Raw genomic sequence first — 60,948 nt, forward strand, 5'->3', positions numbered from 1 at the left:
ACAACTACGCGCGTTCATTTGGAAAATGAAAAGGTTATAGAGAAATTGCTTAGAAACCACCTTTATTCTTCCCTGGAAATTTGATCTGTTCTAGTTTCTTTCAGACATATTAAGCGATCAATTTTCTTATTTTCAACACTACATCCACATAATTTTTTTTTTAGTTCATCCTCATGTCGTCATCACCTTCAACTTCTTCGTCCAATTCTAGAAAGAAATATGATGTTTTCTTGAGTTTTAGAGGTGAAGATACTCGCAACAACTTTACCGATCATCTCTATGATGCTTTAAGTAGGAGTGGGATCGTCACTTTCAGGGATGATCCAAAGCTGGAGGCCGGCAAAGAGATCGCGGCAGAACTCTTTACAGCAATTTAGCAATCATGGTGTTCGGTAATCGTTTTTTCACAAACTTATGCCTTTTGAAGTTGGTGCTTGTGTCACGGGGCTAGACCTTTCGTCTCGCAATCCGTGCGGCCTTAGGTGATCCGTTTGCTCCAAACTCACCTAAGTCAGCCTTTACACCCAAAAGTTAGGATTCTTTAAGAACTCCTCCAAGGCACCAATTTGTATAGCGGAAACGATTGTGCAAAAAGAAGCTACCAATGAACAACAGAAAGCTAATGAAAGAATGCACACAAAGTGTTTGAGTAAGTGCTCAAAGAATTCTATTACTCTTAAGAATTCAGCTTACAATGGATGAGTACAAATGATGGGGAGGCTCTCTATTTATAGTTGAGCTCCCCCAAAACTGACGGTCAAAATACATTTACATCGACGGACGAGATTAGCCATATCCCTTGATTTTAGGGATTTACAAGATATGTCATACCAAATCTAATCTAATCTTTACAAGATATGATTCCCTCTATCTTCTAAGATTAGTTACCAAAATTAGCCTAAGTTGTCATGTCTTCATTATCGGGCCAACCAGGCTTCAATCTGACAGGCTTCTCCAACAATTCCTTAAATTGGGCCAGTTCTCGTGGGCTAAATGTTCCCCATCTAATCGATGGACCTCCATAGGGCGCATCTTGTGCCATGGTCACGGGCTTTGCACTTTGGCCCGTGACATTCTCCCCCACCCATTCTCACAACGCCCTCGTTGCGACTTCTGAATGACACTGACTTGATTCACCTTGGAACTTTCTCTTTGCCTTAGCTTTTTCCCGACTTGTCTTGTGATCGGTTTCTCCCTTGCTTCGAAATCTTTACCTCGACTTTCCTCGTCTCTTAGCTTGAACCGTTGCACTCGTTGGTACATTCCGTTGGTAAGAAGTCTCCGCTCTAACTTGCCTCAATTTTGACTTGTTCTTACTAGAATCTCTTAGATTCTCGCATCTTGGCTTCGTACCACCCATAGTCCCTTTGCCTCCTTGCTTATGAACTTTGAAAGGGCCCCTACGATCTTGCCAACCTCATAAGTCAAAATTTAAAACACTATCCGAGTGTTTGCAATGTACCTTACTCGCAGCATTTACTCGTCTCGACTGTCTTTGCATCGCTCCTTTTCCCTCGAAGCCCGATGCACAACCCACCTTTCCCACAGGTGTCGGCTCCACAGTCGAATCTGCAGGCTTCATATCGGTCTCTTGCGCCACTAACACTTCCGAAGGGGCTTTCGTAGCATTCCATTCTAATGAGTTAATGTTTCTCCTATACAAAACATCTTCGACTAGTTGGATTGACGATAACACCTTGGTCCCAACCTTCATATCCCGATGCACCAGCATAATAATTTTTGTTGACAGACCGGTGGCAATATGGATTTGATCGGCCCATGGTTACAAAGTTGCCTGAATCCTATCAAGGAAGTTTAAGCCAAGCACAAAATCATAATCATCTAATTGGATTACCTTGAATTTTTCCTTGCTCTTCCATTCGCCGATTTGTAGTTCCATATCACGAACTACTCCCACAGTTGGAGCTTTCTCGAAAGTTGCTACGTTTATTTTCTTATTCGATTTTCTAATAAACAGACCAAGCTTCTTCGCAGCCTTTTCTGATATGAATAAGTCCAATACTCCCGTATCAATAAGAGCACTCCGCTTCTGACTCGCAATGTTAATGTCCACAAACATAAACCCTTTTCCACCATTCCTCTTCTTAGGAATGAGCACCATCGAATTGACCCTCGATGTCTTCCCTTCAATAGGCTTTGCCTCTTCCTTCGGCTTATCTTTCTTCTTGGCGAAAATCATCAATTTATTCAGACATTTTCGCGCCATGTGTGGTCCTTGACAAACGAAGCATTTTATTCTTTTTCCCTTGTCCCTCGGGTTGTTAGATCCTCTCTTCGCATCTTGTGGTTTCCCATTGCCACTTGTGCTATCGGTACTGTTACCATCATCGCTATGTCCCTCTTCATATTTTTCATGGTTTCTCTCACCATTGCCCTTTCCATTAGGATTAGACGACTCGAACTTTTCTTTCGTTAGACTAAGCTCAATAAAGGACTCTGTTTCGGCCATGGCTACAGTAAGTTTGGTGATTCCTTGCCTACATAACTCATGTTTTGCCCACGGCTTTAACCCATCCTCGAACCAATAGAACGCTTCTTTCTCGCTCAAGTCAGAAATTTGAAGCATCAACTCGCTAAATGCCCGAACATACTCCCAAATAGTGCCTTGTTACGTGAGACAACGTAACTTTGCCCAAGCGTCCTTCTCGGCATACTGAGGGTAAAACTACTTTTTCAACTCTCTTTGAAACTCCTCCTAAGTCCCAATTACGTTTCCACCACATTTATCATTCGTGGACCTACGACGCCACCACAAGAGAGCTACATCAATAAAATAGATTGAAGTAGTGTTTACCTTAATGGCATCATCCTCGATGCCCTCCATTTTCTACAAGAAATTGTCCACATCCTTTGCAGATCATGCACCTTTAAACTTCTCCGGTTTGGGAACATCCATTGCTTGTTGCTTCGGCCTTGAAGACAACATCCCATTACTCAAAGCGGCTTTGTAAATCGTGAGCTCCCCTTTGAGCTCCTTCATTTCTTTCTTCATGGCTAACAACATATCCTCGAGATTCTCATCCCTCTCTACCAGCTTTTTCGTAGTGGACTCGAGTAATTCCTTCATCTTTTTCGCATTGGCATCGAGAGAATCCAACACAAAATCTCTGAATTGCACTTCCATTGAGTCAAACCCATCCTTGCGTTCCTCGACCAATTCAAACGTCTCTTTCATGTTCCCTACAGATTCCTCGAGATTAACCACTTGATTTTCCAAAGCTGTCAGCATGTCCCTCGAGCGATTGTCTTTTCTGGCCCTCTTACGGGTCTCTATTGGCTCACTCTGACTAACAAATTTTTTTGACATCCCAACAGTGCCTTCAACCCAAAAGCTCTGACACCAACTATCATGGGGCTAGACCTTTTATCTCGCAATCCGTGCAGCCTTAGGCGATTCGTTTACTCTAAACTCGCCTAAGTCAGCCTTTACGCCCAAAAGTGAGGATTCTTTTAGAACTCCTCCAAGGTACCAATTTGTATAGCGGAAGCGATTGTGCCAAAAGAAGCTACCAATGAACAACAGAAAGCTAAATAAAGAATGCACACAAAGTGTTTGAGTAAATGCTCAAAGAATTCTATTACTCTTAAGAATTCTGCATACAATGGATAAGTACAATGGATAAGAATTCTGCCATATAGTGTTTCCAATTTTTTACGATGTTGATCCATCTGATTTAGGAAAACAAAAAGAGAAAGTGGAAGAAGCATTTGCTAGACATGATGAGAGATACAAAGAAGATAGTGAGAAGATAGTAAAAGAAAGCAAGTAAAACACAAACTTAAGAACACTTGCAATTATTGTAGGCTCCATTTTATCGACACCCACCTTCTTGGATTCACATGCATCACTCATTTATGAACTCCCAATTTCCACAACTACGCGCATTCATTTGGAAAATGAAAAGGTTATAGAGAAATTGCTTAGAAACCACCTTCATTCTTCCCTGATTTTTTTTTATTTGATTCGACTAGATTCGGTCAAACTCTCACCCTTATATAAGCAAAGATTTTACGAGCTGAGCCAGGTTGAGTCTATATGTGATAATAGCACATTTTTTGTTTACTCAAGCTCGATTTGGTCCAAAATATAGGTTTCAAATTTTGTTCAAACCCATCCACATTTATAAATGGCTAAATTAAATTTATTTTAAGTTTTCCCATTTTATTATTTTTTATAAGGTCCATATTATTTTAAAAAAAATCTTTTTATTTAATATTTAATAATCTTATTTTTTATTAGAATTTTAAACATTAACACCTATTAGGACTAAGGTTGTCTAAGCACTAAAGACTTGATGTTTAATCAGTCAAGACTTAAGTGCTTTATTGATGTATTAGAATTTTCCTAGTCTTGTACTTTTATTCAAATCCTCTTATATTTAGAGTGGACATTTGAGGTTGGGTGAATAGACCCACTCTTAAATAGGTTTATTTCCAAATTAATTATAACATTGAATTTTAACTTTGAGATATAACTCCACGAGTGGGCAAAAAAAAAAAACAAGTCAGACAATTATTGTTCAAGTGATAAAAGGACTTGATATAAAGTCTTTAATCAACACTAGTTTCAGGTAGATGTGCAAAAAGTAGGGTCAGTTCAAGCATATGTATAATGTTAGCAGAACTCATGCTTGCTAAAGTCCAACTTGCCAGTAAAAATTATTCAAGTCATGTTTATATTTTAAATGAAACTATTTTTTTTACTTCAACCTTATTTTTTAAAATATTAAACCCTATTTTTTAAATTCAATATTTTTATTTAAAATTTACAAAAATCGAAAATTAAATTTATTTTATATGTAGATTTATATCATATATAAAAACAACTCCTATAAAAGATGTAGGGAAATAAATAGTATGAAAATATAACTTTATATTTCTGATTCTTTAGGTGAATATAGATAAAATAGGTTTGTTGAGCTAAATAAAATGGTAAAATAAGTATTGTGAAATTTAAATAATAATCAGAAATAGTTAACGATTTCTTAAAAATAATAATAATAAATGGCACATAAAAAAAAAGTGAACCCAAATTAGGAACAAATTTGGTTCCCTTTTAGACTTGTTTTCCCTTAGATTTACCTTAATTGAGTGTTGTTAGAAAAATTGTGTAGTAAGATCAACAATTGTTGCAGCTTCAAATGTGCATCACCCTATTTAATTAGCATTAGATTGGCAAACCTGTTTACCATATTAATTAGCATTTTCAAGTTCACCAATCAAATCTTTAATTGCTACCTGAATTAAATATCTCATATGAATTATACTTATGGCGGCCAATCATTCTTTTACGAGTAATTTTCATTTTTTCAAAAAAAAATGCTTAATGCACAAAGTGCCCCCTAAAATCTACCAATTTTTCAGTTTAGTACATAAAGAATTTTGTATAACGGTTCATTACTTAATATTTATTTTCGTTACATATAGTTTACTCCAAAGTGTGAACACCATTAAGAACAAACCAGTCACCTCCTCCAACCAACCAAAAGAGTAAAATCACTTAAAAGAGATGTCTGAAATATTTTTTAAATTTGTTAAAAAGAGGGCAACGATTTTGGCCCAACATTTCTTGGATATTTGGTATATTATTCTTTTTTTTGCTTAGTTATGATGTTTCATGTTATTAATTATTATAATTGTATTTTACTTGTTACATTTTAAAAAATAAAATAAAATATAATTTAAAAACATATTCATAAAATAAACCTTTAAAATATATTATTAGGTCATAAACATAAAATAATATCTTTATTTTACTTCTTCAATTAACCATTAAGCTTTTTTTTATTAGTGATTTCTTTTCTCCGTCACAAAGATTTATTAAAAAAAAATTTAGTATCTGTTTTTAAGTTTATTACTTAATTGTTTTTTCGTATCATTTTGATATTTAAATTATCATTCTATTACTCGATTTAGTTCAATTGCTGTGATGGTATTAAAAATTTAGTTCAATTAGAATATATAATGTGGCATTAAGTTTATTAAAGTTAAAAAATTTCCAGGGAAGAATAAAGGTCGTTTCTAAGCAATTTCTCAATAACCTTTTCATTTTCCAAAGGAATGCGCGTAGGGGTGGAGATTGGGGTCATACGTGAGTGATGCATCTTCTGTCCAGTCGACCTTCAAACGACAACGAATTCGGCTGGCAACAAAACGTAATGAATGATGTCACCTTCGCCCATTTATTTTTCTTATCATAAAGGCAAAACAATTTCCTTCTACTAAATATAAACGAGGCATAAGTTTTGTTATGGCCTCAATCTTTATAAAAAATTATTAAATTTAACTTTTCACTTAATTTTTCGTCTCTTTTTAATTTTATTAATATGAGTTACACGTGAATATATTTCAAAGTCTTCCTAGTCTTCATCATGGACATTAGTGGAGAAAATCAACCCAATATTAGTCAAACATAGAGAATTTGTTTTGATAAATTATACAATTAGTCATTAAATTATAAATAAATTTTCGTTTTTGTTATTTAATTAAAAAAATTACAATTTGATCATTAAATTATTCAAATGTTTTTATTTAACTCATTGAACTATTCAAAATTATTTTTTGTTTAAGACACTGGGATGTTGAGGTTTTTTTTTTAAGTTCCACCAACGAGCTCCAAGTAACAATTTGTTGATCGGTACAATAGATCAGCACTTATCGGCGAGTAAAAGAACATACTTTAGATCCAAGTCAGTCTAATAATTAGTGTTGTAGATCAAAGAAAAAAATTGTTTGAATTTTGGTTACTAGATTCGTGATGTGCAAAGTTGTTTAATGAAAAAACTGAATTATATAAGAGAAGGAAAAATAGAGTTTTTGATTGGTGCAAGTAATGTGAACAAAAAAAAACTATATAGCGTTGTTTTAACAACCAATAACTTAAATGAGAACTTTTAAATAGATCAATGACCAAATTATAATTTTTTTAGTTAAATAACCAAAATGAAAATTTACCTATAATTTAATGACTAAAGGTATAGTTTACCCAATTTTTTTATGGTATGAAATACTTTTAGGAGTAATTTAACATAATTGAAAATGGGCTTAAATATGTTTGGATGAAGAATTTATTAGAGGGATTTCATTTGTATTAAAGTTTTTAAAATTTTTTAAATAAATTTACTTGTTTGAGCAAAAATATTGAAAAATTTCAAAATTTGTTAATACTTTTAAGAGAGGATTTTAATAAATCAATTTCATTTCTTCAAATTCTATCAGGTGGTTTTCAAAATTTCTCCTAATTTTATTTTTAGAGCAAATGGTTTCAAAACCTAAACTTAAAAAAAAAACATTTTTATTTAATTCAAATATATATATTTTAAAATTTTATTTTATTAAAACTATTAATAATTTTTTTAAAAATACAATGACATCCATATTTAATATTTATATGTAATTTATTTTTAATATAATTATTATTCTTTTATAATTATTTTTTTTCATTTGTAAAATGCTATAACTAATTTTTTTTTCTAAACAAAGTAATTTCAAATACTACTATTTTGAATTTATAAATTCTAAAATACTAAAATTTTAAAAATATAAAAAAATTAATATTCTTCTTCTAATTACACTTTAAATATTTCAATAGAAAAACACCGATTTATCTCAACTGTTGAATTTTAAAAATTAAATTAAACAGTATATAATATTTAAAATGTAAAAATAAATAAATTCAAAAAAATAATTATTCAAAATTTTAAAATTGTTAAAAATTTTAAAAGTTCCAGAAAATACAATAAATTGTAAATATTTTTAAAAATTATTAAAAGTTAAAAATCAATAATAAAAAAATAGACTCTAAAAATAAAAAAAATTATAAAATGAAAATAAAAATTCCAAAATTTTGAGAATCGCAAAAAATTGGATAAAATGCTAAGTTACAAAATATAATCCTAAATGGTATTTGCATGGACAGCCACACTATGCTACTTATGATTCTTAAATATTATACAAAACCCTATTAGCATTACTTATTGTAAACAGTGTGGTACAAACCATACTACTCGATTTGGAAGGCTTTAAAATTTTATTTAATTTTTACAATAATAATTCTTAAAGAAAAACCCCATATTTTCCCACTTCACCTACCGTGAGAAACAAATGCTTCTGTAATTGTTAATGAAGCAACGGTGTTTCTCTCGGCTGTTAGCTCATTAAGAGCGTCCACTTCATTTGATCCTGTTGGGAATTCTCGAGCTTTGATAACAGAGCTCAAGTCATCGGGCAATGAAGCAATACCGTCCAAATACGATATAACGCTGGACATGCTAGGCCTAGCGGCTGCAACCGGGTGTGAGCAAAGCAACCCAAGCTTCAACACCAACTCAGCTTGTTGTCCCACAAATCTCTTCTCCAACCTCTTATCAATAGTCGCCAAAATGTCTCCTTTATCCCAGCAATCCGTTATCCAATCAGCAAGAAATGTTTCCTCTGGTGGCGCTCGTGGTTCGATCGGCTTTCTACCACATGCAACTTCAAGCATGAATATTCCAAATGCATATATATCAGTGCTTGTGTTTGCTTTCCCGGCTCTTGCGAGCTCAGGAGCCATGTAACCAAGCGTGCCTGCTACATGCGAGGTTTGAGGATCATTTCCAAGGTCGCATAGCTTTGCCAGCCCGAAATCTCCTAGTCGGGGGTTCATGTCACTGTCTATCAGCACATTGGCAGGCTTGATATCTCTGTGAATGATGACTTGCACCCATTGCTGGTGCAGATAGAACAACGCGGACGCTACGTCCTTGATGATCTTAAACCTTTGTGTCCAATTAAGGCTGCTATTAGGTTGGTGGTAAAGAAACTTGTCAAGGCTTCCATTAGGCATGTAGTCATAAACCAAAAGCAACTCCTGCTTGCGCCTGCAATAACCGAGAAGTCGAACCAAATTCGGATGCCTGAGGCGACCGATGGTCGCAATCTCAGCCACGAATTCCCTCATACCTTGCCTTGAATCATGAGAGATCCTTTTGACGGCAATTTGTATGTTGGAAGAGGGTAAAACACCCTTATACACCCTACCAAATCCACCTCTCCCTAGAATTTCCTTGTCTTTAAACCCCTTTGTTGCTTTGAATAGATCTTTATAAGAGAATCTATGAGGCCCGTACTGCACCTCCCAATCCTCGAGAATCTCCATGAATCTCTTCTTCCTTGAGATCAACACAAACCCCAAAACCAATACGAGGACTAAAGTGAGACCTGTGAAAGAAAGGGTGATAGCCAAAATCTTCTTCAATTGCTTGATTCCTCCGTTATCATGTCGTGGAATCTTTGGAAGGCGAGACAAGTCTAGCTCATCAGCTTTGCCATTCATCTTGAAACTCCAAGCCAATATGTAGTGCGAGGATATAAGATGACCGGTGGACGATGAGAAACCGACATACATAGAGTCATACATATAAGGAGACAGATCCTTTTTCAGGGATAAAAGTGGGGTTTTTGGCCTTGGTAGATTGATGGGATACAACGTAACATTGAGTTGCATCTCAACCCCGTTGTATTCTATCCATATTTGCATTGGATCTCCGCTTTTAAGGCTGACATTTATGAACTTGCCTTCATCAGTGAAATACCCTGCAGGAGCAGATACTACCGAGATTAGGCTATTGATATCGATGCCAACATGGTTATGGTCTATGTCTTCGAATTCGATGTTCATAAATGTGTCCAGCTCAACCGCAACAACATGATTTGAGCTGTCACCGTTGTTTGATTGATTGAAAAGACCAAGATGCTGGCTGGAAACACCTCCAGGAATTCTATTGTTAGGCGAGATTACAAAGGCTAATCCATGGCCAGACAAATTAGGGTATTCCGATGCAATTGCAAAAATGAATGTGGTGGAAAAAGAGAAAACACTACCATTTGTGGAGTTCTTGAATTGGATTGGATTCTTGTAGAAGATGTGACCTAGTGTAAAAGTTGTAGAATTAGTTAGTTTAAAGAGCCCACTTGAATCTACGTCTGCAAGTCCTTCAATATTCAAGTAACCATTGAAACTGAACTGACCCTGATTGATATCTGAAGATGCAAGGTTCAGGAGGAAAAGCAACACAAGCATGATCAAACAAGACATCATTACACACACACACACAAAAAAAAAAAAAAATAGAGGTTGAGGGCTCTAGTCAGTTTTGTTGTGTACACAAGTTATTCTGCACCATTAGTCCAATATAAATACAAAATTCCATTGTCTTAATCGACTTCATTAAGGCCTCAAAGAAATTTCCGGGGTTTTACCGGTCAGTAGAAAGGAAATTGCTCTCCTTTTAAGATGATAAGATGAAATTATTTGGTAAACGTGATGTTATCATCTGATAATGAAACACTCCAAATTTCGTTGACAATATATATTAAAAATATTCAAATTTATATTTATGTTGTTTTTCATATGGTAATAATATTCAGAATATTATATAAAAAATAAAAATGGTACAGATTGTCACAGTTTTGTATCTTTTAAAAATATTTTTGTCTATATATATTTAAATTATTGTCTAAGTTGGGGTGACAAATATTCAAAGTAAGTTATATTATTAAATTTTTTTATCTTTTCATATTTTGTACAAAAATTAATAAAAATAAAATTTAAACATTTAACTTTACCATTTCAACTAAAAATTCATTTAATTTTTCATATAAACTTTTATCTCAACAGAAATTGACATAGAGATCTCTAAATTTGCCTAGCTCTCTTATGGTTCATGACCAGGCAAAATGTATTTTGAAAATAAAAGTCGAATACTTGAATATCATTTGGAATTTATATAAAATCCTTGATATAAATACCACACATTTGATAATAAATATAATATAATAAATATACTTTCATAGTTTAATTAATACAATAATTTAATAAGATGAAAATAAACTCTTAAAAATCATTGAAAAAACACAATTAGGTGTTGTAGAAGTTTTCTTTTTGGTCTGTTATCAAAGCTCGAGAATTCCCTGCAGGATAAAAAAAGTGACTCTTCGATTAAGATACTGCTACCTATCAACCTTCGGAAAGATAGTGAATGGATTGGAATTGCTTGTTGCTGCATTTTTGTCAATAATGATGCTTCATGCAATGACGAGAAAATCCGTTGTGAAGCATTTATCTATTGTGGAAATACTGAACAAGCCAATCTTAATGGATCTATTTTTCGAGGTAGAAATCGTCGACAGGTTGATTGGTGGGGCTATATTTTGTTGACAGGTAGGAATCAGCCCATAACGAAAGATCACCTTTTTCTTCGTTATTGGTCGCGTGATAAATTATTTCCATTTTCATTGGAGGATAAATATGGTGACTGTGAGCTTGAGGTGTCTTTCTTACATCCATGTAAATCCAATGCTAAGGTGAAGAAGTGTGGTGTTAGAATAATGTATGAGAAAGATCATTTGGAAGAAATAAAGAGTTGCAGTGCCATACCACTCAATCTTCTCCAAATTTTGAACACATCCACCAACACTCTGCTCACAACCATAGATCAGTAGGTAGCACTTCTCACATCAAACCGAAAATGTAAGATCTACGAGGAAGCAGAGGAAGAAGGGCCGCAACCAAAATGGATGCAAAAAATTTTCAATTTTATGATGGGCCAATCGTGGAAGAATCATTAATTGTGGTAAAGTACTTAACCAACCATGCACTATTACTTCTATTTCATTTAAAATAATCATTTTAAATTTATTTGCGTAGAAGATATGATATTTTTAATATATATTAAGAAAATTTAAAATTTTTAGCGATACAATCGTATTGAATATGTACATATCTCATAATATAGGTTTTTTGTACCATTTAAAATTTTAGTCACTTAAATTACATTTTTTTACTATTCAAAATTTTAGTCGTTCAATTCATTCCTTTTTACATAATTGAAATGTGTACATTTTAATTGGTTTTATTTATTTATTAAAATTTTATTTTCATTATATATATTCACTTACATTTATATTTTATTTGTAGGTTGAAGTAAATATAATCAATTTGAGATAGAGATGTGAAGAAAAATGGATAGTTTCACAATAAAGTAGGTAATCATAAAGTGAAAAATCCTTTAACGAGGATAAGATCGTAATTTGGGCTAAGTTAAAAACTATTTTATTTTTATTTGAGACCAACTTATGTGTTCAATTTAATCAATCAAAATTATTTTTATATATTTGGAATATTAAATATAAGTCTTTTACAATACTCAAATAGGTTTAATTTCTTCTAATAAAAGTACCATTTAAATTTCATGGCTTGAAGTACAAATAATATTATTCCAATTCTTCCATTTATATTTTTTATAAAGTATTTATGTTTAAAATTTATTTTTAAACTTATTCAAATATGAATATAAAGAGTATGCTTTTTTAAATTAATTGGAAGATCAGAGACGTCACATTCATATCCAATATTTAAAAAAAAAATTAAAAGATTCATTTTTTGTTCATTCTAAAATTAGGGTTTAGAGATATGATTTTGGTTAAAGTGAGCAAGATTTTCAATTGTTGTGTTTTCTGTGATATTAAGAAAAATTTCTTAATTTGAGATAAGTTAATATATGAGCGATATAGATCAAACTTTTTCTGTGATATCAAGAATAATTTTTTTAATATTATTTTTAATATTATAAAAATTTTAGAGGGGCTTACTTATATTTTTAGGAGGGCTATAATATATATAAAGGGGGAAATTACAAAAATCTTAAGCCTTAGGGGACCTACTTATATCTTTGGGAGGGTCATAGTATATTTACAAAGGACTAATTTTTAAAAAAATAAATAAATTTTGGAGGGCCATCGCCCATGGGCCTCTACATGGCTCCGTCGTTGCATCCATGCAAAATCGAAAAAGAAATGAATAAGACAATCTTCTAACTCCCTACCCAAGTCCTAATATAGGCAGGGGCGAAGTCAAAATTTTTTGAGGGGGTCGAAATTAAATTGTATTTTTTATGATAGTAAAAATGTAATTTTACCATTTCAATAGTTTATATATTTATAATTTTTAAAAGATTAAATCAAATTTTTATTATTTTTAAGGGAGCCAAAGTGTAATTTTATCATTACAAATTTAAAATTTTAAGGGCCCTAAAAGGAAAATTTCTATTTTAAGGGGTCGGTGCCATCTAAAAAGAAAAGAAAATATAAATAAAAAAAACAAAAAAACAAAAAAGCATGCAAGGCTTAGTCCTCATCCATTCTCTAGGTTGATCTCTCCTTGTTGGACCTCCAGGTAAAATGATTTATTTAACCATCAAATTTTATTAAAAAACTTATTTTAGTTATTTATTTAATTTTTTGTCTTTTTAGCTTATCAATTTGTGTTTTTTATCAAATCATCACAAAATTTGATGAAAATTTTAATTTTTTTTAACTTTACTGATATAGCATACATGTTAATTTTTTTTAACTTTGCTGATATAGCATACATGTATATTACCACATGGATGACATATCATCATTTAATTAATTTTTTAAAATTTAAAAAAATTAAAAATATATTTTTAAAAATTAAAAATATTAAAATTATAAAAATATAAAAATATATTTTTAAATTTAAAAAATTAATTAAATACTTATATGTCATCCGCATGGTAATTCACATATATGCCATATGAATAAAGAAAATAAATATTAATTTTTTTATTTATTTTAAAGTAATTTGACAAAAAATTCAAATTCTAGAGTTATAATAGAGAAAGCAAGTAAAGCACAAACTTAAGAACAGTTGCAATTATTGTCGGCTCCATTTTATCAACACCCACCTTGTTGGATTCATATGCATCACTCATTTATGGCCCCCCAATTTCCACAACTACGCGCATTAATTTGGAAAATGAAAAGGTTATAGAGAAATTGCTTAGAAACCACCTTCATTCTTCCCTGGAAATTTGATCTCTTTCTACTTTCTTTCAGACGTATTGAGCGATCAGTTTTCTGATTTTCAACACTACATCCACATATATTTTTTTCTCGCACATCGTCATGTCGTCATTACCTTCAACTTCTTCGTCCAATTCTAGAAAGAAATATGATGTTTTCTTGAGTTTTAGAGGTGAAGATACCGCACCAACTTTACCAATCATCTCTATGATGCTTTAAGTACGAGTGGGATCGTCACTTTCAGGGATGATCCAAAGCTGGAGGCCGGCGAAGAGATTGCGCCAGAACTCTTTACAGCAATTCAGCAGTCCTGGTGTTCGGTAATCGTTTTTTCACGAACTTATGCCTTTTCAAGTTGGTGCTTGGAGGAGCTTGCTGAGATTGTTAAACAACATAACAACTACGGACATAAAGTGTTTCCAATTTTTTACGATGTTGATCCATCTGATTTAAGAAAACAAAAAGAGAAAGTGGAAGAAGCCTTTGCTAGACATGAAGAGAGATACAAAGAAGATAGTGAGAAGATCCAAAGGTGGCGAAATGCTTTAATTCAAGTGGCTGGAATCAAGGGATGGCATTTAAATAACAGGTAACTCTTTCTTTTCTTCTCTATTTTCTATTTTTTGGGATATATGTATAACTTTGTTTTTTTCTTTCTAATCCTATGTGAAAAGTGTCTTAGTTCTTGTTTGCTTCCAAACTATATTATGTTTCATGATTCATTGAAAAAGAAAGTGCATTTGATAATATGAAAAAAAAATTATTCAAAAAATTAAAATTTATTTCTTGTAGGCATGAATCAGAATTTATTATAGAGATTATTAAGAAGATATCAGCAAAACTATGTCACCCAGTTACTCATAGTGACTTGGTTGGAATGACTGAACGCTTGGAGGATTTATATTTGAAAATAAACATTGGGGAAAATGATGTCCGCATTATAGGGATTTGCGGAATGGGTGGTATCGGTAAAACCACACTCGCAAGACTTGCTTATAATCAAATGTCACATCATTTTGAAAGTAAAAGCTTTATTGCTGATATTCGAGAAGTTTCAGACAAATGTGGATTAGTTTCTTTACAGAAACAACTTCTTTCGGAGATTTTTCATGATGAATGCTTCGAATTTTTCAATGTTCATGAAGGGAATGATATAATTAGTCATATGTTGTCTCGCAAAAAGGTTCTTGTTGTTCTTGATGATGTTGATAACATTCAACACTTAAAATGCTTGGTTGGAAGGCATGATTGGTTCGGATTAGGGAGTAGAATCATTGTAACAACAAGAGAAGAACATTTGCTTCGATCTTGGCCAGTTGATGATATGTATGAGCCCAAAACATTGAATCCCAAAGATGCGCTTCAACTTTTCAGTCTGAAAGCTTTTCATAGTGATACAGTGCCGAAAGGTGATTTCATTGAGCTTTCTTACCATGTTGTAAAATATGCTGGTGGGCTTCCGTTAGCTCTTGAAATTTTGGGTTGCTTTTTATGCGGTAGAGATGCGAATCAATGGAGAAGTGCAATTGAAAGACTTAAAAGAGATTCTAATAAAGAAATTCTCGATAAACTTCGAATTAGTTTTGATGGACCGGAAGAAAGGGAGAAGAATATATTTCTAGATATAGCATGCTTCTTCAATGGGAAGGAGAAAGATTTTGTAATGAAAGTATTGGATAGTTGTGAGTTTTTCCCAGATATTGGCATTGATGTTCTCATTAAAAAATCTCTCATAAAAGTCGATGAACACAAATATTTGTGGATGCATAACTTGTTGCAAGAAATGGGAAGAAAAATTGTTAGAGAAAAATGCGTTGATGAACCTGGAAAACGTTGCAGATTGTGAGAGGGAAGAGACGTCTATCATGTCCTAACAAAAAACACTATAAGTTGTTTAACAAAAGTTACATCTGTTTCTATTTTGTTATATAATATCAAAAATAATATATGATATAAATCCAAAGCTTAGTCTAATTGGTTGATACAACTATTCTTAAAAAGTGATATTTAATAATTTTGAGATGAGTCATGTTTGATGTTTACAAATATTAAAAAGGATTTGTAGAAATTTAATTGCATTACCCTCTTTAGAGCATAATATTTGTAGAAATTGTTTTACTACGTTTAAAATGCTTTATATATTATATTTAGAATATAATAATGCTAAATAAAAATGTAAGTTTCTAAAAGTTTTATCCTACATTATACACCATTTATTTTGTTTTCTTATTTTCTATTCTTGATTTTTCTTAGGGTACAAAAATGATTGAAGGTATAGTCATCGATAATACAAGATAAGAAGACACATAAACTTATATTTATGTGTACCGTAAATAATTATTTTATTTTTTTAAATATGATAAGAAATTATAGTAAAACCTTTGACACTCAATATTTCAATGTTTTAATTATGAAATTAATCTAGTAGCGTATTACTCTTTCAAAAGAATCAATAGAGAAATTTATGTCTTTTTGAAATATTAATAGTATATCAATGAATTAGATTATAACATAACTTTTAGATATTGAATGTTTTTGTATATTGTGAAGCTTATTTTCATTTTTTTTATTCATGATTATTAGGGAATCGAGCAAGATGCTCAACTTGAGTGCCGATGCCTTCTCAAAAATGAAAAAATTGAGATTGCTCAAAGTGCTTTGCCTATCAAATTGTGATGATCTCAAATTTCTTTCTAATGAGCTACGGCTTTTAGATTGGAAAGGATGCCCTTTAAGATCGTTGCCTTCAAGCTTCCAACCGGAAAACCTTATTGCACTTCTTTTACCATATAGTCGCATTCAACAACTATGGAAGGGAAATAGAGTAAGAATTAACTCATCTCATCCTTATATTTTAGCTTATTTTAATATAAATGATTAAACTTTGATTAAGGTAAAAAAACAAAAATAAGCATTATTATGTTTTCTCATTTGTTTCTAATTTATTCTGATCTTCAACAGCCCTTGTGTAAGTTGAAAATGATGAACCTCGAAGGGTCCCAAAACCTGATCAAGACACCAGACTTCACAACAGCACTAAATCTTGAAGTTTTGATTTTGGAAGGTTGTACCAAATTAGTGGATGTTCATCCATCAATTGGAGTGCTTAAGAGCCTTAAACTTTTGAATTTAAGAGATTGCAAAAGTCTTAGGACTCTTCCGACCAAAATCGGAATGGAATCTCTTGAAACATTAATTCTTTCGGGTTGCTCAAGTCTTATAATGTTTCCGGAGATTGATGGGAAAATGGAATTTCTAAAAACTCTAGACCTTTCTGGTTGTTATAGACTTGAAAGTTTATTGGAGAATTTGCAGCAATCAAAGATTTTGGAAGAGCTCGACTTGAGTGAAACAAGTATAACAGAGCCACCATCCTTCATTTTTCAGTTGAAAAATATTAAAATTCTATCTTTCAATGGGTGCAAAGGACCATCATCAAAGTTACGACCAAGTTTGCCTTCTCTTTTCAAGGTACTCCAAGGAAGAAGGACGAATCCCATGGCTCGGATGTTACCTTTGTTGTCAGGTTTGAGTTCATTAAGAGAGCTAAAACTAAGGTACTGCAATCTTTGTGAAGGAGATATTCCTAGTGATATTTCTTGCCTATCCTCCTTGACAGATCTTGATCTTAGTGGTAACAATTTCATCAGCATACCTGCATCTCTTACTCGACTCTCAAAGCTTAAGTCTCTTAAATTGTCAAATTGCAACATGTGCGCTCTTGGTGAAGCAGATATTCATGGTCTATCCTCTTTGAGATATCTTTATCTCAGGGGTAACAATTTCATCACCATTCCTTTGGCTCTTACTCAACTTTCCAGGCTTGAGTTTCTTGCATTATCAAGTTGCATAAAGCTTAAATCATTGCCTGAGCTACCAACAAGTGTAAAAGATGTGCGTATAGATGATTGCGCTTCACTTAAAGTAGTTGCAAGTCTATCAAATGTAAGCAATTTAGTGGATTTGGATTTCATTAGAGCCATTAACTGCTTCAAATTGGCTGAGAATATCAAAGCATTAACACTGCTGAAAAGACATCTTAAGGTCGATTAATCTCTATTTTCTCCCTTACAAAATCTCATACTTGAGATTTATGGATTTAGTTACTAAACTACTTGTGTTTTATTTTGCAGGGATTTGCAAATTCAAGAAAAAGGTTTGAAGTTATTATGCCAGGAAGTGAAATCCCGGAATGGTTTAGCCAACAAAGAAGTGACTCTTCAATTAAGATCCCCTTTCGGAAAGATAGTGAATGTGTTGGTGCAACAGCAGAATCAAACAGACTCAGCAAGTATCTTGTCGAGCAAGCCTCGAATCTTGCTGAGCAAACAAACAATTTCGAGTTGAAGAAAGAAGAAAATAAGCTGAGGAAATTTGAGAGAATATTGATGAACAAAGCTGATTTCATTCATATGTTGAACAATGGCATAATGCCAATACATAAACCAAGCAATTTGCTTGTCAAAATCTGCATAATAATACCTAATCATCACCTACTACCACTAATACATTGAAACTTGAAAAACTAAGCTTACACACTTAAACAAAGCTGACTTAACAGCTCAATTGTCATCAAAATTACATCAATCATAAACCTAACATAGTTCTAAATGAACTAAAGTACATTACATTAACTTAAGATTACTAGATGAACAAAATAGGAATAGTTCAGCTCGTTCCAGCAGCTCCTGCACGACTTGGTCTTCATGGCCTGCATGCTGTTGAGTTTGCTGCATGCTGAACCAACTTCATCACTCCTCCTTGGTTTGCATGGAGCAAACACCTAGCTTCTTTCTTAGATATTCAAACCTTGTGACACTAAGAGCTTTGGTTAAAATGTCAGCAAGTTGATCTTCTGAATTACAGTGGATCAGCTTTACTTCCTTAGCTTGCTCCATTTCTCGAACAACATGCAACTTGATGCTGAAATGTTTTGTTCTTCCATGGAACACTGGATTTTTAGCAATTGCTACTGCAGATTGGTTGTCACAGAAGATCTCAGTAGCTTCCTCTTGATGCACATTCAAGTCAGCCAATATTTTTCTTAGCCATATGGCTTGGTTGACAGCACTTAATGTTGCCACATACTCTGCTTCAGCAGTAGATTGAGCTACTAGACTTTGCTTCTTTGAGCTCCAACAAAACATGGCTGAACCAAGGTTAAAAGCATACCTTGAGGTGCTTTTCATGTCATCTATCGAGCCAGCCCAGTCACTATCAGTGTAGCCAACCAGCTTCAGATTTCCTTCTTTGCTGTACTTCAAACCATAGTTTAAAGTGCCTTTGACATATCTCAGCACTCTCTTTGCAGCTTGGAAATGCTTCTCATTGCAGCAATGCAATAACCTTGAGAGCAATCCTACAGCATACATAATGTCTGGTCTAGTGGCAGTCAAGTATAGCAAGCAACCAACTAGACTCCTGTAGGTTGTTTCACAAACTTTCTTAAAATCACCTTGGCTCGATAGTTTTTCTCCAACAGCAACAGGTGTTTTAGTTGCCTTGCTGTTTTGCATGGAGAACTTGGTCAGAATCTTTGTGGCAAAGCTTCTCTGGCTTAGAAATATCTCATTCTGTACTTGAGAAACCTCTATTCCAAGAAAGTATGACATCTCCCCAAGATCAGACATTTCAAACACTTCCTGCATCTTGGTCTTAAAATCAGCCAGCACTACTCGATCTCCTCCTGTCACCAGAAGATCATCAACATACAGGGACACAATGAGTTGTATTTGTGTCCCTTGTTTCTTGACATACAGTGTTGGCTCACTCTTACTTCGATCGAATCCTAGATCAGTCAAGTAGCCATCAATTCTGCTATACCAGGCCCTTGGAGCCTGCTTTAATCCATATAGGGCCTTCTTCAGTTTGTAGACCATATGCTCTCTGCCAGCTATTTGAAACCCTTGTGGTTGTTCAACATAGATGTCTTCATCTAAGAAACCATTCAGAAAAGCTGATTTCACATCAAGTTGATGGATCTTCCATTCAAGATGTGCTGCTAAGGCAATCAGCAGTCTGATGGTGTCGAGCCTGGCCACTGGTGCAAAGGTCTCCAGGTAGTCCAAACCATACCTCTGACTGAACCCCTTGACAACTAGCCTTGCTTTCAGCTTGTTCAAGGTACCACCAGCATTCTTCTTGGCTTTGTACACCCATTTCACCCCAATCACTTTCCTTTTGACTGGCCTTTCAACCAATTTCCAGGTCTGGTTCTTCTCAATCATGCTGATCTCCTCAGCCATTGCCTGCTTCCACCCTTGCTGAGCCTCAGCCTCTTCAAAGTTGCTTGGTTCAGCTATGGCTACATGAGCCCTTTCATAAATTTCAGCCAATGGCCTTGTTCCTCTGACTGGTTCATCATCAATATCCATTTCAGGGACATCTTGGTCTGGCTCAGCTTGGTCTGCTGCAAGTTCTTCAAAAACTTCTTCAGGTTCATGTCTTTCCCAGTTCCAACATGACCTCTCATCAAATACCACATCCCTGCTTACTGACACTTTGTTTGTTGAAGGATCTAAAATCCTATAGCCCTTCTTAACAGTGCTATAGCCCACCAAAACACCAGGTCGAGCCCTTTCAGACAATTTGTCCCTTTTAACAGCAGGTACATGTGCATAACAGATGCATCCAAAGACCTTCAGATGAGCCAGTGATGGCTTGAAGCTAAACCAGGCCTCGAATGGGGTCTTTTGATCCAAAGCCTTGGTTGGAAGTCTATTTTGAATGTATGTTGCAGTGTTAACTGCTTCTGCCCATAGTGCTTTAGGCAGATTCTTCTGAATCATCAAGCACCTGGCCATATCCATCAAACTCCTATTCTTCCTTTCACTTACCCCATTCTGCTGAGGTGTATATGTGTTGGTAAGTTGATGTTTGATGCCTGCCTTATCACAGAAGGCTTGGAACTGAGCTGAGGTGTACTCAGTCCCATTATCAGACCTTATGGTCTTCACCTTGCAGCCTGTTTCAGTCTCAGCAGCAGTTTTGAACTTCCAAAACACAGTGGCCACCTCTGATTTCTGTTTTAAGAAGTAAATCCAGCAATATCTCGAGAAATCATCAATGAACAGTATGAAATACCTGTTTCCACTCAATGACTCAGTCTTCATAGGTCCACACACATCAGTATGCACCAGTTGGAGTTTTTCAGAGGCTCTCCAGGCTTGATTCGAGGGAAATGGGAGTCTGGCCTGCTTTCCTAGCTGACATACTTCACATACATCATCATGGTCTACTGAGTTGATGAAGTTTTCAGCCAGGTCTTCTCTGATCATTCGGGCCATCGATCTGAAGTTGGCATGTCCCAGTCTTTGATGCCACAGCTTGGATTCATCTGAAGTGGCTGTGTAGGCAATGTCTGACTTTTTTGTCCAGTCAACCACAAAGCTCTTATCAGCCATAGGGACTGCCATCAGTTTGGATCCACGTGGATCACTGATTTGGCATTGGTGGTCTTTAAACACAACTGAGTAACCTTTTTCCAGCAACTGAGCTATGCTGAGCAGGTTTCTGTCAATTTCAGGCACCAACAGAACATTCGAAATCACTTTGGTACCTGTAAGGGTGCATATCAGAACATCACCCTTGCCTTCAGCTTGAATAAAATGACCATTTCCTATCTTGACTTTAGTTCTGCAGCTTCTGTCTAAAGACTTGAAGATTGCAGCATTAGGTGTCATGTGGTTGGTGCATCCACTGTCTAGGAGCCAACCAGATGAGGACCTTTCCTGAGCAGCTGAGCATGACACAGTAAAGACTTGCTCCTCTTGGTCACTGTCCTCCTTAGCTACTCGAGCCTCAGCTTTCATCTGTTGAGACTGATTGCGCCTTGATTTGGCCTTGCTCTTACAGACTCTCTCAACATGACCCTTTTTCTTACAATGCTGACACACAGCATCTGGATTAAACCAGCATTTTTCTTCTGAATGACCAGCCTTTCTGCAGTGCTTGCAAGTCTGACCTTCTCTCCTTGCAGCATCATCCTTTGGCTTGTCTCTCCAGGCCTTCTTGCCTTTGTAGGCAGTATTTGTTCTTGCCTGAAAGGCACCTTCTTGGTGCTCCTCCAGTCTGCTTGCTCTCCTCTGCTCTTGAGCATATAGAGCATTGATCAACTCTGTCAGGGAGATGGTGGACAGGTCCCTTGAGTCCTCGAGAGATGAGATTTTTGCCTCATACCTCTCAGGCAGAGTTGCTATAACCTTCTCCACTATCCTAGCTTCATTGAACTGCTCTCCAAGGAGCCTGATGCTGTTGACCACAGCCATAATCCTGTCAGAATATTGCTTGATAGTTTCTTCTTCCTTCATCTTCAAATTCTCGAAATCTCTCCTCAAGTTTAACAACTGTTGTTGCCTTGTCCTCTCAGTCCCTTGAAACTCTTCCTGCAACTTGTCTCAGGCCTGTTTTGGTGATTCACAGGCCATAATCCTTGTGAAAATCACATCAGACACTGAGTTTTGGATGCAAGACATAGGCTTGTGCCTCTTGGTCCTTTCATCAGCATGCTGCCTGATCTGAGCCACTGTTGGATTAGCTCTAAGTGGCTCTGGTTCAACATCAGAGTTGACCACCTCCCACAGATCGAAAGCCTGCAGGTAGGTCTTCATTTTGACCACCCATATGTGATAGCCTTCTCCATTGAAGACTTGAGGTGCAGCTGGTGAAAAGCTTGATGAAGCCATGGATTTGTATAACAGGTCCCTTAAGAAATAAGCTCTAGATACCAATTGTTGGTGCAACAGCAGAATCAAACAGACTCAGCAAGTATCTTGTCGAGCAAGCCTCGAATCTTGCTGAGCAAACAAACAATTTCGAGTTGAAGAAAGAAGAAAATAAGCTGAGGAAATTTGAGAGAATATTGATGAACAAAGCTGATTTCATTCATATGTTGAACAATGGCATAATGCCAATACATAAACCAAGCAATTTGCTTGTCAAAATCTGCATAATAATACCTAATCATCACCTACTACCACTAATACATTGAAACTTGAAAAACTAAGCTTACACACTTAAACAAAGCTGACTTAACAGCTCAATTGTCATCAAAATTACATCAATCATAAACCTAACATAGTTCTAAATGAACTAAAGTACATTACATTAACTTAAGATTACTAGATGAACAAAATAGGAATAGTTCAGCTCGTTCCAGCAGCTCCTGCACGACTTGGTCTTCATGGCCTGCATGCTGTTGAGTTTGCTGCATGCTGAACCAACTTCATCAGAATGGATTGGAGTTGCTTGTTGCTGCATTTTTGTCAATAATGATGCGTCAAGGGATAACGAGGTTATCGGTTGTGGAGCAGATATCTATTGTAGAAATTGTGAACAAGCCAGCTGTAATGGAACTATTTTTCAAGGTAGAAACCATCTAGAGGTTAGTTGGGGTGGCTGGCTGATGGGTAAAGGAATTAACCAGCCCGTAATGAAAGATCACCTTTTTCTTTGTTATTGGTCACGTGCTGAATTATGTCCATTTTCGGAGGATAAATATGGTGACTGTGAAACCAATAATTTATGGACAACAGATTGCTTAGATCAGAAATGCGATGAGCTTGAGGTGTCTTTCTCAGGCCCAAATGTTGAAGACAATGCTAAGGTGAAGAATTGTGGTGTTAGAATAGTGTATGAGAAAGATTTGGAAGAATAAAAGAGCTGCAGTGCCATACCACTCAGTATTGTCCCAATTTTGAACACATCCGCCAGCACTCTGGTGACAACGATGGATCAGTAGGTAGCACTTCTCGCATAAAACGACAACATAATATCTACGAGGAAACAGAGGAAGAAGGGTCGCAACCGAAACGAATGCAAAAAATTTTCAATTTTATAATGGGCCAATTATAAACATAGGAAGAAGGGTAGCATTAACTGTGGTAAACTACTTAACCTACCTTGTCTTATTAACTTGTTTTTACACATCTATGTTGTTTATATCTTTTATTTCATTTAAAGTAATCATATTAAATTTATTTGTGTTTGAGTTATGATAAATAGTAAAATTTTTATTCATACCCATATTGTTTCATATATCAAATGTTAATAACGTGATTTTTTATACCATTTAAAATTTTAGTCATTCAATTCATTCCTTTTACATAATTGAAATGTGTACATTTTGCTTGGTTTAATTCCTTCTAATTTAAAGTACCATTTAAATTTCATAGCTTGAAGTACAAATAATGTTATTCTAACTTTTCGATTTATATTTATTATAAAGTATTTATGTTTGGACATTTATTTTTAACACTTATTCAAATATAAATATAAAGAATACTCTTTTAATTAATTGGAAAATCTTTTTCCTGCGAGAAATATTCATATTCAATATTTTTTTTGTCAAAATTCAGTAGATTTATTTTTTTGTTCTTGTATAATGTTAGGGTTTAGAGAAGTAAAGATATGGTGTTTGGTTGACGTGATCAAGATTTTTGACAATAGTGTTTTCCGTGATATCAACAAAAAGATATGAATTTGAGGTAAGTTAATATGTCAGTGATATAGATGATCTCAATGTGTTTTTGTTTGTCGTCTGGACTACTCAAAGGATCATGCAAGTGAGGGACCAACAAAAGTCATCATGTAGAAATGGAAGCAGACACTTTAACAATTATAGGCTCGAATAGATTTAAATTTAGGAAATTAGGATATCAAGAAATAGATTATGTTAATATATAATTAGTTGTATTTTTACATGTAATGTACATTATACTAATTTAAATGAACTTTTTGCGTTTGTTGTTTGTAAAATGTAAATTCAAATAACAAATTAATTGTAATGTCAATAAAACCTTTTAAATTAGGCATGATGATAAAAAGGTTGTTGTGTTTATAAAATTTAACAATTTAACTTTTATTCTTTTTACATTGTTTACAAAAAAAAAATCTGAAATATTGAGATTCAAACAATTAATAGAATTAAACGTTTTTAAAGACAATTGTACGAAATAACTAAATCTCAAGTTATATTCTAAATTGGATTTGTTCATTTAACACATAATAGTAGAATGAATTGTCACTAAATTCTCCCTCCAGTAAGAATGCATAAAAGTCTATTCAAACAAATTTATGTGATTGAAACTGATGTAATCCTTTTATACAGTCTGTTCAAACCAGCATAAGTGTTAAATATTGGTACTTAGGGAAAATGAATGAGTTGGTGTAATATAGGCTATGATATGGCTCATTGCCCACGGAGTAAGGATTTGGAGCACCGCACAGAATTCGACCTTTCAAGCCTTTGATTACTCTTTTTGCTGTTCTTAGAATAGCCATCTGGACATTGTCCCCTGCTGTTCTTAGTAGGATTCTCCTATATTACTCTTTCTCACACTGTCCAGTGCCATGAGGTTGTTATTCTTCTATGTCACAAAGCCCTCAAAACAACGTTTTCAGCTCTTTTTTGTTTTTTCTGTAATTGTTAATGGAGGAATGGTGTTGTTTCTTTCACTTATTAACTCATCATCGAATACTCTAGGGAATTCTCGAGCTTTCATAATAGAGTTTACATCCTCGGGCAATGAAGCAACACCATCCAAATACGATACCACTCTGGACACGTTAGGCCTAGCCACCACCATCGAGTGCGAGCAAAGCAACCCGAGCTTCAACACCAACTCTGCTTCTTATAAAGTGTTCAAGCTAACGTAAGTGTTAAATATAGGTACTTAGGGAAAATGAATAGAGGTGATCATGGCCGGGCCGGGCCCAGATAAAATTTTAGGCCAATTTTCTAGGCCCAACTCAAAATATGAGCCTAAAAATTTGTCCAAGTCTGGCCCGAAAGAAAATTGCTAAGCTCGAGCCCTGCTCGGCCCATATTAAATTTTACAACACCAAAATAGCATCAAAAACCTGCAAAATATAATCAACCAACCAGAATTAGAGGTATATTTGATTAAAAATAAAAATATATTATTTAATATATACTTTGGGCCGGGCCAGGCCTGGGCCAAAAAAGTTTTACTCGAGGCCCGACCCGTTTTTTAAACGGGACTCTTTTTCTGCACAAACCCATATTTCGGGCCGGGCCGAATAACTCAACCCATGATCACCTCTAAAAATGAATGAGTTGGTGTAATATAGGCTATGATATAACCAACATTCATGCAAAATCCAGAAAGAAATGAATAAGATTATCTTATAAAAAATAAAATAGATGGCTAAAATCACATGCAAAATTTTTTCAAGCTCAAGTGTTCTAGCATAAAAAAATAATATATAAAATAGATGCCTAAACAAAGTGCGAACACGGGTGATTACATCATAATCTGCAAACATTGAATCAATGGGCATTACCGAGCTTAGTGGAAGAAAATGTTGGGAATATGAAATACAGATGCGATCCTAAGCAACAAATACAGCTTTGCATTGCATGAGAACCTAATCCCATCACCAAACTATTTTAAGTGCGATTTTCTACACGCAACACAGTGCAGGCAGCATATTTGAGAGCAAAAAACCTGACAAAAAGAAGTCAACAATTTTAATTTATAAAAGAATCAGAGGTTAATTTTCGATGTAAAAGAGAACAGACCTGAGCCAGAAATATTTGTAAATAGCGACTTACTTAGTGACATGCTTTTAACTGGCTCATGAAAGATCACTTTTTTCTTCATTTTCCTTGGAGGATAAATGTGAACCCAATAATTTACTAACAGCAGATTGCTCGGATCAAGAATGCGAAGAGCTTGAGATATATTTTCTAGGTAACTTTAGTTTGAAGGCGAAGAAGTGTGGTTTTAGAATAGTGTACGTGAAAGATTTGGAAGAAATAAAAGAGATGCATAGCCATGCCACTGATTATTATGCTAATTTCGAAGATATCTATCAACACTTTGCTGATAGCGATGGATTAATACATAGTACTTCCCTTTCAGTACGAAAACAGAATATCAACGAGGAGGGGGAGGAAGAAGGGCCACAACCAAAACGGATGCAAAAAGTTTTCAATTTTGTAACGGACTGATCCGGGAAGAAGCATTAATTGTGGTAAACTACTTAACCACCCTTGTCCTTTACATATAAAATAATTTTACATATCTTTACTTATAATACAAAGCAGTGACGGAGTCAAAAAATTATTTTTTTGGAGGGTTGAAATTAAATTGTACATTTTAACAATAATAAAAATACAATTTCACTATTCTAATAACCTTTGTCTTTATAATTTTTAAAAGAATAAATCAATTTTTTATCATTTTAGAGGAGCAAAATACAATTATACCATTACTAATTTAAAATTTTATAAATTATAAAATATTTAAATGAAAATTTTTTTATTTTAAGGGTACCTGACTCCGGCTCTGAATACGAGGATGAGATATTCTCTTTCAAATATACATCACTTTGTAAAGGCCCACAGCCCATTGCCGATCGCGGTAAGGCTCATTGCCCACAAAGAAAGGATTTGAAGCACCCCATAGAATTCGACCTTTCAAGCCTTTGATTGAGATACAAAAAATCATGTTCCTAGAATAGCCATCTGGATATTGTCCCCTGCTGTTCTTAGTAGGATTCCCCTATATTACTCTTTCTGCATTGAAGCAGAGGGAGCTTTATTCTTCTCAGTCCAGTGCCAGGACACTGTTATTCTTCTCTATGTCACAAAGCCCTTAAAACAAGGTTTTCAGCTCTTTTTTTTTTGTTTTGTTTTCTCATTTACCTTGAAAATGAAGCTTTTGAGTAATGATTGATATATTTTATACAGCGCCTATTACAAATGATGATTCCAACTCCAACAAGAACAAGGGGGCTTCCAGGGCTTATGAACCAGTTTCCACCATGCAAACACTCTATACAGTTGTTGTAAATTTACAACACATTTGGCCTTTGAAGCTGCAAAACACTCTATCAACAAATGTTTTGAATTTGGATCATACGTCTTAAAAAGAAACAAATGAAAGACAATCTTTAATTCAACTTCACCGACCATGAGATACAAACGACACTGTAATTGTTAATGGAGGAATGGTGTTGTTTCTTTCACTTATTAACTCATCATTGGATAATCCAGGGAATTCTCGAGCTTTGATAACAGAGTTTAAATCATCGGGTAACGAAACAACACCATCCAAATACGATACCACACTGGACACGCTAGACCTAGCCGCCACCATCGGGTGCGAGCAAAGCAACCCAAGCTTCAACACCAACTCTGCTTCTTGTACCACAAACTGCTTTTCCAACATCCCATCGACAACCGCCAAAATGCCTCCTTTATCCCAGCAATCAATTATCCAATCAGCAAGAAAATTTTCATCTGGCGATGCTCGTGCTTAGATCAGCCTTCTACCCCAAGTAATTTCGAGCATGAAATGCTTATATATCAGTGCTTGTGTTTGCTTTCCCAGTTCTTGCATGCTCAGGAGCCATGTAACCAAGTGTGCCCGCTACATGCGAGGTTTGAGAGGATAATTTCTTGATAGTCCAATATGATCTATATTCACTGCAAATTTAATCGACTTGACTTGATTGAATTTCATTTCACTCTGCTTAATTCAAAAAAAAAATCGAATTGGGATAATAAAATAAGAGTTCTCAACTTGATTAAATTTTTTTTTACTCAATTCGACTAGATTCAATTAAATTCTCATCCCTACGCGAGCAAAGGTTTTATGAGCCGAGCAATGTCAAGTCTATATGTGATACTAGCACATTTTATATTTACTCAAGCTAGGTTCAGTCCAATACAAGCTTCAAATTTTATCAAGTCCATCCAAATTTGTAAATGGTTAATTTAAATCCATTTTAAGCTTGTTTATATATTTTTTTAAAAATACTTATTTAATATTTAATAATCTTTTTTTTTCTTTTATGAGAACTTTAAACATCAACAACTGTTAAGACCAAGGCTGTCCAAGCATTGAAGACTCAATGTCTGATCAGTCCAGATGTTGGGACAGGTTTAGTGTTTTATTGACTTATTAGAATTTTTTTGAACCTTGTACTTTTATCCAAATCTTCAGCCTTTAAGATTAAACAAGTAAACTGACCCTTAAATAAGTTTATTTCCAAATTAATCATAATGTTGGATTTTAACTTTGAGATATAACTCCACTGAGTAAAAAACAAAATTGAAACAAGTCACACAAAACTATTGGTCAAATGATAAAAGATTTGATACAAAGTCTTTAATTAACACTAGTCTCGAGTAAATGTACAAAAAAATCAGTTCAGATTTAAGCCTATGTAAAGTATTAGCAGAACTTATGGTTGCTCAAATATTAAACACAAAATTATTCAAGCCATGTTTATATTTTAAATGAGACTGTTTTTATTTAAACCTTTAAAAAAAATTAAATATATTTTATATGTAGATCCATATAATACATAAAAACAACTCCTATAAAAGCATTAGGGAAATAAATAGTACGATAATATATTTTATTCTGAGGCATTTTTAAAAACTAAAAATTTTATTAAGTGTTTTAAAATTTAGCGATTAAATAAAACATGGAATGGTTGCATTTTAATTAAAACAATCAATAAAAATATGTATAAAATGAGATTTGAATGTTCATCAATTAGGTTAGTAAAACATAAAATTGATCATTTCACCAAAGCTTTATTTTAATATTTATTACATATTTTAGTTTTATTATACACATTTTATTACTTTTATCAATTGTATATATTAATACTATTATTTAAGCTCCTAACAAAGTTGGCGTCACGTGTAAACTGGGCACTAACTCAATTAGGAAATTACAAAAATGTCCTTTCATAATTAAAATAAATTAAATTATTTGAGAATACTTTAGTCCTTTTACTTAAAAAAAACAATAAAAATATACTTATGGTGGGATTTGATTTAAAGATACGTTAATTGCATTAGTAAAAATTTTAATTTACCACTCAACTAAAATTTTATTTTGAGAATTTTATATATTTCAATTTTATTATCCATACTTTATTACTTTTATCAATTATTTAAAATTTTTATTGAAATTATGTAATGAATCAATCCAACAACCACACCAAGAAGCGAAATGTGCTAAAGCATAATAGAATTATGGATTTTGTTCAAAAGGAATTTTAATTATTACATTTGGGATATAAAAAATTGATAATGAATTTGCCAACCCCAAATCCAGTTTTTTTTTTCCATTTGATGCACAAACAAAAACTCTGAATTTGCACATATAAATCCAAATTATTTTATTCAAATTCATGTTCAGAAAAGTCGTGATGTAATGTCTATCAATTATTATTGTGGAATATTCAATGAGCCTTAGCAACAAAAATTGAATTCCACAGTGACTTCGTTTTCAGGGGAATATGATATACTTCTCATATTAAAGACATTTCAAAGTCTTCCCAGTCTTCGTGATAGAAATTATTACTTAAATTATGGGTAAATTTTTGCCTACGTTGTTATTGAACAAAACCCCATTCGATACTTGTTATATTAAATGATTCATGACCCAATCTAAATTTTAAAGTTGAAATATTATTTCCAATAAAATTCGGAAAAACATAAGATTGGAGAAAATATTCAGAAAATGATTTTTGAAATTGAATTATCTGTTGGTTACAGATAGTTCTATTGATTTTGTTGAATATTTCTACTAGTAACATCTGTCTAGATTTGTTATATAAACAGATTCTAAATATTTTATTCATAATAGGGGTATTTTTCCCTTTGTAAATAAAATATTGGGAAATATCAAGAAAATTGTTTATCTCCTTAATTTCCATGAATTCCATTTGGAATTCATCCCATTCTCTGTATAAAATAGAATTTAATAATAAATCTTCAGCTTCATTTTCCTTAGCTTTTTTTTTTCAACTAAAAATAATGAAAATCTGGTAAGAGCTCTTCGGAAATTAGCTCTCTGATTTGAAATATGGGTTTTCCATATCTCGTTTATAAAATTATAAAATTCTGGTGATAAACTAAGATTATAAAAATCTTTTATTTTTAAAATTTCTTTTTCATCTTCTATTTGTTGTTCTTTCAACAAATTTTCGGATCTTTTGATCATATCAGCATAACTGGTTTGTGATGCTAAATATGGATCTTGAGACATTGGTGATTGATACACCATGTTAGAAAAACTGCTTCCAAGTGGTTGGTTTACCATTGGATATTTTAAAACATTTGGTCCAAGTGGTTGATTTACCATTGGATAAGACACATAATATCATTGGTTAGGATAAAATGGTATTTGTGCAGGTACAAATCCTTTTTTGGAGTTTGATTCTGCTTTTCCTTTGTTGGGCTTTTTGCGAACGATAGTCGATTCACCTACAGTTTCTTGTAGAGGCTTTTTACCTCTATCCATTAAAAGGCCTGCTCAAAAAATCAGCAAATATTAGTAATAAATTACAAATATTAACTGATTAATTTTAATAAGTGTAAATTTTTTATTACACACAATTTTATTATTTTCTTCAAGTGGAATTTCCACAAAATCTTCTTTTACTAGATAGCCAAATAGAATGTTTATCAATAGTAAAAGGTAAGTACTTACAAATAAAATTATTACCTAATAATATATCTCCTTTCATGTTAGGAAAACATACTATTTTAGGAATCACAAATCTAACATTGTTTATATAGATTGATATATTTTTAGCTTTATATTTTATAATAGTTTTACTACCTTCTATTCCCATTATTTTTATGAGTTTTTTCATTAATTCGCATTTTTCTACAGGAATCGCATTTTCTCTGCAACTACATATTGTAGCTTCAGTATCTATCAAGGCATTTAGAGAATATTTTTTATATTTTCTAAACTGAAATGTAACTTTTATAATTATTCCAACTTTTGACTTTTTATCAATTGTTGAAGTTTGGATTTCTTCCATTCTAGTTTTTCTAGAATTATTACTAGGTTCAGTAGGAAATATAGGAATTTGAACTATAACAAGTGTTTAGCGGTGTTTTTTTATACTAAAAGTATTTGCGGCGTTTTTGAAAGCGCCATTGTTGACGTTAAACACCAATAGAGCATGTAATTAAGAAATTAACATATGAAGGACTTCGGACAACGATGCTTTATATTGTAATAAAAATAGAAAGGTTATGCATGTGACCCACCTTTCTATTTAAATTGGAGCGATAAGGAGATTGATTCATGAAGAGATAAGGAGATTGGCGTGGCATTGGTGACTTACATGCATGTCCCTATTGCCTATTGAACATTAGATTCCTTTAGCTACTATTCTCCTAATGCAAACAATTATATTCAAATTTTTATTATATTTGAATACCTGGCATTATAATATTTAAAGATTTTATTTGAAAATTAAAATTTAATTGATAAAAACATAATTTTATATAAGGTATTCAAAAAGATTTAATTTTTATTTAATCTTATTTGATTATTTTTACATATTTAATTCTGATGTGAACAATTCATCAAAAGTTTCGCTCCAATTTAAATATTTATCTAAAGATTATTTACAATATAAAACATACATCAACTACATTTTTATTCGATTAAGCTTTTTAATTTGTTATGCATGTGACCACCTTTCTATTTTTATTACAATATAAAACATTATAAAAATCTTAAAATAAAAAGGAAAAACCCTATTATACAAAACCCTGTTACTCGATTCGGAAGGCTTTAAAATATATTCCTAAATGACATTGGCATGAACAGCCACAGTATGCTACTTATGATGCTTAAATATATATACAAAACCCTATTACTCGATTCGGAAGGCTTTAAATTTTTATTTAATTTTACAATCATAATTTTTAAAGAAAACCCCGACATTTTTCCACTTCACCTGCCGTGAGAAACAAATGCTTCTGTAATTGTTAATGAAGGAACGGTGTTTCTCTCGGCTGTCAACTCATTAGGAGCGCCCACTTCATTTGAAACTGCTGGGAATTCTCGAACTTTGATAACAGAGCTGATGTCATCGGGCAATGAAGCAACACCGTCCAAATACGATATAACGCTGGACATGCTAGGCCTAGCCCCTGTCACCGGGTGTGAGCAAAGCAACCCAAGCTTCAACACCAACTCCGCTTGTTGTCCCACAAATCTCTTCCACAACCTCTTATCAATAGTCGCCAAAATGTCTCCTTTATCCCAGCAATCCTTTATCCAGTCAGCAAGAAATGCTTCCTCTGGTGCCGTTTGTGGTTCGATCGGCTTTCTACCACATGCAACTTCAAGCATGAATATTCCAAAAGCATATATATCAGTGCTTGTGTTTGCTTGCCCGGTTCTTGCGAGCTCAGGAGCCATGTAACCGAGCGTGCCTGCTACATGAGAGGTTTGAGGATCATTTCCAAGGTCGCATAGCTTTGCCATCCCGAAATCTCCTAGTCGGGCGTTCATTTCACTGTCTATCAGCACATTGGCAGGCTTGATATCTCTGTGAATGATGACTTGCACCCATTGCTGGTGCAGATAGAACAACGCGGAAGCTACGTCCTTGATGATCTTAAACCTTTGTGTCCAATTAAGGCTGCTATTAGGTTGGTAGTAAAGAAACTTGTCAAGGCTTCCATTAGGCATGTAGTCATAAACCAAAAGCAACTCGTGCTTGCGCTTGCAATAACCGAGAAGTCGAACCAAATTCGGATGCCTGAGGCGACCGATGGTTGCAATCTCAGCCACGAATTCTCTCATACCTTGCCTTGAATCATGAGAGATCCTTTTGACGGTAATTTGTATGTTGGAAGAGGGTAAAATACCCTTATACTGTTGTTCCAATAGGGTCGGAAGCGTGTAAATTATTGTACTAAAAAATCACACAAAGTTCAATTCCCAGGGAAGAGAGGTGGATCACATGGATCTCTTAAATACCAAGTCTTTCCTTAGACAGAATATCCCTTCTATAGTAATTTAATAGCACAATTAAATACTACTATTATACCCTCAAATATTGAAAGAAAAATAGGACAAGAAAGAACACAAGAGATTTAACGAGGTTCGGTAAATTATACCTACGTCCTCGGGCACTAACACCAGATGATAACTTTACTATCTCCAAAGTATTACAAACAAATAGAATTCCTTAAGAATTCTCAAATGGGAGAAGAGAGAAAACTAAGAGAGAAAGATTGGTTGGGATGGTTGAAATGAAAAATGAAAAGGCCTATTTATAGTTGAGGTTCAGGGACTAACTTGCAAATGGCCTAAAAAATTAGGGACCAAAATTGCAATTATCCCATTCAACTTTTCAACATTCGGTGCAACTTGCTCAACCTTTTTAACAAGTTGCTTCCTACCTTTGTTGACTTTTCAACAATCTCCACCTTGAAGATTTGATTAGGATAATCACATCTTCACATACTTCCTTCAACTCCCCAAATTCGATAAAGCTATCTTTTGTAGTGCCTCCAAATGCGCTCTCGAGCGCCATACACCTAAAGGTGCTCAAATTCTCAGGATGTTAATCAAGTTCAAACAATGATTAAACTTGATTGTTGTTACCACCTTGGTCATCATATCTGCGGGATTATCTGTTGTCGGAATCTTCTCAAGTAGAATTTTTCCTTTTTCAAATACTTCCCGCACAAAGTGATATCTTACGTCGATATGCTTGGTTCTTGAATGATAGACTTGATTTTTCGCTAAATGAATAGCGCTTTGACTGTCACAATATAGACTAATGTGACTTTGAACAACTCCCAAGTCTTTCAATAATCCATTAAGCCAAATAGCTTCCTTAACAGCTTCTGTAACTGCCATATATTCTGCCTCTGTAGTAGACACAGCTACTGTAGACTGTAAGGTAGACTTCCAACTCACTGGGGCTTTCGCAAGAGTAAACAGATACCCCGTAGTTGAACGACGTTTATCTAAATCACCAGCAAAGTCAGAATCAACATATCCAACTACAAACTGACCAAGTGCTTCATCCTGTTCAAAAATTAAACCAACATCTACGGTTTTTCGAAGATACCGTAGAATCCATTTCACAGCTTGCCAATGTCCTTTTCCAGGATCATGCATATACCTGCTCACAACTCCAACAGCTTGTGAAATGTCAGGCCTCGTACACACCATCGCATACATCAAACTCCCAACTGCATTAGCATATGGGACTTTCGCCATATATTCTCTTTCTTCTTCAGTTTTCGGAGATAATTGAGCACTAAGTTTCAAATGAGAAGCAAGTGGGGTACTTACATGTTTTGTGTTTTCATTTACACCAAAACATTGTAATACCTTTTTCAGATATTGCTTCTGATTCAAACAAAGCTTGCCTCTCTGTCTATCTCTACTTATCTCCATGCCGAGAATCTTCTTGGCCTCACCTAGATCTTTCATCTCGAACTCTTGATTCAACTGAGCCTTCAGCTTATCTATCTCATTTTGGCTCTTCGAAGCGATTAACATATCATCAACATACAAGAGTAGATAAATGAAAGATCCGTCATGCAGCTTCTGCAAATACACACAATTGTCATATTTGCTTCTTGTGTACTTCTGCCTTCTCATAAAGCTATCAAATCGCTTGTACCACTGCCTCGGGGATTGCTTCAATCCATATAGCGATTTGTTAAGCTTACAAACCCAATTTCTACCACCAGCATCTGTGTATCCTTCTGGCTGAGTCATATAGATCTCCTCTTCTAACTCACCATGCAAGAAAGCCGTCTTAACATCAAGTTGAGCTAGCTCCAAATTCAACTGTGCTACCAAGGCCAACAAAATTCTAATGGAGGAATGCTTCACAACAGGGGAAAATACATCATTGTAGTCAATTCCCTCCTTCTGAGCGTAGCCTTTAGCTACCAATCTTGCCTTGTAGCGAATATCCTTCTTGCTAGGAGATCCATCTTTCTTTGCGAATACCCACTTGCATCCGATTGCCCTTTTATCTTTCGGTAATTGCGCCAACTCCCAAGTATTGTTCTTCCGGAGAGACTGCATTTCTTCATCCAAGGTGCTTTTCCATTTATCACTTTCTAAGCTTTGCATTGCTTCTTGATAAGTGATAGGAATATCATCAACAACGGGAAGGGCGTAGGCCACCATATCAGTAAATCGAGCAGGTTTACGAATTTCTCTCCGTGGCCTTGCAACTGCAACTGGTTCTGGTGTACTTAGTGGTTCTTGGGTCAGAACCTCTTCAACCTCTAATTCCTCCATTGTGGCTGGAGAATTAGACTTATTAACTGGGCAAATCCCCATCTGCTCAAACTCCACCTGTTTTGGAGTACACTCCACCTGCTGTGGAGTATTGCTCGTCTGAATATCTTTATCTGCTACCTTTTTCAATGTGGCAGATTCATCAAAGGTAACATCTCTGCTACAGATCATTTTCTTTGTGCTTAAGCACCAAAGACGAAATCCCTTCACTCCAGAAGTGATTCCCATAAAGAGAGCTTTCTTTGCCCTCGGATCTAACTTTGACTCCTTCACATGGTAATATGCAGTGGATCCAAACACATGTAAGGAATCATAATCTGTAGCCGGTTTTCCAGACCATACCTCCATAGGAGTTTTTCTTTCTAATGCAGATGATGGCAAACGATTAACAAGATGGCCAGCGTATGTCACAGCCTCAGCCCAAAATTACTTGCCCAACCCAGCATTGGACAACATACATCGAACTTTCTCCAGCAATGTTCGATTCATACGCTCTGCCACTCCATTCTGTTGTGGTGTATCCCTAACTGTGAAGTGTCGAACAATACCATACTCTTGGCACACATCGAAGAACGGATCACTTTTATATTCCCCTCCATTGTCCGTCCTAAGCCGCTTGATTTTCTTGCCAGTCTGGTTTTCGATCATAGTTTTCCATTTAAGAAAAACTCCAAGCACTTCATCTTTAGTTTTCATGGTATACACCCAAACTCTTCTGGAAAAGTCATCAACAAAAGTAACAAAGTAGTGTTTTCCTCCCAACGAAGGTGTTTTGGAAGGCCCCCACACATCTGAGTGAATATATTCCAAAATACCTTTTGTATTATGGATAGCAGTGCCGAATTTCACTCTCTTTTGCTTTCCCAGAACACAGTGCTCACAAAATTTTAATTTGCAAGCCTTTGCACCTTTCAACAATCCTTGCTTTGCCAGAATTTGCAAGGATTTTTCGCTGGCATGTCCCAACTTCATATGCCACAACTGCATTGAGTCCAATTCTTTGTTACCGGAAGCTGCAGCGACTGCTCCAATAACTGTACTACCTTGGTAGTAATACAAGTTATTTTTCCTGATGCCCTTCAATATCACAAGTGCGCCAGATGTCACTTTTAAAACCCCATCTCTCATAGTAACAACTGAACCATTGGATTCCAAGGCTCCCAATGAGATGAGATTTTTCTTCAAACTGGGCACGTACCGAACATCAGTCAGAACTCTGGTTGATCCATCTTGATTCTTTAATTGGATTGAACCTATCCCAACAGTTTTACAGGCATTGTCATTGCCCATATAAACAACTCCTCCATTTAGTTCTACTAAATCAGAGAACCACTCCCGGTTAGGGGACATATGATAGGTACAACCCGAATCCAATATCCACTCATCTGAGTGGAACGACGATGATGATGCAACTAGTGATAGTTCAGAGTCACTGGTATCATGCTTTGCAACACAAGCATCTACAGCAGCTTTTCCCTTACTCTTCAGCTTTGGACAATTTTTCTTCCAGTGGCCTTTCTCATGACAAAAGGCACATTCATCTTTCCCGAGTCTGGACTTTGACTTTGATCTCCCCTTTTGAGTTTTCTTCCGAGTGTATGAACGACCTCGGACTACTAAAGCTTCTGTATCTCTGATTGAGTTTTTCTGTTTGTCCTTCTTTCTTTGTTCATAACTGTATAAGGCCGCACAGACTTCGCTCAGAGATATATCACTCCTGCCATGAAGTAGAGTAGTTTCTAGGAACTCAAACTCCTCAGGAAGTGACCCCAACAGCATCAAAGCCAAATCTTCATCTTTGAATGTCTCATCCATATTCAGCAAATCAGTGACTAACTGATTAAATTTGGTGATGTGATCATTCATTGTGGTACTTGGGACGTATGTGAAGCGAAACAGTCTTTTCTTCAAGTGGAGCTTATTTTGACTGTTTTTCTTTAAAAAATTTTCTTCAAGTGCCACCCACAACTTATTTGCAGAAGTCTCCTTTGAAAAAGCATACCTCTGCTCTCGAGAAAGGCATGATCGAATTGTGCCACATGCCAATCGATTGATCGCCTTCCAATCTTTCTCCTGTACATCATCTGGTTTCTCTTCATCAATGGCAATGTCTAGACCCTGCTGAAAAAGGGCATCTAGAACCTCACTTTGCCACATACCAAAATGGCCCGTGCCATCAAAGATCTCCACGGCCAATCTTGCATTTGCAATTGTCGGTCTTGTCCACATGGACGATGTTGAAGCTCCTACACCGACCGTTTTCTCCATAATCTTTCAATATACCTAAGGAAATCTTTTCTGATGTGGAAGATCAGTTTAAACTGCAACCACAGAGCATACTACGATTAACCTTCGGCTCTTGATACCACTTGTTGTTCCAATAGGGTCGGAAGCGTGTAAATTATTGTACTAAAAAATCACACAAAGTTCAATTCCCAGGGAAGAGAGGTGGATCACATGGATCTCTTAAATACCAAGTCTTTCCTTAGACAGAATATCCCTTCTATAGTAATTTAATAGCACAATTAAATACTACTATTATACCCTCAAATATTGAAAGAAAAATAGGACAAGAAAGAACACAAGAGATTTAACGAGGTTCGGTAAATTATACCTACATCCTCGGGCACTAACACCAGATGATAACTTTACTATCTCCAAAGTATTACAAACAAATAGAATTCCTTAAGAATTCTCAAATGGGAGAAGAGAGAAAACTAAGAGAGAAAGATTGGTTGGGATGGTTGAAATGAAAAATGAAAAGGCCTATTTATAGTTGAGGTTCAGGGACTAACTTGCAAATGGCCTAAAAAATTAGGGACCAAAATTGCAATTATCCCATTCAACTTTTCAACATTCGGTGCAACTTGCTCAACCTTTTTAACAAGTTGCTTCCTACCTTTGTTGACTTTTCAACATATACACCCTACCAAATCCACCTCTCCCTAGAACTTCCTTTTTTTTAAACCCCTTTGTTGCTTTGAATAGATCTTTATAAGAGAATCTATGAGGCCCGAACTGAACCTCCCAATCCTCGAGAATCTCCATGAATCTCTTCTTCCTTGAGATCAACACAAACCCGAAAACCAATACGAGGACTAAAGTGAGACCTGTGAAAGAAAGGGTGATAGCCAAAATCTTCTTCAATTGCTTGATTCCTCCGTTATCATGTCGTGGAATCTTTGGAAGGCGAAACAAGTCTAGCTCATCAGTTGAGCCATTCATCTTGAAACTCCAAGCCAATATGTAGTGTGAGGATGAAGTAGCTGGAACAGAACCGGTGGACGACGAGAAGCCGACATACATAGAGTCATGCATATAAGGAGACAGATCCTTTTTGTAGGATATAAGTGGGGTTTTTGGCCTTGGTAGATTGATGGGATACAACGTAACATTGAGTCGCTTCTCAACCTCGTTGTATTCTATCCATATTTGCATTGGGTCTCCGCTTACAAGCGTGACATTGATGAACTCACCTTCATCAGTGTGATACCCCGCAGGAGCAGATTTCACCGAGTTTACGCTATTGATATCGATGCCAACATGGTTGTTATCAATGTCATTGAGGTCAAAGCTTTGAACTGTATCCAGCTCAACCGCAACAATATGATTTGAGCTGTCACCGTTATTTGTTTCATTGAAAAGACCAAGATACTGGACGGCAGAAGCTGCGGGAATTTCATTGTTTGGCGAGATTACAAAGGCCATTCCATGGCCGCCGTATTCCGGTCTAATTGCAAAAATGAATGTGGTAGAAAAGGAGAAAACACTACCATTTTTGGAGTTCTTGAATTGGATTGGATTCTCGTAGAATATGTGACCTGTTATTAGGCTTGTAGAGTTAGTCAGTTTAAGCAGCCCACTAGAATCTACCTCTGCTCCTCCTTCTACATCCAAGTGACCATTGAAACTAAACTGACCCAGGTTGATATCTGACGATGCAAGGTTCAGAAGGAAAAGCAGCAGCACAAGCATGATCAAACAAGACATTATTACACACAAAATTACAGCAATAGTGATTATGGGCTGTAGTAAGTTTTGTTGTGTAAGCAAGTTATTCTGCACCATCAGTCCAATATAAATAAAAAGAAACCAAAACACCATTGTCTTAATCGATTTGATTAAGACCTCAAAGAAATTTCCGGGATTTTACCTGTCAGTAGTAAGGAAATTGCTCTCCTTTTAAGACGATAAGATGAGATTATTTGTTAAACGTGATGATCTCTTTTGATAATGAAACACTCTAAATATCGTGACAACTCTTTACCTCTAATATATGTATTTAAAAAATTAATAAAAAAAACTTAATGATTATAATTCTTGCTTTCCTTTCCTTTCAATAAAAAACTTGAAACGCAATGAAATTTACCATTTCAGTAAAAAAAATCATTTAATTCTTGCTTTCCTTCACCCTATTTAGATAATTAACTGTTTTTCTACAATTTTAGTTAAAACAATAAAAAATTACTTACAAACAATGTTTAAGATACTAAGCGTGCAAAGAATTTGTCATATATGATAGTAACATATTTGACTTTTACTTGCAAACCATTACACTAGTATTTAGTAAACACACTTTCAATCATGAGCCCAGGATTTCCACACTTATATTAATTTATTAATTGATAATTCTGTAATTTCATTTAATTTAAACCATAATTACTAAAAGATGATTAAAAATATACTGGCTTGTATGTCAGATCATAATATAAAAACTTAAATGAATCTCAAGACTATTTACACTCAATCACTTCATTATTGTAAACATTACTAATTAACATTACCTCCTTTTAATTAAATTCTGACCAAACTATTTCACCCAATTACTTGCATTTGATTTAACGTAACGTCGTGGAACCAAATTCAACTCATAATTGAAAAGGGTATTGATCAAGAATCAATTTTAAGGTGAAAGTATTGACCTCAATATTACTAGTAAAAAAATTAACACATGTAATAATTGGATCAACATTGTTAAATAATTATATATCGCCTTAAAATTATACACTAAATTGGAGTATTGTTATTTAAAAAAAATTAAAATACTCAAAAAAAATAATGTTGGCCATAAATCCATTTAAAAATTTAACAGTCAAATAGACAAAATATTTCGCTTCATAACTTGTATCTTAATTAACTTGTCACGTCCGGTTAACATTATTAAATCAAAGAAATACAAGGATTTATTAACATAAATTATAAGGTTAAATTAAAGTTTAAAGGTTCACTTAAAATATGAAAGGGATTAGATAATACCATAAGGCTCCAAAATGAGTTTGCAAATATTAGAACCATTTAAAATATGGACCAAGTTTGAACTCCAATATTTAAAGTCAAAGCTTAGCTCAACCCGCATTATACTTTTTGTAATATATTTTTATTTTAATTTTCACATATTATGCAATTTATATCACATAAAATAGAATATATAGGAATATAAATACTATGTAAATATTTATAGTGGAATGGGTGGCATCGGTAAAACAACACTCGCAAGAGTTGCTTATGATCAAATGTCACCTCATTTTGAAGGTAAAAGCTTTCTTGCTGATATTCGAGAAGTTTCAGACAAATGCGGACTAGTTTCTTTACAGAAACAACTTCTTTCACAGATCTTTCATGGTGAATGCTTCAACTTTTTCGATGTCCATGAAGGGAGTACCATAATTAGCCATAGGTTATCTCACAAAAAGGTTCTTGTTGTTCTTGATAATGTTGATAACATGCAACACCTAAAATGCTTGGTTGGAAGGCATGATTGGTTCGGATTAGGGAGTAGAATCATTGTAACAACAAGAGACGAACATTTGCTTCGATGTTGCCGAGTTGATGATGTGTATATGCCCACAACACTGAATCTCAAAGATGCGCTTCAACTTTTCAATTTGAAAGCTTTCCATAGTGATATAGTGCCGAAGGATGATTTCATTGAGCTTTCTGAACATGTCATAGATTATGCTAGTGGGCTCCCTTTAGCTCTTGAAGTTTTGGGTTTCTTTTTGTGCGGTAGAGATGCAACTCAATGGAGGAGCGCGATTAAAAGACTTAAAAGAGATTCTAATAAAGAAATTCTCGATAAACTTCGAATCAGCTTTGATGGACTAGAAGAAAGGGAGAAGAATATTTTTCTAGATATAGCATGCTTTTTCAATGGGGAGAAGAAAGATTTTGTAATCAAAGTATTGGATGGTTGTGAGTTTTTTCCAGATATTGGAATTGATGTTCTCATTAAAAAATCTCTGGTAAAAATCGATAAACACAACAAATATTTGAAGATGCATGACTTGTTGCAAGAAATGGGAAGAAAAATTGTTAGAGAAAAATGTGTTGATGAACCTGGAAAGCGTTGCAGATTGTGGGAAGAAACAGACGTCCATCATATCCTAACAAAAACTAGAGACTATCTCTCTACCATAGGTGCTGAGACTATCTCTCTACCATGAGCATCACTTATAACACATGAATTATTCTTGAAAACTAGAGAATAGCCTTTCTTGACTAACTGGCCTACACTAAGCAGGTTCTGATGAATTTCAGGTACATAAAGCACATCTGAGATAATTTTGTTACCTGATCCAGTGTTGATCACAACATTACCTCTCCCCTTTGCTTCAATCAAGTTGCCATTGCCAATCCTGACTTTCAAGATATAGCTCTTGTCAAGATCCTTGAACAAGCTCTCATCAGCAGCCATGTGGTGTGAGCAACCACTATCCACAAGCCAGCTACATTTGCTGTTGACTGCAAAACATGAAGCAGTGAACACATGCTCCTCCTGAGCTTGCACATCCTCAGCAGTCTTGGCTTGTACTGGTTGTGCTTGTGTCTTCTCATGGTTCCTACAAATTTTCTCATGATGGCCATACTGCTTACAACTTTTGCACTGTATATCTGGTTTGGTCCAGCAAAATTTCTCTAGGTGATTAATCTTCTTGCAGTGAATGCATGGTGGAAACCTCCTCCCGCCTGCATCTCTATTTGTTTCTCTTCTTGATTTGTCCTTTCTTTCAAACCAAGGTTTCTTAGCTCTCTAATTTGAGCTAGAACCTTCTCTGGCTCTTGCTTGAAAAGCTTCTTCAAGATTCTCCTCCTATCTGCTAGCTCTCCTCTGTTCGAGTGCATAAAGAGAATTAACCAATTCAGACAATGAAATGGTTGTAAGATCCCTCGAGTCCTCCAGTGAGGAGATTTTTTATTCAAACCTCTCTGGAAGAGTGGTAATCACCTTCTCAACCACTCTACTGTCACTAAAATTCTCTCCTAGGAGTCTTATATTATTGACAGTATCCATTATTCTATCAGAATACTGTTTAATAGTTTCTGACTCCCTCATTTTTAAGTTTTCAAACTCCCTCCTCAGGTTAATAACTTGTTGCTACCTGGTCTTATCCGATCCCATAAATTCCTCTTTCAGCCTGTCCCATGCCTGTTTAGGAGTTGCTAGATCGCTTGCACCCCTACGGCGCAGCGAAAAAAATTAAAATCGGCGACCCTAACCATGGATCCATGTGTGAGGAATGAATCGGGGTGATCAAGGTTACGAATTTACCTAATGTTTATTCAGAGTAGACAGCAACACCTCAACAACAAGTAGTCTGATCTGCTGTCGAACCAAAACCGCAATCTATCGTGATCCCGGTCTCTACGTAATCCACCCAGTTGACTACGAACGGAAGGAATCCCCAAAATAATTTTGAGAGTTACTTTTCTTATGCGGCTGCTAGACTCAAACAAAGAAAAACGTGATTATTTATATCCTTTTGTTTTTTAGGGTTTTTAAGAATTAAATAAATATGATAATATTTTAAACCAAAAATTATAATTACATTAATTATAATATAAGTTCGGTAAACCATATATTTATTTGAATTCTTATGCTAACCAAATTCATGTCCTCACTATACGTACAACAACCTTGTACATAATGTGTTGGAAATTTGATTACCGAGTTAAATTAATTCTATAATTAATTTAATTCAAGCGACCCCAAAAACAATACCAACTATGGTATATTCCGTTCATTTCAACTATAGGGTGTGACCTTGTAGGTTCTTGTAACGTTAGCAGTAACACTAGAACGATTCTAATGCTACGAACAATGAGTGGCATCTAGCAATGCATCATTGCTACCTAAGTCACAAGAGATCATGATTCGACATAACCTTTTTATGATTAACCTTTTATGCAATAATCCTTAAGTCCTTTATCTCTGGATTGGACACAAGTCATGGAATAGTCACACTTGCATTGTCCATTCCATGTTCCTTGATCTCTTAAGCAGACTACGATATACAAATAAGTATGACATCTAATATCAACTTATTTGAGCATGGCCATGCATTTCTAGTCTTACTTAATCAAGTGGCCTAAGATATTACTCCCATTATGTAGGAGGGACTTATCCTATATCGACCAACCATATCCCTCTACATAGATTGTGGTATATCCAACATCAGTCTTTATAGAACAACCAGTTACGGTGTACGTTTGACTGTATCAAAATATACAACTCACGATGTTGGGATTATGATGATCTCAAGTCTGAGGATCATATAAATATTAATCATTATGAGTAATGTCTTGACAATTACATAATAATCCAAGAAACATACTCATAACGGGTCAGTCCAATATGTTGTTCTCTAACACACATATTCATGTAATGATTCTGACATTCCATATCAATGACAACTCATTATCATCAATCAACTACACGTTAGTCTTAATGCATTATCGTTGTCCTATCCAACAATAATACTTGACTAAGGAACTTTTAAGAATAATCATATTATTCTCAGGACATTATTATAAAACAGTTTATTTATATACACAGAAAAGAAACTGAAATAATAATGGTAACGCCTTATATTAATAAACATGATAAATCAAGTATGTTATTACAACCATCTCATGATTGATCTTTGGGCATACTCTAACAGGAGTGCCACAGGCCATGATGCGAGTGAAGATAACATCAGACACACCATTCTGTAGACAGGCCATGGCTTTGTGCTTCTTGGCTCGTTCCTCACCATGTTGCCTGATCTGAGCAATGGTAGGATTTGCTCTTAGTGGTGGTGGCTCAACATCACTTTCAACTGCACTCCAGAGGTCAAGTGCTTGAAGATATGTCCTCATCTTGACTACCCAAATGTGGTAGTTATCTCCAGCAAAAACTGGTGGTGGAGGAGGAGCAAAACTCATGCTTGCTAAAACTGACTTTGCTTTGAAAACTAAACTTAAACAACAGAGGTCCTCAAAGATAGGAGGCTCTGATTACCATTTGTTGGATCAATGGCAGCAAGAAAACAAGACAAAATGAAATTTTCTGAGCATAAGCTCACAAAACAGCAAGCAAAACAGAATGAAACAAAATTGAAAGACTAGGAACAGCAAGTAACCGATGAAGCACCTATTTTCTCATTGAAACTTTGAAAATATAGGTGTTACAAAAATAGTATGACAGATACCTAACATATGTAACTGCTCCCATCAGTTTTAGCAAGTTGGAATGCAAAACAATACAAATTAAATAGCTGAATTATTCAGCCATTACATCTGTCAAATTCAAATCCTAACAACTCTAAGGTCTAGTTACATTCAAGCTTTGATAGCATTACAAAATAATCAAAAATAAACAAAAGAGCAAAGCTACTTCTGGACCTGCTCGAATTTTGGTTTGCTGTAGTTGCTGGTCTGCTTCTTGGCCTATTGTTGCATTGCAGTCCATGTTCAACAATTTTCAACAAATCATGAGGCATGGTACGAGGTAAAATCCAATTTGAATTCACATCCCTTAGAACCCCTTCAATCACCGTGGCACCAATATTAATGTTGGTTGTCTCATTCGAATTAATCTGAACCCAACCTTCCTTGGGATGTCACCATTGCTTTGCAGCTCTGGAGATCATTGTAACAAAAATATTATAAGACCCTATGTGAGTTGAACTTTTAACCCAAGATAGACTAGACATAACAACGTCCCCATTGCTGTTACTTGCATCTTTAAACACAAAAGCATTACGACACTTCCAAAAATAATAACAAATAATAGGAAACAAAGACGACCAGTCTACTCCCTCAACATCAATCTGCCCAATATTCTTTAAATTCCAAACAAGTTAATCCTTAATATGCAAAAACCTGCTAAGGTCATTTGGAACAAGATTATTCCAAACATTCTTAGCAAAAGAAAAATCCCTCAAAACTTGTATGGTTGCCTCAACCTGCTCACATCTTGAGTAACTAGTGTCAGTTGTCACATGTCATCAAGCTCTCTCCTCATTCACTAACAAATGTCCCTTAAAATGAATTCAAAGAAAATGTCTTATTCATTGAATACCTTTGCATTTCCTGACCACATTCCAATCCTCACTTGCCACATCCCATCCATCTCTTGCAATTGATCTGTAAGTTGTTGCCTCTCAGGATGTTGGAGTTCGACAAGGACCGATTGAGGTGCGACCAGAACCTAGGTATACCCCCACCCTATAAAACAATGACAATCCTTGTATGTAATTGTAGAGTGGTGAAGCATGATGTATTGTAATTTGAAATTGTAAATTAGGCTCTCCTGTATATTTAACGAGCTTGTTCTCAAGTAGTTTAAGAGTTTTTTTATGTTTTTTTATCGATTTTTAGCTTTTAGTTTCAATGCTAGCTTTTATCACATTTTATCACTTTTGAAACCCAAATTGATAAAACTATGTCATTAGAGGTCTAATAATTAATTTGAGCTTGTGTAGGGAGGTGATTGAGGCTAAACATCAAGGAGGAACTCAATTGTTGTGGAGGACGCAACACAAGTGCTTGTGTGTCACGACATTGACCTTTTATCACCTTGAGAAAGTTGAACTTCACCAAAATTCAACATGGAGTAGTTTGTTGTGGAGATTGTAACACTAAGCATAGGGTGTCGCGACATTGAGCTTCAAAGTCACGATTCAAAGCCCTCGAGGTTGCAACTTCAAGCCAAAAGATGAAGTTGAAACCAATGGCCTGTCATCCTGGTCGCGACACTATCAAAGAGCCTCTCATGCTCTCTTCATGCTAATTGCAATGAGTGTCATTATACCAAAACCTAGGGTGATTTTTGGGTGATTTATTTTTTAAGGGATTTTTCAATAATATGTTGCCTCTGATATAAATCAAAATATTGTAGTTAGTTGTTTGCTACACTTTGTCCACCGGAATGATAAAGAGAGAGGAAGCAACAAGCAAAAGGGAACTTAGCTTTAAGAAGAGATCAAGGCAAGGCTAAGAATGACGTCCCAACCCCATCCAATGGTTTCTGGTATCGATGTATTTAGGAAGAAGTCAGAAGTCTAGATTGGCAGAGTTTAGAATTTGATTTAAAAGAATTTGGATGGGTAGAAGAGTATATGGAGAAAGACAAATGAAGTATATAATTTTATTGTTATAGATTTAGTGCATGTTCTAAAAACTCTAAAATTTTTACTCAAGGTTTTCTAATGTAGTGATTAAACAAAGCATCGATTAATTGTATTTTAATTAAATTGTTTTTTAGATCCTAATGGAATTTTTATTTTTTATATTGAAGTCCTTACTATGTAGATTTCAATTAATTCAATCTGTTCCTTGATTTAACATTCCAAAACTATGATTTTCATAATATTACTAATATTTATATTATCTTTTTATTTTTCATAGCTCTACACCAAAGTTTTTAAAATTTTGCCTTATATTATCACTAATAGTCGTAGCAATTTAAAGAAAATTAATATTTTTTAAAATTTTCCCTAATATTATTTATAAAAATTAAAAAAAAAACATTTTAATTAATATAAACAATCAACCCGAGCATCACACGTATAAAGAAAATTAGATGCATAATAAAACATTTAATTTACCACTCAACTAAAGTTTTATCTTGATAACTCTAAACATTTTAATTTTATTATACACACCTACCTCCATCAATTGTTTATATCTATATCTTATAATTTAAGCTCCTGATTGAGTTGGCGTCCAAATCAATCGGACAACAATTCAGCTAACGAAATTATGAAAATGTCATTATGTAATTAAATAAGTTATCGAGAATATTTTAATCTTTTAATACAAAACCCTATTACTCGATTCAGAAGCCTTTAAAATATATTCCTAAATGATATTGGCATGAACAGCCACACTATGCTACTTATGATGCTTAAATATATATACAAAACCCTATTACTCGATTCGGAAGGCTTTAAATTTTTATTTAATTTTACAATCATAATTTTTAAAGAAAACCCCGACATTTTTCCACTTCACCTACCGTGAGAAACAAATGCTTCTGTAATTGTTATTGAAGGAACGGTGTTTCTCGCGGCTGTCAACTCATTAGGAGCGCCCACATCATTTGATACTGCTGGGAATTCTCGAACTTTGATAACAGAGCTGAAGTCATCGGGCAATGAAGCAACACCGTCCAAATACGATATAACGCTGGACATGCTAGGCCTAGCCCCTGTCACCGGGTGTGAGCAAAGCAACCCAAGCTTCAACACCAACTCCGCTTGTTGTCCCACAAATCTCTTCCCCAACCTCTTATCAATAGTCGCCAAAATGTCTCCTTTATCCCAGCAATCCTTTATCCAGTCAGCAAGAAATGCTTCCTCTGGTGCCGTTTGTGGTTCGATCGGCTTTCTACCACATGCAACTTCAAGCATGAATATTCCAAAAGCATATATATCAGTGCTTGTGTTTGCTTTCCCGGTTCTTGCGAGCTCAGGAGCCATGTAACCGAGCGTGCCTGCTACATGAGAGGTTTGAGGATCATTTCCAAGGTCGCATAGCTTTGCCATCCCGAAATCTCCTAGTCGGGCGTTCATTTCACCGTCTATCAGCACATTGGCAGGCTTGATATCTCTGTGAATGATAACTTGCACCCATTGCTGGTGCAGATAGAACAACGCGGAAGCTACGTCCTTGATGATCTTAAACCTTTGTGTCCAATTAAGGATGCTATTAGGTTGGTAGTAAAGAAACTTGTCAAGGCTTCCGTTAGGCATGTAGTCATAAACCAAAAGCAACTCGTGCCTGCGCTTGCAATAACCGAGAAGTCGAACCAAATTCGGATGCCTGAGGCGACCGATGGTTGCAATCTGAGCCACGAATTCTCTCATACCTTGCCTTGAATCATGAGAGATCCTTTTGACGGCAATTTGTATGTTGGAAGAGGGTAAAACACCCTTATACACCCTACCAAATCCACCTCTCCCTAGAACTTCCTTTTTTTAAACCCCTTTGTTGCTTTGAATAGATCTTTATAAGAGAATCTATGAGGCCCGAACTGAACCTCCCAATCCTCGAGAATCTCCATGAATCTCTTCTTCCTTGAGATCAACACAAACCCGAAAACCAATACGAGGACTAAAGTGAGACCTGTGAAAGAAAGGGTGATAGCCAAAATCTTCTTCAATTGCTTGATTCCTCCGTTATCATGTCGTGGAATCTTTGGAAGGCGAGACAAGTCTAGCTCATCAGCTGAGCCATTCATCTTGAAACTCCAAGCTAATAGGTAGTGTGAGGATGAAGTAGCTGAAACAGAACCGGTGGACGACGAGAAGCCGACATACATAGAGTCATACATATAAGGAGACAGATCCTTTTTGTAGGATATAAGTGGGGTTTTTGGCCTTGGTAGATCGATGGGATACAACGTAACATTGAGTCGCTTCTCAACCCCGTTGTATTCTATCCATATTTGCATTGGGTCTCCGTTTACAAGTCTGACATTTATGAACTCACCTTCATCAGTGTAATACCCCGCAGAAGCAGATTTCACCGAGTTTACGCTATTGATATCGATGCCAACATGGTTGTCATCAGTATCATTAACGTTAAGGCTTTTAACTGTATCCAGCTCAACCGCAACAATATGATTTGAGCTGTCACCGTTATTTGTTTCATTGAAAAGACCAAGATACTGGACGGCAGAAGCTGCGGGAATTTCTTTCTTTGGCGAGATTACAAAGGCCATTCCATGGCCGTGTTCCGGTCTAATTGTAAAAATGAATGTGGTAGAAAAGGAGAAAACAGTACCATTTTTGGAGTTCTTGAATTGGATTGGAATCTCGTGGAATATGTGACCTGTTATTAGGCTTGTAGAGTTAGTCAGTTTAAGCAGCCGATAGAAACTAAACTGACCCTCGTTGATATCTGAAGATGCAAGGTTCAGAAGGAAAAGCAGCAGCACAAGCATGATCAAGCAAGACATTATTACACACAAAATTACAGAAATAGTGATTATGGGCTCTAGTAAGTTTTGTTGTGTAAGCAAGTTATTCTGCACCATCAGTCCAATATAAATAAAAAGAAACCAAAACACCATTGTCTTAATCGATTTGATTAAGACCTCAAAGAAATTTCCGGGATTTTACCTGTCAGTAGTAAGGAAATTGCTCTCCTTTTAAGACGATAAGATGAGATTATTTGGTAAACGTGATGATCTCTTTTGATAATGAAACACTCTAAATATCGTGACAACTCTTTACCTCTAATATATGTATTTAAAAAATTAATAAAAAAACTTATGATTATAATTCTTGCTTTCCTTTCCTTTCAATAAAAAAGCTTGAAACGCAATGAAATTTACCATTTCAGTAAAAAAAAATCATTTAATTCTTGCTTTCCTTCACCCTATTTAGATAATTAACTGTTTTTCTACAATTTTAGTTAAAACAATAAAAAATTACTTACAAAAAATGTTTAAGATACTAAACATGATAGTAAAATGTTTGACTTTTACTTGCAAAGAATTTGTCATATATGATAGTAACATATTTGACTTTTACTTGCAAACCATTACACTAGTATTTAGTAAACACACTTCCAATCATGAGCCCAGGATTTCCACACTTAAAAACACATATATTAATTAATTAATTGGTAATTCTGTAATTTCATTTAATTCTGTAATTTTTTTCTTAGTTTTTATAATTTTCTAAGTTTTAATATTTTTTTTGGATTTTAATGAGTTTTTTTAGTTTTCAAGTATTTTTTTACTTTTGACATATGACAATATGTAATTGAAAGTGCAGGGGCCAAAAGAGATAATAAGCCTATAGAGTACTTAAAATAACAGTATTGAAGCGCAATAGCGCATCATCTTTAATGTATTGAATGATTTTGTATATTTTGAAGCTGATTTTTGTTTTGCCCATAATTATTAGGAAATTGAATAAAAAGATTAATTTGAGCGTTGATGCATTCTTAATGATTACATTAATATAGGTTACGGTAATACATTAAAAACACAGTAAAAACTCTAAAATCACATGCAAAATTCTTTCAAGCTCAAGTGTTTTAGCATCTAAAAATAAAATAGACGCCTAAACAAAGTCCGAACATGGGTGGTGAGATACAGGAGATAGGAAATCAATCATACCGTGCAAGACTTAGTCCCCGTCCATTCCTGTAGGTTGATCTCTCCTCGCTGGACCTCCAGCTGGTTTCGCCATCATAATCTGCAAACATTGAATCAACGGCATTGCATGAGAACCTAATCCCATCAGCAAACTATTTTAAGTGCAATTTTCATTTTCAAGCTTTCAGCGTTTACTAAATTACCTGATCTACACGCAACACAGTGCATTTCCAGATGCATGCTTTTCATACAACTTAGAAATGATATCCATTGGATTCAGTCCAGCATTCTCTGCCAGGGTTCTTGCTACCAATTCAAAACTTTCAGCAAACTTAGCAATGACATACTGATCCAATCTGCAAAATAATATTAATAGCTTCTTCTATTACTCATCTAATCTACTATAAATCCCAAAAACCTGTAGGGGATTCCCAACGCAGCTATCAGAATAAACATGACAGCCAACAATGCAAAAGTTGACTCAACTGACACCTCTCCAGCACTATGCCTGAATACCTAGTTGTTCAGCAGGTAGAATCATGGTGGTCGGTTCTGCATCGGTTCTGGTCGTACCGGCCGGTGCACACCGTTTCAATGATAAAGTGGAACAAGCAATATCCTTTATTGACGAGTATCTTATATAATTGATGGATATATTATATTTAGAATTTATTCAGTGTGATCTATTTGATATATGTAAGTATTTTTAAATACATATATTAAATATTTTTAAAAAATATAGATGCAAAAAATAACATTTAACTGTGGTAAACTACTTAACCACCCTTGTCCTATTAATTCTTTTTTTACACATAAAATAATCATTTTAGATATCTTTACTCATAATACAAGTATTAGATATGATGGTTAAAATATATATATCTTTATATGGTTAATAGTTTTATTTAAGATTACCACAACTTAGATCAACTTATATATTAAATGTGATATGTGTACAATTTAATCTTTTAAAATTATTTGAGCAAAGCGTTTATCTTCCTTTTTTTTATGGTTGGGATAGGTTAGGAGAAGTTTTAAACATTATATTAACTTAAAAACTTTCGGATGCTTTCACATTTGAATCAAATTATGAAAAAAATTGTTTAAGTAAAAAAAACTCTGTATGAAAAAGATGAAAATCAAGGATAAAAATCTAATTTGTGATTCTCCTATTAGAAAGGGATAAGGATTATATGAAATTATAATTTCGTACAATCTATTCTCTAATATATATTTATAATTCCCCATATTATACAAAGTTGTTATTGGCTTGATCACTCATTCCCACTAACTCCTTTATTTTTCCCGAGCAATATAAGGTGTAATAAAAAATAGATCTCTCAATTCAAGTTTTAAGTATTTTTTTAATTCAATATAAATTTGAGTTATTTTTTATTTGAACTTGAGTTAAGTTTTTATACCATAGTTAAAATCAACTCAAATTTAAATAATTTTAGATATATATGAAACTTAAACTTTTTAAGTTTAATTATTATGGATTATGAAATTTTTAAATGATTATGAATTAATTTGGGTTTGAGGAAAATAATACATAAAAGTCATTTAGAATTGAAGGAGACAGTATGGAGTGTATTCAAACTGATGGTCACATGCTAATATACTAAACAACCTACAGTGTGCAGAGTGTATTCAAACTGATAGTCACATGCTTTAAAATTATATTCTAATTATTATTGTCATAATCTTATAATTAAATACGTAAAATACAAACCGTCCAACATTTTTAATTATTACTTATAATTAAACTAGCATCCACTTTGCCAACTCTCACCTTCCTGGAAAGAACACATCCATAGCTCATCTTTGACCCCTAATTTCCGCCCCTATGCTCATATACTTACTTTTTCTATAGTTTCTTTGTGGGTATTGGGCGATCTATTTTCTGATTTTGAACACCAGATTGACATATTCTTCTCTTCTCATGCATCCTCATGTTGTCATTACCTTCAACTTCTTCGTCCATTTCTAGAAAGAAATATGATGTTTTCTTGAGTTTTAGAGGTGAAGATACCCGCAACAACTTTACCGATCATCTCTATGATGCTCTAAGTAGGAGTGGGATCGTCACTTTCAGGGATGATTCAAAGCTGGAGGTCGGCGAAGAGATCGCGCCAGAACTCTTTACAGCAATTCAGCAATCATGGTGCTCGGTAATCGTTTTTTCACAAACTTATGCCTTTTCAAGTTGGTGCTTGGAGGAGCTTGCTGAGATTGTTAAGCAAAAAAACGACATGGGACATAAGGTATTTCCAATTTTCTACAATGTGGATCCATCCGATTTAAGAAAACAGAAAGAGAAAGCTGAGGAGGCCTTTGCCAAACACGAAGAGAGATACAAGGAAGATAGAGACAAGATCCAAAGGTGGCGAAATGCTTTGACTCAAGTGGCAAACATCAAGGGATGGCATTTAAATAACAGGTAATTCTTTCTTTTCTTTTCTCTTCTCTAGTTTAATTGAGAAGTGTCATATTTCAATAAAAGAGCAAATTTTGTATTCTGGTTCCGCAACAGATCTTTCTTTCTTATTCTTGGTTCTTTGCTTCCAAACTATATTATGTTTCATGATTCATTGAAAAAGAAAGTGCATCTGAAAGATATCAACAAAATTTTATTCAAAAAATCAGATTTTCTTTCTTTGTAGGCATGAATCAGAATTTATTAGAGACATTGTTAAGAAGATATCAGCAAAACTATGTCAGACATATTCAATTACTCATAGTAACTTGGTTGGAATGACTGTACCCTTGGAGGATTTATATTTGAAAATAAACATTGGGGAAGATGATGTCCGCATTATAGGGATTTGTGGAATGGGTGGCATCGGTAAAACAACACTCGCAAGAGTTGCTTATGATCAAATGTCACCTCATTTTGAAGGTAAAAGCTTTCTTGCTGATATTCGAGAAGTTTCAGACAAATGCGGACTAGTTTCTTTACAGAAACAACTTCTTTCACAGATCTTTCATGGTGAATGCTTCAACTTTTTCGATGTCCATGAAGGGAGTACCATAATTAGCCATAGGTTATCTCATAAAAAGGTTCTTGTTGTTCTTGATAATGTTGATAACATGCAACACCTAAAATGCTTGGTTGGAAGGCATGATTGGTTCGGATTAGGGAGTAGAATCATTGTAACAACAAGAGACGAACATTTGCTTCGATGTTGCCCAGTTGATGATGTGTATATGCCCACAACACTGAATCCCAAAGATGCGCTTCAACTTTTCAATCTGAAAGCTTTCCATAGTGATATAGTGCCGAATGATGATTTCATTGAGCTTTCTGAACATGTCATAGATTATGCTTGTGGGCTCCCTTTAGCTCTTGAAGTTTTGGGTTCCTTTTTGTGCGTTAGAGATGCAACTCAATGGAGGAGTGCGATTAAAAGACTTAAAAGGGATTCTAATAAAGAAATTCTCGATAAACTTCGAATCAGCTTTGATGGACTAGAAGAAAGGGAGAAGAATATATTTCTAGATATAGCATGCTTCTTCAATGGGGAGAAGAAAGATTTTGTAATCAAAGTATTGGATGGTTGTGAGTTTTTTCCAGATATTGGAATTGATGTTCTCATTAAAAAATCTCTGGTAAAAATCGACAAACACAACAAATATTTGAAGATGCATGACTTGTTGCAAGAAATGGGAAGAAAAATTGTTAGAGAAAAATGTGTTGACGAACCTGGAAAGCGTTGCAGATTGTGGGAAGAAATGGACGTCCATCATATCCTAACAAAAAACACAGTAAGTCATTCAACAAAAGCTACATATTATTTCTTTTTTGTATAAAATTCTAATCAATATATGATATAAATTCAAAGCTTAGTCTAATTAGTTGATACAGCAGTCCTTCAAAAATGATATTTGGTACTTCTTGAGATAAGGTATGGTTGATGTTTACAAATATTAACAACTTGTAAAAATAAATATTTAATTTCATTGCATTGCATTACCCTGATTAGAAACTATTTTACTTTGTTTAAAATGTTTTATTTATTATATTTTGAGTATAATAATGTTAAATAAAAATGTAAATTTTCAAAAGTTTTATCCTACATTATGCATTATTTATTTTTATTTTCTTATTTTTTATTTTTGATTGTTTTAGGCTACAGAAATAATTGAAGGCATGATTATCGATAATAAAAGGTAAGAAGACACACATAAACTTATATCTATGTATATTGTAAACAATTATTTTATTCTTTTTAAAATATAATTAGAAACTCTAGCAAAATCTTATACGCTCAATATGTCAGTGTTTAATTATGAAATTTATCTAACAACGTAATGCTCTTTCAAAATAATGAATAGAGAACATGTTTGACATTTTGAGATATTAATGGTATCTATTTATGCACTAATACTGTATATAAGTGGATTAGATTATAACATGTCTTCAAAAGGGGTTTTTTTTTTAATGAAAATGTTTCATTTTTAATTATGTGCTATTGTTTGATTCATTAACTTGTATAGAATTATGCATTACCAAATATAAATCAAAATATTAATTAAATTTTTTTTAGGATTAGGTAATTTTATGTGGATGTGACTATTAGTTATAAATAAGTTATTTATATGGGCATGTTCAATTTAAAAAAGAAAAAAGTTTTTTCATGTATTTAAAGAGGTTTTAAAGGATCATATCTTAACACTTATATTCGGATATGCATTAGATATAATTATCGAATACAGGTACTTAATAAAACAATGCAGATGCAACATAGCTTTTAGATATTGAATGTTTTTGTATATCCTAAAGCTCATTTTTGTTTTGCTCATGATTATTAGGGAATCGAGCAAAATGCTCAACTTAAGTGTTCATGCATTCTCAAAGATGAAAAAATTGAGATTGCTCAGAGTGCTTTGCCTATCAGAATGTGATGATATCAAATTTCTTTCTAATGAGTTACGGCTTTTAGATTGGAAAGGATACCCTTTAAGATCGTTGCCTTCAAGCTTCCAACCGGACAACCTTGTCGCACTTCTTTTACCATATAGTCACATTCAACAACTATGGAAGGGAAATAGAGTAAGAATTAACTCATCTCATCCTTGTATTTTAGCTTATTTTAATATAAATGATTAAACTTTGATTAAGGTAATGTTTTCTCATTTGTTTCTAATTTATTGTGATCTTCAACAGCCCTTGTGTAAGTTGAAAATGATGAACCTTGAAGGGTCCCAAAACCTGATCAAGACACCAGACTTCACAACGGCATCAAATCTTGAAGTTCTAATATTGGAAGGTTGTACCAAATTAGTGGATGTTCATCCATCAATCGCAGTACTTAAGAGCCTTAAAGTTTTGAATTTAAGAGATTGCAAAAGTCTTAAGAGTCTTCCCACCAAAATTGGAATGGAATCTCTTGAAACATTAATTCTTTCGGGTTGCTCAAGTCTTGTAAGGTTTCCGGAGATTGATGGGAAAATGGAACGTCTAAAAACTTTAGATCTTTCCGGTTGTTATAGAGTTGAAAATTTATCGGAGAATTTGCAGCAAGCGAAGTTTTTGGAAAATCTCGACTTGAGTGAAACAGCCATAACAGAACCACCATCCTTCATTTTTCAATTTAAAAATCTTAAAGTTCTGTCTTTCAATGGATGCAAAAGATCATCAAAGTTACAGCAAAATCTTCCTTCTCTTTTCAAGTTAATCCGAAGAGGAAGGACAAATTCCATGGCTCCGATGTTACCTTCATTGTCAGGTTTGTCTTCATTAAGAGAGTTGAATCTAAGGGACTGCAGTCTTTGTGAAGGAGATATTCCTAGTGATATTTCTGGTTTATCCTCTTTGAAATTCCTTGATCTTAAGGGTAACAATTTCATCAGCATACCTGCATCTATTATTCGACTTTCCAAGCTTAATTATATTAGATTGTCAGATTGCAAGATGCTTAAATCGTTGCCTGAGCTACCAACAAGTACAGAAGATGTGTGGATAGATGGTTGTTCTTCACTTGAAGTAGTTGCAAGTCCATCAAAAGTATGCAATTTATCGGATTCTGCTTACATTACAGCCATTAACTGCTACAATTTGGCGGAGAACAACAATGCATTAACATTGCTAAAAAAACATCTTAAGGTCAGTTAATATGTCTCTTTTCTTTTACCTTATAGAATCTCATACTTGAAATTTTATGATTTTCATTACTGAACTACTGGTGTTTTACTCTGCAGGCATTTGCAAATTCAAGAAAAAGGTTTTTTGTTATTATACCTGGAAATGAAATCCCAGAATGGTTCAGGCAACAGAGAGGTGGCCCTTTAATTGAAATACCTCTGCCTCTCAATATTCAGAATGACAGTCAATGGATTGGAGTCGCTGTGTGCTGCATTTTTGTCAATGATAGTGCTTCTGGTGATAAGATTTTCGGCTGTAAAGCTAATATCCAAAGTAAAATTGCAGGACAATCTGGCTGCAAAAATTATCGAGCGGTCCATTCGAGTATAATTTCTTTAGGTCAGGAATATGTCCAACCCATAAAGAAGGACCACCTTTTTCTTAATTATTGGTCTCGTGATGAACTATATCCATCTTCCTTGGAGGATAAATGTGAACCCAAGAATTTACTAACAGCAGATTGCTCGGATCAAGAATGCGATGAGCTTCAGATATCTTTTGCAGGTAACTACAGTTTTAAGGCGAAGAAGTGCGGTGTTAGAATAGTGTATGAGAAAGATTTGGAAGAAAACAAAGAGTTGCAGTGTCATAGCACTCAATCTTCTTCAAATTTTGAACACATCCTCCAACACTCTGCTCACAACAATGAATCGCTAGGTAGCACTTCTCACGTAAAACGAAAACGTAATATCTACGAGGAAGCAGAGGGAGAAGGGCCACAACCAAGACGGATGCAAAAATTTTTCAATTTTATAATGGGCCAATCGGAGAAGAAGCATTAACTTTGGTAAACTACTGAACCAACCTTGTTCGATTAATTCTTTTTTACATATATACCTTATTTACATCTTTTAGTTCATTTGTAGTAAGCACTCAAGACTTATTTGTAATGTGTATGAGATATAATCCCTTTTATATACTAAAAAAATTTAAAATTTTTATTCATACTTATATTCTATACCTATCCCAAATGTTGATAACATAGTTTTTTTTTTAAATACCTTTTACAATTTTAATCATTCCTTTTAACGTAATAGAAATGTGTACAATTTCAAAAATAGACTTGGACAAAAAATTGAAGTCTATCTAAAATATAGGTCGGGCTCGAGCTTGAATCCGGCTCAGCTCGGCTAATTTTTAAGTTCATAATACTTTATATTTTGTAATTTAGAACACATTAAAAAAATAAACCTATACTAAATATATAATACTATTCTAATGTAAACATTAAAATAATGTTAAGGTAACTATAAAAAATTTCAAAAAATATATAAAATTATTAAATATTAAAATAATATAATATAAATATTTTAAAAAATAAAAAATAGTACAGGCGGATCTAAAATGGACATGGGTTAATCTTTCGCAAAAATAGACGGGTTTGGGTAAAATTTTAAGCTCATATTTAGGGTTGGGCCAAGTTTGAGCAAACATAAAATATGACCCTATCATGCTTAGGCTTGACCCGAACTCTACCTAATCCAGTCCATGAGCACCACATTAAATAAACAATAATTAATAATTAAACAAGCAAGTCTTTTAGCATTTAAATAACTCTTACAATGCCTAATTAGTACTGATTAATGTGATAATTAATATTTTATAAAACCATAACAATATATTAACTAGCCCTTATAGTAAATGGAATAATTTAATCCTATCCCTATAATAGAGTGACCTCCCTAATACTTTCATCCTGTGTATTTTATCCTCTAATTATTTTATATTCTTAATTATTTTTAAGCTACAAAAATGATTGAATGTATAATCATCAACAATAAAAAAAAAAGTAAGAAAATATATATACACACTTATCGATTTCTATTATTAATATATATATATTTTTGTTATGTTCAAAGATTCAATAAAAAAAGTCAAAAACCTTTAGTGCTTCATATTTCACTAATATCTTTATGAATTTTATCTAGCAATTTATTATCCTTGAAAAAAAACATTAGAGAGATGTAGGTGTTTACAAATTAAGAGCCTATACAGTGGTGAAATTAGGGGCTGGCAAAAGTTTCGGCCCCTTTAAGATAAAGATTTGTTCATATGGCTCCTTTAAAATTTTTAAAGTTTTAAATTAGTAAAGGTATAATTGTACTTTGGTCTTTCCTAAAAAATATAATCTATTAAAATGGTGAAATAGCATTTTTTTTCTATCGCAAAAATTATAATTTAATTTCGACCCCCTAAAAATTTTTTCTGATTTTGCCCCTGAGCCTATTATGATAAAAATTAAAACATTATTTGGTTCATTGAAAATATTTAAAAATATGCATTATCAATGCCCTAAATATAAATTAAAATATTAATTTTATTAAATTTAGGTTTATGTAATTTAAAGTAAATTGTGAAAATGTGTTTAGGTGTGATTCAGTGCCTGCTTCTTTAGTATTTAAATAGCTTCATTTTGTAGTTTGTATGGGCTTAATAGTACTTAAAAGGGCTAACAAAGTATCATTTAAACTTCATGGGTTAAAGTAAAATTAATATTATTTAAGCTAAGGATATAGTTTAGATGAGAAAACAGTAATATATATGTTTGAATGTATAAAAAGTAAGAATTAGCTTAGAAGTAGATGCATTTCATTGAAAGCAACATGCACTAATTGCTAAAATTAAGTGGTAATTGCTCTTCTAACGGGATTGTAAGCCTTTTCGTTTATCACTGATTCTTGGTAGGTCTTGTCTTCTAAAGGGATTTTGACAGTGGGATTAACTAAAGCCAAAATATCAATAAGATAGATGATCTGATCAGTGCAAGAAAAATGATCTTGGTGCTTTATGTTTACCGCCTAGATCAATAAAAGCATGGAAGTGGAGGACCAACAGAGGTTGCCCAGTTGAAATGGAAGCAGACACTAAAGTAATAAGCCTCCCATATCTTAGATCATAACCCTATTTAGGGAATCAATTAAATCCCTCAGTAACAAAATTTATAAAATAAATTGCTTTCACCACCACCATTTATTGTTAAATACCAATGATTCTGCTAAGGTGACAATGACGGATTATAAATCATTTAAATTTCTACATTTCACATGTATGTTTTTTATGACGCAGAAATTTTAAGTTTTTAAAAGTTAATAAATATAAACAATTGTTGTTGGTAATAATCAAATCGGAATATTATATTTTTTGTTGTAATAACAATTCTTTTATTGATAAGTCAATGGCTAGTTATTACTTTTCATTGTATACAAATCACTAACAACCGCACTAATGTTTTTAATTATTATTTTTCATTGTCATATCTACTCTTTAATTGTTAAGTACATATAATACAAACCCTCCATCATTTTTAACTCTCACCCCTCTTCTGTTTCTGATATGTTTTTCCTCATATATTCATTATTTTCTGATTTTGAACTCCAGATTGAGATATCCTTCTCCTTCCATACATCCTCATGTTGTCCTTACCCTCAACTTCTTCCTCCATTTCTAGAAAGAAATATGATGTTTTC

The 60,948-nt window shown here is 34.2% G+C and overlaps 8 protein-coding genes and 1 pseudogene across 10 annotated transcripts; 4 read left to right on the forward strand and 5 right to left on the reverse strand.

Annotated features, from left to right (window-relative positions):
• Positions 1 to 7,985: 7,985 nt before the first annotated feature.
• Positions 7,986 to 10,107, reverse strand: LOC121223490 (L-type lectin-domain containing receptor kinase V.9). The gene has a single exon (XM_041105022.1). It carries the CDS (start codon positions 10,100 to 10,102, stop codon positions 8,105 to 8,107), a length of 1,998 nt encoding a protein of 665 aa, XP_040960956.1. The 5' UTR covers positions 10,103 to 10,107; the 3' UTR covers positions 7,986 to 8,104.
• A 988-nt stretch (positions 10,108 to 11,095) lies between these two features.
• Positions 11,096 to 15,733, forward strand: LOC121223286 (disease resistance protein RUN1). Its single transcript, XM_041104445.1, has 3 exons — positions 11,096 to 11,193; positions 14,132 to 14,476; positions 14,680 to 15,733. The coding sequence occupies exons 1-3, from the start codon at positions 11,096 to 11,098 to the stop codon at positions 15,731 to 15,733; spliced, it is 1,497 nt and encodes a 498-aa protein (XP_040960379.1).
• Positions 13,725 to 18,628, forward strand: LOC121223491 (disease resistance-like protein DSC1). 3 transcript variants are annotated; one of them, XM_041105027.1, is made up of 5 exons: positions 13,805 to 14,476; positions 16,471 to 16,711; positions 16,849 to 17,413; positions 17,507 to 17,931; positions 18,021 to 18,628. In XM_041105027.1, the coding sequence occupies exons 2-5, from the start codon at positions 16,484 to 16,486 to the stop codon at positions 18,399 to 18,401; spliced, it is 1,599 nt and encodes a 532-aa protein (XP_040960961.1). In that variant the 5' UTR covers positions 13,805 to 14,476; positions 16,471 to 16,483; the 3' UTR covers positions 18,402 to 18,628. The 3 variants fall into 3 exon arrangements, with proteins under 3 accessions (XP_040960960.1, XP_040960959.1, XP_040960961.1); XM_041105026.1 differs by having other exon boundaries at positions 13,725 to 14,476; positions 14,680 to 16,711; positions 16,849 to 17,931; XM_041105025.1 differs by having other exon boundaries at positions 13,725 to 14,476; positions 16,849 to 17,931.
• Positions 18,629 to 27,815: 9,187 nt separating this feature from the next.
• Positions 27,816 to 33,491, reverse strand: LOC121223287 (L-type lectin-domain containing receptor kinase V.9-like). The gene is made up of 2 exons (XM_041104446.1): positions 32,642 to 33,491; positions 27,816 to 28,108 (listed from the first exon to the last, which is right to left on the reverse strand). Exons 1-2 carry the CDS (start codon positions 33,489 to 33,491, stop codon positions 27,816 to 27,818), a joined length of 1,143 nt encoding a protein of 380 aa, XP_040960380.1.
• Positions 33,492 to 38,858: 5,367 nt separating this feature from the next.
• On the reverse strand, positions 38,859 to 39,953 carry LOC121223288 (L-type lectin-domain containing receptor kinase V.9). The gene has a single exon (XM_041104447.1). The coding sequence runs from the start codon at positions 39,951 to 39,953 to the stop codon at positions 38,859 to 38,861; it is 1,095 nt and encodes a 364-aa protein (XP_040960381.1).
• A 1,475-nt stretch (positions 39,954 to 41,428) lies between these two features.
• LOC121223289 (disease resistance protein RUN1-like) lies at positions 41,429 to 42,406 on the forward strand. Its single transcript, XM_041104449.1, has one exon. The coding sequence runs from the start codon at positions 41,429 to 41,431 to the stop codon at positions 42,404 to 42,406; it is 978 nt and encodes a 325-aa protein (XP_040960383.1).
• Positions 42,407 to 42,475: 69 nt separating this feature from the next.
• On the reverse strand, positions 42,476 to 45,167 carry LOC121223290 (uncharacterized). The gene is made up of 5 exons (XM_041104450.1): positions 44,895 to 45,167; positions 43,166 to 43,269; positions 42,920 to 43,071; positions 42,534 to 42,854; positions 42,476 to 42,486 (listed from the first exon to the last, which is right to left on the reverse strand). Exons 1-5 carry the CDS (start codon positions 45,165 to 45,167, stop codon positions 42,476 to 42,478), a joined length of 861 nt encoding a protein of 286 aa, XP_040960384.1.
• Positions 45,168 to 48,235: 3,068 nt separating this feature from the next.
• LOC121223291 (L-type lectin-domain containing receptor kinase V.9-like) lies at positions 48,236 to 50,187 on the reverse strand (annotated as a pseudogene).
• A 2,959-nt stretch (positions 50,188 to 53,146) lies between these two features.
• Positions 53,147 to 58,456, forward strand: LOC107955013 (TMV resistance protein N). Its single transcript, XM_041105023.1, has 6 exons — positions 53,147 to 53,776; positions 54,000 to 55,101; positions 55,466 to 55,506; positions 56,149 to 56,389; positions 56,504 to 57,442; positions 57,538 to 58,456. Exons 1-6 carry the CDS (start codon positions 53,289 to 53,291, stop codon positions 58,261 to 58,263), a joined length of 3,537 nt encoding a protein of 1,178 aa, XP_040960957.1. The 5' UTR covers positions 53,147 to 53,288; the 3' UTR covers positions 58,264 to 58,456.
• The last annotated feature ends 2,492 nt before the right edge of the window (positions 58,457 to 60,948 follow it).

The sequence above is a fragment of the Gossypium hirsutum genome, chromosome D11, assembly GCF_007990345.1.
Source record: "Gossypium hirsutum isolate 1008001.06 chromosome D11, Gossypium_hirsutum_v2.1, whole genome shotgun sequence".
Classification (NCBI taxonomy): Eukaryota; Viridiplantae; Streptophyta; class Magnoliopsida; order Malvales; family Malvaceae; genus Gossypium; species Gossypium hirsutum.

What these genes read in the sequence shown, in the direction of transcription:
- LOC121223490 (XM_041105022.1), bottom strand. Translation starts at nt 10,102, where the DNA reads ATGATGTCTTGTTTGATCATGCTTGTGTTGCTTTTCCTCCTGAACCTT.
- LOC121223286 (XM_041104445.1), top strand. Translation starts at nt 11,096, where the DNA reads ATGACGAGAAAATCCGTTGTGAAGCATTTATCTATTGTGGAAATACTG. An exon ending in GAGGTAGAAATCGTCGACAG is followed by an intron (nt 11,194 to 14,131) that starts GTTGATTGGTGG and finishes CGTCACTTTCAG; the next exon opens with GGATGATCCAAAGCTGGAGG. An exon ending in GGATGGCATTTAAATAACAG is followed by an intron (nt 14,477 to 14,679) that starts GTAACTCTTTCT and finishes TATTTCTTGTAG; the next exon opens with GCATGAATCAGAATTTATTA.
- LOC121223491 (XM_041105026.1), top strand. Translation starts at nt 16,460, where the DNA reads ATGATTATTAGGGAATCGAGCAAGATGCTCAACTTGAGTGCCGATGCC. An exon ending in AACTATGGAAGGGAAATAGA is followed by an intron (nt 16,712 to 16,848) that starts GTAAGAATTAAC and finishes GATCTTCAACAG; the next exon opens with CCCTTGTGTAAGTTGAAAAT. An exon ending in TGCTGAAAAGACATCTTAAG is followed by an intron (nt 17,932 to 18,020) that starts GTCGATTAATCT and finishes TTTATTTTGCAG; the next exon opens with GGATTTGCAAATTCAAGAAA.
- LOC121223287 (XM_041104446.1), bottom strand. Translation starts at nt 33,491, where the DNA reads ATGAGAGAATTCGTGGCTGAGATTGCAACCATCGGTCGCCTCAGGCAT. An exon ending in AGAAGCATTTGTTTCTCACG is followed by an intron (nt 28,109 to 32,641) that starts GCAGGTGAAGTG and finishes GCTGGGATAAAG; the next exon opens with GAGGCATTTTGGCGGTTGTC.
- LOC121223288 (XM_041104447.1), bottom strand. Translation starts at nt 39,953, where the DNA reads ATGTCTTGTTTGATCATGCTTGTGCTGCTGCTTTTCCTTCTGAACCTT.
- LOC121223289 (XM_041104449.1), top strand. Translation starts at nt 41,429, where the DNA reads ATGGGTGGCATCGGTAAAACAACACTCGCAAGAGTTGCTTATGATCAA.
- LOC121223290 (XM_041104450.1), bottom strand. Translation starts at nt 45,167, where the DNA reads ATGAGTTTTGCTCCTCCTCCACCACCAGTTTTTGCTGGAGATAACTAC. An exon ending in CCTGTGGCACTCCTGTTAGA is followed by an intron (nt 43,270 to 44,894) that starts GTATGCCCAAAG and finishes ACTATTAAACAG; the next exon opens with TATTCTGATAGAATAATGGA. An exon ending in ATTACCACTCTTCCAGAGAG is followed by an intron (nt 43,072 to 43,165) that starts GTTTGAATAAAA and finishes GCACTCGAACAG; the next exon opens with AGGAGAGCTAGCAGATAGGA.
- LOC107955013 (XM_041105023.1), top strand. Translation starts at nt 53,289, where the DNA reads ATGTTGTCATTACCTTCAACTTCTTCGTCCATTTCTAGAAAGAAATAT. An exon ending in AACTATGGAAGGGAAATAGA is followed by an intron (nt 56,390 to 56,503) that starts GTAAGAATTAAC and finishes GATCTTCAACAG; the next exon opens with CCCTTGTGTAAGTTGAAAAT. An exon ending in TGCTAAAAAAACATCTTAAG is followed by an intron (nt 57,443 to 57,537) that starts GTCAGTTAATAT and finishes TTTACTCTGCAG; the next exon opens with GCATTTGCAAATTCAAGAAA.